The 72,089-nt window shown below is 34.0% G+C and overlaps 3 protein-coding genes and 1 long non-coding RNA gene across 6 annotated transcripts; 2 read left to right on the top strand and 2 right to left on the bottom strand.

Moving 5' to 3' along the window:
• The first annotated feature begins 42,761 nt into the window (after positions 1 to 42,761).
• Positions 42,762 to 47,399, top strand: LOC112272729 (uncharacterized). The gene is made up of 10 exons (XM_024500786.3): positions 42,762 to 43,015; positions 43,259 to 43,612; positions 43,893 to 44,153; positions 44,265 to 44,357; positions 44,778 to 45,121; positions 45,397 to 45,569; positions 45,863 to 46,434; positions 46,579 to 46,672; positions 46,847 to 46,901; positions 47,176 to 47,399. The coding sequence occupies exons 2-10, from the start codon at positions 43,291 to 43,293 to the stop codon at positions 47,233 to 47,235; spliced, it is 1,974 nt and encodes a 657-aa protein (XP_024356554.1). The 5' UTR covers positions 42,762 to 43,015; positions 43,259 to 43,290; the 3' UTR covers positions 47,236 to 47,399.
• Positions 47,400 to 49,988: 2,589 nt separating this feature from the next.
• LOC112272862 (peptide methionine sulfoxide reductase A5) lies at positions 49,989 to 51,343 on the top strand. 2 transcript variants are annotated; one of them, XM_024501027.2, is made up of 2 exons: positions 49,989 to 50,230; positions 50,427 to 51,343. In XM_024501027.2, exon 2 carries the CDS (start codon positions 50,462 to 50,464, stop codon positions 51,086 to 51,088), a length of 627 nt encoding a protein of 208 aa, XP_024356795.1. In that variant the 5' UTR covers positions 49,989 to 50,230; positions 50,427 to 50,461; the 3' UTR covers positions 51,089 to 51,343. The 2 variants fall into 2 exon arrangements, with proteins under 2 accessions (XP_024356795.1, XP_024356794.1); XM_024501026.3 differs by having other exon boundaries at positions 50,005 to 51,343.
• A 7,433-nt stretch (positions 51,344 to 58,776) lies between these two features.
• Positions 58,777 to 61,592, bottom strand: LOC112272695 (uncharacterized). Of its 2 annotated transcripts, none has more exons than XM_024500719.3 (3): positions 61,349 to 61,592; positions 60,316 to 60,473; positions 58,777 to 60,097 (listed from the first exon to the last, which is right to left on the bottom strand). In XM_024500719.3, exon 3 carries the CDS (start codon positions 60,038 to 60,040, stop codon positions 59,429 to 59,431), a length of 612 nt encoding a protein of 203 aa, XP_024356487.1. In that variant the 5' UTR covers positions 60,041 to 60,097; positions 60,316 to 60,473; positions 61,349 to 61,592; the 3' UTR covers positions 58,777 to 59,428. The 2 variants fall into 2 exon arrangements, with proteins under 2 accessions (XP_024356487.1, XP_090100887.1); XM_090244761.1 differs by having other exon boundaries at positions 61,485 to 61,592.
• An 8,492-nt stretch (positions 61,593 to 70,084) lies between these two features.
• Positions 70,085 to 70,500, bottom strand: LOC149987371 (uncharacterized). The gene is made up of 2 exons (XR_016498712.1): positions 70,324 to 70,500; positions 70,085 to 70,219 (listed from the first exon to the last, which is right to left on the bottom strand). It is a non-coding gene; the product is annotated as an uncharacterized LOC149987371 (long non-coding RNA).
• Positions 70,501 to 72,089: the final 1,589 nt, after the last annotated feature.

The following is a 72,089-nucleotide window of genomic DNA, read 5'->3' as shown; positions in this document are numbered from 1 at the left end:
TAAATTATCCAATATTGGATCTCGTCATTCAAGAAAAGATGAAAACCACGATAGTGCTAAACTTGAAAGAAGAGTACTAATGAATCTAACTTACAATTCTGAAGTTGGATAGCTTTGGAATTGAAGTTCAATCACAAATTGCACTTGATTGATAAATCCTCGAAACTTAGATCTGGTGCCATCAAACTTCTCGAGTAGGGCAATTCTTGGTTCTCTAACACTGGAAGGGCGTTCCACCATAGAAGAAAGGACATGGTTTGGTGCAGATGTTGAAGCAACTCCAACCATTTCTATATCTTCACTTCCTGCCATTCTTGTTGCTCCTTGTGGTGGTAAATTGAGTTGATGTATTGCAAGCATTAACTCCCTCAATTGCTCTTGTATTTGTGCCATTACATTCTTCATTTCAACAAGTTCTACCATGATAACACTTAAAAAAGAGAAGATGTCTAATATCGCTCAAGACAAATAGAAGAGAGGACTTGAGAACAAAGAAAATACTAAGGACAATGTCAGTTTAAAAGAGGGTAATCGGTAACTTCTAATATGCTTATATCTTATCAAGAAAAAAGGATAATCCATTCGTAATTAAGATTAGACAAAGCTCTCATGTTGTAGGTGTACTCTTGTCAATATGTCAAGGACAAGAACTTGATGAAAAACCAATTCAGATAAGTGAGCCTTCACTTAAAGAAAAGCAACAAAATATAAATAAACAAGTATGTATATTGAAAGAGAAACTGGAATGGCTATTGTCAAAAGATAAGAAAACTAGAGACCCTTGAAACTAGACTGGAAGCAAGAAAGGAGTTGACAAGAGTGAAGAAGGCTTCATTCTTGTCTCTATATATACTATCTAACTAGGGGCTACGTGGCAACGTTCTATAGGACCTCCAATATGTGTTGACTTTGTAGGACACATGCCTTGACTTATAAGGTAAGTTTTTCTATGTGTGGGCCACATAGTTAGCTTGATCTTCAAGCTAACAACATGTGTGGTACATGGCCAACTTGTTGACCATGTTTCTAATCCAAAAAGTCAATTAAAGACACCTATGAAGTCAAAGCAGCATCTATGAAGCTTCTAAAAGGCTTCCATATTAAACATTATAGAATTAACTTACTTTTACCTACTTTTACTTACTTCTACCTATTTGTATATGTAATTATTATCTTACTTGATTATGTCCGTGACAAAAACTTGGCCAACAATTTAACCATGTGTTGATAGCTTGTGAAACAAGCTAACCATGTGGCACATTCATAGATAACTTGTCTTGCAAGTTAAAACATGTAGCTAGCAAAGTCAACATGTTTTGGAGGTTTTATAGGATATCACCACATAGCTCCTAGTTAAGAGTATATATGGAGGCAAGAGTAAAGCCTTCGTCACACTTGTCAATGCCGTTTTAGTCGTTAGTCTTTTTTCAAGACTTTCTAGTCTTTTTTTTTTTCTTGCAATAGCCATTCTAATTAATATTACATTACCTTTTGAGTGATTTCTAATTCTCTTCAATGACACAAAAGTGTATCAAGGATTCTCTTTCTTTGAGATTCATGTCCTTGATACTAAAGTAAAGATTATCTCATTAAGATTGAAAGAAATATACATATATACTTGTATTGTAATATTTTGTGCAATGAATTCATTAAAATTTTGAGTTATTGTAAGATAGGTGCCAATGATGTGATTTTCTAAGAAAACAATGATTCAAAGCATACTTTTTAAAAATTAAAGGACTACTTCGAGGAATTTAGATTTTGAGTGGTACAATGAAAAGTACATTTTTGGATCTCAATTTAATGAAATAATTTTGAAAGGATCTCAAATGTTGTATAAATACAACTATCTATAATGTTGGAGTTGTAACATAGTATAAAAGAGCAATGAGATGAAATCAATTAAGTAGTCATTTTTAAGCTTATAGATAGTATGCCCTATTCTATAGAGATAGTTTTGAAGACAAAAAAAGAACCAAGAATGTATTGACTTACCATTCAAAAAAAATTCTTAACATCTTTCATGTATTTAATTTTTGAATATTATTTTGGTGAAGGAATTAATTGATGTAATTCAAGTATTAAACATGAAAGTGATTAAATTTAGTTTATTTGGAAGAGAGAAGTGGCACAAATATTGAGATTTGTTTTTTGAATTAATATATATATACATTAATTATAAATATAAAAATATTCTAAAAATATTTATTTTTATTTATTATATAATAATAATAATAAGATTTTGAGATATAAATTAAATAAATTTTAATTATTTAATTTTGATTTTAGAATATAAATACTAAAATTAAAATTTTAATAAAATATATTATAAAAGCTTTAAAGTTTAGATAATATATATAAGATTGTGAAGGTAATTTTTTAAATTAAATTAATATTTTTTATTAAAATATTAAAATTTAATATTTTAATTTTAATTATAAATATACATCATAATCAATATTAGTAATAACCTAAATATAAAGAATTACATAGAAGTAAGTAAAAATAGGTAAACTAAATAACATCTTATGAAAAAGCTTCTTAAAACTTTATATGTATTTATAGGTAATTAATAGGTTGAAAACTTGGCCAATAAGTTGACCACGTGTTGCACATGTTAATAATTTATGGTATAAGATGGCTATATGATATATATATATATATATATATATATATATATATATATATATATATATATATATATATATATATATATATATAAATTTTATTAGAAGTTTGACATATTTTTTACAAGTTGGACATATGTTAAAAGTCCTATAAAACATTGTTAAATAGCTCTTAGTTAGATAGTATATATAGAGACAAAAATGAGGCCTTTCTTATTTTTATTACTTTTTTTCTTACTTCTAGTTTAGTTTCAAGAATCTATAGTTTTTTTTTGTCTTAACAATAGTCATTTTGGTTTTTTTTTCTTGAATATATATTCTTGTCACGGCCATATAAATTTACCTCAATAGTTACTTATATGATTAGGTAGAAGTAGGTAAATATAGATTAATTTGATAAAATCTTCTAGAAAAGCTTCTTAGAAGCTTCATAGACATGGTTTGGTCTTTAGATGTATTTGTATGATAGAAACTTAGCCAACAAGTTAATCACATGTTGGTAGCTTATGGAAGAAGTTAATTCCATATAATAGCTTGTAGAACAAGCTAACTATATGGTACATATATAGATAGCTTGTCTTGTAAGTTAAAACATGTGACTAGCAAAGTCAACACGTTTTAGATGTCTTATAGGACATTGTCATGTAGCTCCTACTTAAGAGTATATATGGAGGCAAGAGTGAAGCCTTCTTCACTCTTGTCAATGTCTTTTTAGTCTTTAGTCTTATTTCAAGACTCTTTAGTTTTCTTGTTTTTGGCAATAGCCATTTGGATTTAATATTATATCACCTTTTGAATGACTTTTTAGTTCTCTTCAATGACACAAGAATGTATTGAGGATTTTCTTTCTTCGAGATTCATATCCTTGAAAATTTAATAAGAATGCTAATATATTTTTTATGTCTTGTTTTAGAAGTGAGTAGATGATCCCACTTCTATTGTTGAATTTTGAAGGTTGCGGACTATCTACCTTTAAATAAAAACTCTTGTTTTCTAATATTGATCTTTTTCTTAAAGAGATTATATTATTCCTTTTGTTGAAATTTTTATTAGAGATTACAGATTACCCTCTTTTAATTTAACTTTTTGGATTTGTTTGAGTTGTCTATGGAAGGAAAGATTATAGATGCTTTTCTTAGTGGAAGTGAAAATAGATTTGTAACTATTGTGGATCTTCAGGAGTTTGTCGACACTCTTAGGACAAAAATTTCATGCATCACTAATGTCAACCATGGAAGCACTACTTCTATACCTATAAAAGAAGTCCAGAGTCTACATTAAGAAGTTGTGTAATTGAGAAAAATAAGTTGATCAATGTCACAACCAAATTTAGGAGATTTTACTTTTATAAGCTCAAGAGATGCAAGAATTAATATGCTCAAGAAGTTTGATGGAACAAGATCAAAATTTTGAAGGTATTTATAATAAGTTAAGCTCTACTTAATGTTACATCCTTTCTAATACGCAGATGGATTTACTCAAGTCAGCTTTATAAGCATGATTACATCTAAAAGTACTCTTTTTTGGTTTATACCTTTGATAGAAAAGGATTCACGACTTCTTTATGATTGAAATTCATTCTTAGAAGTATTTATGGCTATATTTGAAGAAAGTGATTGAGAACAAGTAGTAGAGACCAAACTCTTATCTTTACAACAAAGATCACAAGCAGCCATCACATATGTAGCTAAATTTCAAAACCTTACTTGCAATGTAGATTGGAATGACAATGTACTTATCAATCAATTTCAATATGGATTGAAGAAAAGTATCGAAGATTAATTATTAACAATATCAAAAGTAAAATCTTTTGAATAATTTATTGCTCAAGCCATTGCATGTGACAATTGATTATTTGAAAGGTATCAAGAATAAAAACTTGGCTGAAGAGGAACAAGTCAAGTAATGGTGGTAGCTCCCAAGTTTTTTGAAATATATTCATCAAGGTCGAAACTAATACAAATTGATAGAATATATTTTAAATCTCTAATAAAGTAAGAAAAGATTCAACTTCACTGAGAGTATTTGTGTTTATATTGTGGAGAAGCTAAGCACACTGCTCAATATTGTCCAAAGAAATAATGCAATTACAAAATGAAGAACACAATTACCAAAGAAGATAATGTGTCAAAAAATAAAATTTTCTAGCTACAATAGAAACCATGCGACTAGAATCATATACAATACTTAGTAAAGGTCTTATTATCTCTTCAAACTCCTCACCTTATTTTATAATAGATGTATCACAGACATACAACTGAAGAAGGTTCTAGAAGGTTTCTATAGGTTCTAAGAAGGTTCTAAAAGATTTATATTGGTTCTAAGAAGGTACTAGAAGGTTCTTATAGGTTCTAAGAAGGTTCCAAAAGGTTCTCATAGATTCTAAGAAAATTCTAGAAGGTTCTAAGAAGCTTTAGATGATTTAAGAAGTTGTTGAAGAAAGATCTTAGGCTTGCTTTGTTCCCAAGCCTCATATAAACTTCTCAAGAAGCTTTCTAAGACCTAATATATATAGGAGTCGAGGCTGAGAAGATTCTTAATTTCAACAAGTCACTTCTTGTGGTCTAACCAGAACCTTCTTGCCTTGTATCTAATTATTTTTCTAATGTCTAGCTAACTCTATTTCTTTGTCTTGAGTCCTTATCTTGTATATGGTCCCTAAACAGTTTGTCAAGATTGCCATAAAATAATATTAGAAGCATAGTCTTTTTTGACAAAGAGTGGATTATCCCTCTTTTTTGAAGTACTATATCATTTTAGAGGTTGCAAATTATCCTCCCCTAGACTAATATTTTTATTTTTTTAATATTCTTTTGAATTTTTTTTCCTTATACCATAAATTAGGTTTTTTCCTTTGAATGCATGTGTTTCTTTGATTTTCTATAATAGAAGGTAGAAAAGTAAATATAATAGACTCCAAAGAGATTAAATTAGATTTTAATATTAATACTTTTGAAGCATTGAGAATCAAGATAGAGACTTTGTTAAAGTACAATAAAGAACTATATATGACCAAATATAATAGTTAAGGAGCCGGTCTGCCTTAACGACTACATCAAATAGTAATAGAGGTTCCAAATTCTTAAACAACTATATCTGCTTCAAACATAGAAGTTGCATCCACTCAAGGTAATGATTTCATAACAATAACAGCAAAAGAAGTAAGAATCAACCTTCCAAAAAAGTTCAATGGCACTCACTCAAAATTTCGTGGCTTTGTAAATCAAGTACGTCTAATCACCTTGCTTCAACCTCAATAATATTCCACTGAAGCATCTTTTGTTGATTTGGTTAGAATTTTGCTTTCAAGTCAAGCTTTATCTTGGTTCATTCCATTATTTGAAAAGAATTCTCATATATTGTACAATTTTGAAGTTTTTTTGGCAACATTTATTGAATCATTTGGTGAACATGATAAGGTTTGTTCTTCAATAACTAAAATTTGAAGTCTTTGATAAGGAATGCATTTTGTATCAATGTATGCCTTAGATTTTGAACAATCAGCATATGATATAAATTGGAGAGAAGATGCATTGATGAGCCAATTTCATTGGAGAATAAGAGATGATGTCAAGGACTTATTATTGTCTATGTGAGATCTTTAAACACTCAATGAAGCCATTAGTCAAGCTGTGAAGTATAATAATCTTTTATTTTAATGACGACAAGATAAACATTCTTCAGTTATGCCTTATTTATACATCACGTATTTTAAAACTTATTCACCATTCAATTCTAATGAGTATTTGGAAGCAAAAGATATACAGATTGATGTAGTTTGCTTCAAATCTCTTTTTGGGCAAGAAAAAAAACGTCAGAGGGAACTTGGTATATACTTATATTGTAGAAAACTTGGCTACAAGGATAATAATTGTTCAAAGAAATGCCAACGTACATATCGAATGAAGAGTGCAGCTACATCATCAAAAGTATTGCAAGAAAACAAGGGCATTTAGCCACATTAGGGATCATGCGACTAGATTCTTCATTGTCACAAACCAAAAAAAGTCTTATACTCTCTGCTAGCTCTATCTATTGTCATAGCAAGAATCCACTTTAGATAGAGGCACGATGTCATGTTGTAACACGACTATATGGTAAAAGATGATAGTATGGATTTTATTATAGAAGAGCCAAGTTAAAACGTAAAGTAAAAAAATATGGATAAAAGATAGGAAGATAATAAAACTTTTAGTAGTAGTACTACCTTTTTATAAAAGTAAATTCTATTTACTTTACAGAGCCATTAATAAGGCAAAATAAGATAGATTAGAAAAATAAATGATATAAGTAACTTTAAGAAGAAGTTAAGAATAAATTCTAGCAAAAATTATCTAGAAAAATCAGATATTGATACCCAAAGAGGGCTGGTATCAACCTAAATCGAAATCAGACCTTGAAGCACAAAACCAAGCATCTACGGCAACTCGAGGGTTGTTTTGTAGATGAGAGAGTGGAATTTGATAGCAAAATAAATAAGATTTCTATAAGCATTGGTTTTGGATGATTTTGATTCGTAATGACTTTGTAAGAGCTTGACAAAGTCAAGTTTGTTTTTAGATGACTTGGGTTTTGTGAAATAAAATAGGGTTGACGTTTTGGACAATTTCAAGAGTTTTGTAATAGATCTATAAGTAAAATTTTATAGATTAATGGTTATAGATGTGTTTAATAAGTTTTGTAGATTTTATCTTGATCTAATGGTTGAATTGAGGATTATTGAGGTTTAAGTGGATCAAGGTCTTAGAAAGTAGAATTTTAAGTCTAGTAAGAGTTTTAAAGATTTCTTACAATTTATTAATTGGATTGGAGTGAAATTTTTAGATAGAGATAGTAGACTTGTTTTTCTATGTGTATGCAAAGTTTGAGATCAATCAAATGGTGAAAAAAGATATATTGGCTCTGAGAAATTGGCATCAAGATTGGAGAAGGAGATCGGCTAATACCCAAGTACGTTTTTGAAGTTATCGTCTATTTGATAATTCCAATCTTTTTCAAATTTTTTGTGCTTATTTTCAACTTAGTTTTTAAAAAGTATGCAAATTTTGAGTTAAGATCAACAGTTCATTTATTAGTTATTGAGGTTTAAATCTATTATAGAAATTACTAGGGCTTCTATAATAGATTTAAATTCTACCAATTTCCATTCTACCTTCCACAGTCCGGTGCCTAGAGCATTCTCAAGCAAGACTTCACATATTATGACAACGGTCCTTCTTTGCATTCAAGTTGGGTCCATTATGTACAAACCTTCTTAAATTCTCCTTTGAGTATTTACAAAACTATGTTTGTAATAAACCAACAAACTTGAAGCTTGAAAATTCATAATCCAAGATCTAGCCATTTAAATAAGCTTAAAATTTAGGAGTACAAATTTATACTTTTGATCATTATCACACAAATTTTTAGCTACAAATTTTTTACCGATTGTTTGATATCACCAAATCCTTAGAAGATACTTTTGAAAGTCAAAATTGAACCAGAAACTTAAAAATTCATATCCCAAGTTCCAATAGTTCAAATAAGTATTAAATTTTAAAGTAAAAAACTTACACCTTTGATCATCATTACACAAATTTTCAACTACAAATTTATTACTAATCGTTTGATATCACCAAAATCTTAGCAAGTACTTTTGAAAGTCAAAACCAAATTAAAAACTTGAAAATTTATATTTCTAGATCCAACTGTTCAAATAAGCTCAAAATTTGGGAGTACAAAACTTATACCTTTGATCATCATTACACAAATTTTTAACTACAAATTTATTACCGATCATCTGATATCACCAAAATTGTAGCAAGTACCTTTGAAAGACAAAATCCTAGACACTTGAAAACAAATTTTACTATTATTCTCAAGTTAGAGTCTCAATTGATATGAGATTTTAGACATAGACTTTTTATATCATAAGTGACATGTATACAAAAAAATGAGCTTCAAATTCATCTTAAAGCTCAAGTTTTAGCTTAAAACTAAAACCCTCTATTTTTCTAATTTCTTCAAAATCCTAGTTTTAATTTGTTGGTTTTAATTAGCCATATCTCACTTATTCTAGATTCAATTCTATTAATCTTTGGACATAAAATATTTAGCTTGAAGTCTAATTTTTAATCTAATTCTTTAATTTCTTGCTAGTATCTTAAAACTACTAGTAGCCTAAGTTTAAACAAGCATAACTCTCTCATTTGAGCTCCAATTCATGCATTTTTTCCTCCTAAACTGATGCCAAGCAGCTCCTTTTTTTGATTACTTCTTCTCTATTTGCCAAAAAAAAACTCTTCTTTGCTTTTGAGCTCACCAAAGAAGTCATAGCCAAATTCTTTAAAGTCTAAGTCAAAAATAAATATTTTAAAGTTAAACAAACACCAAATCTAATCTTCTAAGTTAATACTATTAATGGCAGCCAACTAATGCTATTCAAACTCCTATTTATCCTTAATAAAAACCTAAATACAACCTCAAAGTGAAAATTCTTCTTACATGTTCAAATATAACTCTGAATCTATTAAAATCAAAGATTAGAAATAAAGTAAAAATAATAAAAGAAGTTTTCAAGGCTAAACCAAAGATAAATTTAAGGTTAAAGATAAAATAAAATTTAGCTAAAATTTTAGAAAAAAAAAAAAAAAAAAAAAAAAAAAAAAAGTGATAAAATTTCTCCAAAACTACAAAAAAATTAAATTAATAAGAAAAAAAGAACTTAATAAAAGTTCAAAGAAAAGTAAGTCAAACAAGGTTTCTATTCATAAATATATTTATATCACAACACCGTTGTTTTATTATATCTATACAATTAGGAATCACAAAACTAAAGTATCATGCATTACTTGACTCGGGAGCCTCTGTGTATTTTATTAATGAAGAATTTTCTAAATCAAACAAAATCTGTACAGTCAAAAAATCCAAAGCCGTACATATAGAAGTAATAGATGGTCGATCTTTATCCTCTAAAGACATCACTCATGAAATGATTCTATTTGAAATAACCTTTGACAACCATAATAGCCAAGTAGTATTCAACATCATTAGATTACTATCAAGTCAAGTCATTTTAGGACTCTCATGGCTTAAAAAATACAATCTATGGATAGATTGGGTATCCCAAAAGTTAATATTTCCTCTAATAGATCATAAAATTCCGTAATCTATGAAAAAACTTCTAACACTCGATAAGACAAAACTTAAAAAATATTTATTTATTAGAGCTAGAGCATTTGTGAGGGCAATTAAACAGGGCACTATGTTTATTATCTACACAAATTCACAATCAAAACCTGTGATTTTTACAACAACAATTTTAGAGGCATATAAGGATTTTGTAAATGTATTTGAAAAGAAAAATGTGGATATCTTGCCAAAGCATCACCCTTACGATTATGCAATTGACCTTCAAGAAGGTGCTTAACCACCATTTGGACCTATCTACAATTTATCCCAGAATGAGTTTGCAACTTTAAAAGAGTATATTAAAGAAAATCTGGCTAAGAACTTTATTCAACATTCGAAGTTGCCAGTTGGTGCTTTGATATTATTTATGAAGAAAAAAGATGTGTATTGATATGCAGACTTTTTGATCAACTTAGCCAAGCAAAGATCTTTATAAAGTTCGATCTACAAGATGAGTATAATTTGATATGCATTAAAGATGGAGATGAATGGAAGATAGCATTTTGTATCAAATATAGATATTTTGAATACAATGTCATGCCTTTTGGACTTACCAATATACCAACCATATTCTAATATTTAATGAATGATATATTTTATGAGCATCTTGATGATTTTATTGTGATTTATTTAGATGATATTCTAATCTTTTCTAAGAATTTGCAAGACCACAAAAAATATGTCCGCTTTGTATTAGAAAAGCTATGAAGTGCTGGACTATATATAAAATTAAAAAAGTGTGTATTTCATGCATCTCAAGTCAAATTTGTTAGATATATTATTTCCAACAAAGGCTATTTTATAGATCCAAAGAAGGTACAAGCAATCATTAATTAGATAAAGCAAAAAACTATACATGATGTCTAATACTTTTTTGGATTTATAAACTTCTATAGGATTTTTGTTAGGAATTATTCCAAGATTGTTGCTCTACTTATAATGTTGACATGCAAGGATAAGCTGGACTCGGGCCTTGAAGCAAAGAAAGTTTTTCAAAGCTTAAAAGATGCTTTTACAAGAGCTCCAATTTTGATATATCCAAATTTCAACAAGCCTTATTTTATGGAGATCAATGCCTCACACTTTGCATTGAGAGAAGTCTTGTCGTAATATGGAGAAGAAAGCAAACTTCATCCAATTGTATTCAAGTTTAGAAAATTCTTAGTGACAAAAATCAACTACAAAATCTACGATAAAGAGCTACTTGCCATTGTGGATTCTTTTCAAGAATGGCACCACTTTTTTAAAGGAGCATTTTATCAAGTGATTGTATATATAAATCATAAGAATCTTGAATACTTAATCTCAATCCAAATCTTAAACTATCGCCTAATACATTGGAGTATATCTTTATCACAATTTGACTTTTACATCATGTATTAATTTGAGAGCCAACAAAGATTATCAGATGCATTATCAAGATGTTCCTACTTTTAATTAAAAGAAGGTAAGGTAGCATATGATCAACAACGGGCAACCTTATTAAAACCTGAGCAATTTCAACTTCAAGCAACCAATATATCAATGCTTAAGGATTCATCATTTCTTGATAAAGTTCATAAAGCATCAAACACAAACCTTCTTGTTCTTAATATCAAGTGTCTTGCCAATAGCCTTCTTGAAGAATCTTCTAAATTTAAGTATAAAGACAACCTTTTATTCTTTGAAGAATGTTTGTCCATTCCTAAAGAGCCAACTCACCTGTGCATACTTCAAATATACCATGATTTCCCTACACTTGGACATTTTGGATTCAATAAGACCTTAGAACTTTTATCTAAAGACTTTTGATGGCCTAAAATATGGAAGGACATTAAAAAATTTGTACTATCATGTGATATTTGTTCAAGGTCAAAGAATCCTCCACATTGGCTATATAGACTTCTTCAACTCCTTCCTATTTTAAGACAATCATGGTCATTTATATCCATGGATTTTATTATAGATCTTCTACCATCAAGTTCATTTGATACTATCATTGCAATTATTGATTGATTGACTAAGATGGCTCATTTTATACCTTGTAAGTCAATTAGTTATAAAGAGATGGCAAGATTCTTTATTAATAATGTCTATCATTACCACCAATTTTTAGACAATATTGTATTAGATCATGGATCTCAATTTGTATCAAGGTTTTGGAAGGCACTCTTCAAGATTCTTAAGGTTGACATCAATCTTTTCTTTGCCTTCCACCCTTAAACTAATGGCCAAAGAGAGTGGATCAACCAAATTCTTGAGCAATATTTGAGGTATACTATCAATTATCAATAAGATGACTAAATTTCTTACTTGTTGTTGGCAAAGTTTGTATATAATAACACAATCCATGCATCTGAGAAATAAATGCCATTTTATTCAAACTATAGTCATCATGCAAAGTTCAATATGATTGAATCTTTAAAGTCAATAAATCCATTAGTAAAGGATTTTGCTACAAAGATGGCCAAACTTCAAGCAACCATGAAGACTCACCTAGAAAGGACTCAACAATGTTATAAGGTACTGATAGATGAATTGAAGAAGGAACATCCTCCATTCTAAGTTAGTGACAAAGTATGGCTTCTGTGATACAATATAAAAACTAACATGCCATGTGATAAATTAGACTACTAAAGATTGCGACCATTTGTGATTCAGAAACAAATTAATAATGTAACTTATCACTTAGAGTCACCTTCATCTATAAAAATTCATCTAGTCTTTTATGTTTCACTTTTAGAAAGGTATAAAGAATTGAACATACCATATTAAAGAAAACCACCACCTCCTATAGTTGAAATCAATGATCATGTTGAATTTGAAGTAGAAGATGTATTAGATTCAAGAATAAGACATAGAAGGCTTGAATATCTAGTTCATTAGCATGAATATGATATCAATGATTATACATAAAAACCAATTGGCAACCTTGTTAATGTACAAATAAAGGTTCAAAAGTCCCATCAACAACATCCATCTAGACCAAAAGCAGCAAAATAAAGAACAGTGGCTTAGTAAAATGGCTTCACCATGAAGACTTTTAATTCTTAGCGTCATAAAAAAGAGAAAGAGGCAGCTTCTAAAGAGGTAGTTTTTTCAAATGTTTAGAATAGTATAAGTCAGTAGTTCAAGTTTAAAATTATAGCTTGTTTATATTTATATGGTATTGATAGTCAAAAAATAGATGTCGTGTTGGTCATACCATCTCAACTAAATAGTTTGGGAAGACAATCCTAAGATGAAGAGTTGACTAAACCACAAAGATGTCGAAGGATATCTAATAATAGTTTATTGATAATTATATTTGAAATAGAACTTGCTTATGAAAAACGTCTAGAATGAATATTTGTAAGACAATTCTATAACAAAGATATCAAAGTTCATGCTTAGTCACAAGTAGAAGGCTTGTAGCACTATCAATGGCTACATGGGCCTATGAATCATTTGCTTCACAACAAAAACAATTAGAATATATAATAGACACCATGCAATAGATCTTTAACTTCTTGTGCATATACTGACTTATAATAACATTGCTTCTTGAAGACCTTAAAGCTAGAAGAAGAGATGATGTCATGGACATACAACTGAAGAAGGTTTGAAAAGGTTCTAGGAGATTCAAGAAGATTTTGGAAGATTCTAGAAAGTTCTTATAGGTTCTAGAAGATTTTTAAAGGTTTCTAAAGATTCTAAGAAGATTTTAGAAGATTCTAATAAATTTAAAGAAAATTCAAGAATGACATAAGAGATCCTAGAAGGTTCTAGGAGGCTTTAGATGATTTACGAAGTTGCTGAAGAATAATCTTAGTATTATTTTATTTCCAAGTCTTATCAAAACTTCTCAAGAAGCTTTTTAGGACCTAATATATATATATATATATATATATATATATATATGAGTCGATTTTAAGGGATTCTTAGTCTCAACAACTCATTTCTTGTGGTCTAACTAGAACCTCTTTGCTTTTTAACTAATTATTGTTCTAATATTGAGCTAACTCTATTTCTTGGTCTCAAGGACAAGAACTCAATGAAAAAATAATTCAAACAAGTCTGCCTCTACACAAAAAAAGATAACAAAATATAAATAAATAAGTATGTATATTGAAAGAGAAACTGGAATGGCTATTGCCAAAAGACAAGAAAATTAGAGATCCTTGAAACTAGATTGGAAGCAAGAAAGGAGTTGACAAGAGTGAAGAAGGATTCACTCTTGTCTCTATATATACTATCTAACTAGGGGCTACGTGGCAACGTTCTATAGGACCTCCAATATGTGTTGACTTTGTAGGACACATGCCTTGACTTACAAGGCAAGTTTTTCTACGTATGGGCCACATAATTAGCTTGATCTTCAAGCTAACAACATGTGTGGTACATGGCCAACTTGTTGACCACGTTTCTAATCCAAAAAATCAATTAAAGACACCTATGAAGTCAATGCAGCATCTATAAAGCTTCTAGGAAGCTTCCATATTAAATATTATAGAATAAACTTACTTTTACTTACTTTTATTTACTTCCACTTATTTGTATATGTAATTACTAGCTTACATGAGTATGTCTGTGACATTATCCTCCTTCTAGGGATGAGTTCTACGAAGAGCGATCATCATATGTTGAGGAAACCTATGATGTGATGAATTGTATTCGCCACAAACTCTGATCTTTGTTCTCTTTGAAGATGATTCATAGGACCTCTCAACCATCAATAGTGTCCCATACCAGGGTGGGAAGACCATCCAGTTATTTGATCATTGTTGAGGCCTTCATAACTTCCTTCGAATAGAATATTTGAAACACCATCAGGAGTTGTTCCTACCTCTAGCAAAATCACCAAACATCGGGAGTCCCTTCCCAAATCGTGATACCAAACGTGTTGTATCTCGCCATCTATTCAAGGAAGAACATATCATTCTTAAAGATCTTCATCTCGATTGCATCGTCTTGAAGGTTGTGACATTCATAATGTCTCGTATGATAGGTCAGTAAATGAAGGCTCTTGAGTCGAATCCACTCGTTGTTGGTTCTCCATCTCCTGAACGTCACAACTACAAAGAAGCTACAAACAAGGATTGAAAGTAGAATGTTATCTTACCTAGATGTTGTTTCTTTTATAAAGAAGGTTTTCATCTTGATTTTGATGGATGTCGTCAATGAAAAGCCTCCACCGCCTTTGTTGCATTTGCAAGATTCTTTATTGGCTCCCATGTACGTTCACTAATACCATATCCATGTTAATGGACAAGATATTCTAATTTATTTCAGCGTCCCCTTGAATCTAAGACTTCTTCTACTTCAAACTCTTCATTATTGTCTACTTGTATAGGAGGAAGTGGAGCTTGTCGTCTTCTTGGTATGTCTACTGTCTTGTATGATTCAAGAAGAAATATGTGGAATACTGGATGGATTTTCATTGACTCCGGTAGATATAAATGATATACAACTGGATTGATTTGTGCAGAAATAGAAAATGGTCCCAGCATTCGATAGTCCAACTTGTCACAAGGATGAGTGGTCTTGATATTGCGACAAAGAAGCCATACCTTACCACTCAAGAGGAATGGTGGTTGTTCCTTTCAATAGACATCCACATTGACCTTTTGTTGTTATTGAGCCTCTTTTATCAACACCTTTGTCATTGCATGTAGCTCTAATAAATGAATCGCCAAATCTTTCGCAGTAAGATTATCAACTTTTGAAAAGATGCATCTCTTTCCATAAAAAATGCTTTGGAACAATCAACACAATACAAGATTGGTGCAGCAACAAACGCGGTCTTCAAAGATTCAAAAGTAACTTCTGCTTCTTGATTCCATTGGAGTTTGTCTTTACAAGTCAAATGTGTAAGTGGAGCTGCAACTCGAGAGAAGTCCTTCATGAAGATCCGATAGTAGTTGGCAAAACCCAAAAAATATTGGATATCTCTTACCATTTTTGGGATCTTCCAATCTATAATAGTTTGAACTTTCTTAGGATCCATCATAAGTCTATCATTTGAAATGATGTAACCTAAGAAATCGACTTGAGTAGTGTGGAATACATACTTTTCTATCTTGGCATAGAGTCCTGCATCTCTTAATTTTTGAAACACACGATGAACATGAAGTTCATATTTTTTTGGATTCTTAGAATAGATCAAGATGTCGTCTAGATAACAGACCACAAAATCATCCAAAAACTCTCAAAAAATATCATTCATTAGATGTTGAAAAGCTGCTGGTGCATTTGTAAGTCCAAAAGGTATGACGTTGAATTCAAAATGTCCATACATAGTTCGAAACGCAGTCTTCTATTCATCTCCTTCTTTGATGCGTACTAGATTGTATGCTCTTCGGAGATCTATTTTTATATAGATCTTAGCTTGATTCAGCTGATCAAGAAGTCCAAATATTAAAAGTAAAGGATACCTGTTCTTGATGGTAATCTTGTTGAGTCCTCGATGATCAACACACATCCACAATGATCCATCTTTTTTCTTCACAAATAGAATTGGAGCTCTTGCCGGAGATTTAGAATGGCGTATGAAATTCTTGGCTAGATTTTCTTCAATATACTTCTTGAATTCAGTCAACTCATTTTGTGATAAACTGTAGATTGGTCCGAATGGCAGTTGTGCTCCTTCTTGAAGGTCAATTGAACAATCATAGGGATGATGTTCTAGGAGTGTATCCACATTCTTTTTTTCGAATACATCTTGAAATTCTTGATATTGGCTTGGAATGCCACTTGAAGTCTTTTCACTAGTAAAAACAGGTGTGGCATAAATAATATATGGTGATACTTTCATAGTAGCATGTAAGAAAGCTTTTGTACCTATAAATACGAGTTTAATTGAACTAGACTTATGACTCTCTACTTGATTAACTACACTGTTAGTTATACTTTTAGAGAAAGTAAGAATTCGAGAAATCCAATCTATTTGAGGGTTGTATTTTTTTAACCACGATAAACCTAAAATGACTGGATTAGAGGGAGATCTAATGATATTAAATACTACAAAACTATTATGACCATTGATTATTAATTCTATAGGAAGGGTTTCGTGAGTAATATCTCCAGAAGACAATCGACGACCATCTATGACTTCTACATGAACAGGTTTAGTCTTCTTTATTAAAGATATGCTATGTCTTTTAGTAAATCCTTCATCTAAAAAATACGCTGAGACTCTTGAATCTAATAAGGCAGAGACTTTGTAATGTTTAGATCCTAAAATAATATTTAATGTAAAACAAGGAGAGGGCTCAGATGAGAGAATAGGACCTTTACTAGATGTTGTGCAAGGTTCTAGCCGCACTGTCCCTATTGTAGCTGGACAAACTCGTTTTCTGACATATTGTCTTCTTTCACAGCCATACTCCTCATTTTGTGATTGCGTCGTTTCTTTGGATAATGTTGAGCAATGTGCTTTAATTCTCCACAATATAAACATAATCCTTCTTGACGACGACGAGTCTTTTCTTGCTTAGTAAGAGGTTTGAAATATACTACATCAATTTGCATATCTTCTACTTCCGAATGTATGTGTTGAAGAGGTGTTGGTGTTGCCATTGAATTATAGTAACGTTGAGGTTTACTTGTACGGTTTTCAGATCGGAATTCAAAAAGGCGATTGTCGCACTTCACAACAAAGTCAATTGCTTGACTCAATGTTTGAGGATCAGATAAGTTGAGCATTAATTTTTTACCTCATATTATAATCCGTAGAGAAATTGGCTAATAAGTGGAGTATCAGCCCACTTGATATCAGTCACAAGTTGTCAAAATTGTGAAGCATACAATATTACTGATCGATTGCCTTGTCGTAAAATACGGATCTTATTGGTTGCAACACGAATTGCATCATGTTTTCCATACATGAATCGAAACTCCGCCAAAAAAGCCTCTAAATTATCCAATATTGGATCTCGTCATTCAAGAAAAGATGAAAACCACGATAGTGCTAAACTTGAAAGAAGAGTACTAATGAATCTAACTTACAATTCTGAAGTTGGATAGCTTTGGAATTGAAGTTCAATCACAAATTGCACTTGATTGATAAATCCTCGAAACTTAGATCTGGTGCCATCAAACTTCTCGAGTAGGACAATTCTTGGTTCTCTAACACTGGAAGGGTGTTCCACCATAGAAGAAAGGACATGGTTTGGTGCAGATGTTGAAGCAACTCCAACCATTTCTATATCTTCACTTCCTGCCATTCTTGTTGCTCCTTGTGGTGGTAAATTGAGTTGATGCATCGCAAGCATTAACTCCCTCAATTGCTCTTACATTTGTGCCATTGCATTCTTCATTTCAACAAGTTCTGCCATGATAACACTTAGAAAAGAAAAGATATTTAATATCGCTCAAGACAAATAGAAGAGAGGACTTGAGAACAAAGAAAATACTAAGGATAATATCAGTTTAAAAGAGGGTGATCAACAACTTCTAATATGCTTATATCTTATCTAAAAAAAGAAATAATCCACTCTTAATGAAGATTAGACAAAGTTTTGATATTGTAGGTGTACTCTTGTCAATCTATCAAGGACAAGAACTCGATGAAAAAATAATTCAAACAAGTGAGCCTCCACTCAAAGAAAGGTAACAAAATATAAATAAACAAGTATGTATGTTGAAAGAGAAACTGGAATGGCTATTGCCAAAAGACAAGAAAACTAGAGATCCTTGAAACTAGACTGGAAGCAAGAAAGGAGTTGACAAGAGTGAAGAAGGCTTCATTCTTGTCTCTATATATACTATCTAACTAGGGGCTACGTGGCAACGTTCTATAGGACCTCCAATATGTGTTGACTTTGTAGGACACATGCCTTGACTTACAAGGCAAGTTTTTCTACATGTGGACCACATAGTTAGCTTGATCTTCAAGCTAACAACATGTGTGGCATATGGCCAACTTGTTGACCACGTTTCTAATCCAAAAATTCAATTAAAGATACGTATGAAGTCAAAGTAAAATTGTCGTGTTGTAACACGTCTATATGATGAAAATATTAATGAAGAAGACTTTTTAATATTTAGTCACTTTGGGTGTTAAAAGCGGTGGCCAATTCTAGTGCAAATACTAAGAGGCCACGTTTAGTTACCCATTAGTCAGCCGGGGCATATTCACCACTAACGAAATGCTCCGTTCGATTCCAATGACGGGAGTCAATAGAAAGAAAAAGGACGAATTCAACGAGGGGTGAGCCTGGTTCAAAGAGCCAATTGGATCCAATTTCAGAAGACCTCAAATCCAGGTCCTATTACAGGCCTCTTATCCAATATGAGACCTGACTTGGTCGGGCAATCCAATGTGGTCGATTATGGGCTTCGATTTTGTTTCAGGTTGTAGCGATTCTTTATACCTTTTTGGGAATGTCTTTTCGGTAAAAGGATCTCTTAAAGGCGAAAATGGGGGAGAGAAAGCTCCATCGACTGTTCCAATTCAGAAAATCCAAGGCAAAAGAATAGGATCTTCTTAGAATTAAAGGAGAGAATCAAGGTTTTAAAGGTCGAAGAACTAGCTTCATGCTTCAGGGAGAAAAAGACATAGAATTGGGGTTTTTTTTTTCTTCATAGGGTTTTGGAAAGACTGAGGCAATCGCTGCTGAAAGTCAGTGTTATATTGATGAACTGGATTTTTTTTCCAAAAGAGAGAAAAGGCTGGTACTCTTGATTGTTGATGAAATGGGAGATACTTCTGTGGTTGAAATTCGGAGTTGTCTAGAAGGTTGAGTATGCTGAATGCATGCGTGATTGTGTTAATCTGACTGTACGGATAGAGGATATCTGCCAACAATTTAAAGAGGTTTTGAAAGTTGGCAAATCAGGGGTTGTTTAGGATTTCTGTGATAACTGGGGACCTATCGACAGGGATAAGAGGAATATCGGCGAGCGGCCAAGGAACATCGGTGTGGATTACAGCATAGCCTCACAATCTGTAAGCGAGGATGAATTGGAACTTCTTGAGCATTCAAAAGGGCTTGCAAAGATACTAGCGATAGATGTTTCACAATAAGTCAAAAGGACAGATTGAGGATCACAGCTTGCCGAAGTTCACGATCTAGGATTAAGGTAATTAACAATAAAGATAAAATAAAAAACATAAAATAAATAAAATAAAAATAAAAATAACAAAAGATATTGAAGTTATATAGGATCTCTAGGCATTTTATATTAAAATTAAGCTTTTATGTTGTAATTTGATATAGATTGTATTTGGGTAGTCAAGAACACGATAGACTGCTTGAGTACTAGCAAAACACCATACTACCTCCTACAGCTAGACGCCCGGCATGTTCTCAAGCAAGATAGCACATAATACAACATAAGTGGTGAACCCAACATGAAAGCTTGATGTGGAAGGTATTGGATTTTGTTTGATTTTATTTTTATTTTTATGGAGAACGAAAATAAAAATTTTGAAGGATCTTTGGGAGGAGTTTCTGGTGGGGGTTCTTCTAAAGGACAAGGTATACACATGGATCTGTCTATTGCTAGTATGTTTCAAGCCTTTTCATTATCAATGCAGCAACAGCCAAGCAATGATCAAAAAGAAGCTTTGGCAACCAAAGTATTGCAAGCAGTAGTCAATAAAATTGATCAATTTAATGGGAAGAATATTTCAAGGTATTTAAGAAGTTATGTTTGTGAAATGGAATTAAATCGGATTTTTGAGAAGAAAATGGTTGAATTATTTGGACTTGCCACAATACCGGAGATAAGAGACCATATTACATCGATTACGGATTGTTATGGAAATTCATGGGAGATTTTTTCACATGCATTGAAAGACAAATATTTCTTAGAAGATGTTGATTGCGTTACTAAGAAGCTGTTTCTGGAATGGATTGAATGGCCTAATAAGAATTTGTAAGCAACAGAGCTACTAAAGGAATTTGAGAGGCAGTACTCTCAATTATCGAAGGTAGAAAAATTGACATTGGAGCCGAATAAAGTTGATATATTTCTTCAAGCTGCTGATGGAAAATTGCAAAGGAAATTGGAACTCCTTCTTGAAGACAAAGAAGAAGATGAAGGATTGACAACAAAGTGGAAGAACATTGAAGATGCAATAGAGTTGCTTGCAAAAAGAGAAAGGAGGAAGGATAGGAGCAATATCCCGAAAATAGTACAAGCACCTAAAGCTCCAGTACTTACAACACGACCAACAATGCCTACAGTTCAACCTTCGACATCCTTATCAAAGAAAGCAGATATGGGGATGGAAGAAATTATACGAGGAATGCGAGATCTTCAAATAAAATGGGCAAGACTTAAAGAGAATAATTCTACAAATAATTTGAAGAATATTTCAAAACAAGGATATGTACAAAGATGCATTTGGTATGATGACGCTTCACACACTAGGAAAGATTGCAATGAATTTAATAATATGATATGGCAAGGAATTATTTGCTGGAAAGATGGGAAGATAGCATTAAAAGATAAGAAGGATCTTCTTCAAACCAATTTTGGCAAGGGAGGAATGAGAGCATTGGTTCAAGATTACTTAAAAGAGCATGAGAAAGTACAAGTTATGGTGCTAGAGTAGATGATGACCTTGGTGGAAGTACGAAAACTAGTGAGTTTTACGCTTCTGCCATTTCTACAATGCAAGAAGGGAAATTACCTTGAGAAGCGTTATTAAGGACTGCAGCTACAATTCGAGGTGCAATAGGTTGAGAGGATCTTGTTTAGTCTCTTTCAGTTCATGCATATATTGCTAAAAGCCAACTTGAAGCTTTGATGGAAGAAAAGAGACGAGGAAATTTTGATGATACGAGAGAAGGAAATTCTTCTAAGAAACAAACTCGAGGAGACAAGGCTTGTGATGCAGCTTCACAAGAATTGCTTGTAAAAGATATCTCAGCATCATTCGAAGAAAAAACAAGAGAGACAAAAGATAAGGACAAATCAATTGCTTATAAGTTACTTTCTGACATTGAAGCGGCAACAAATTTGAAAGGGGTCTTGGAAGAATGTATATTAAATGCTAAGGTGAAATTCACATTGAAAGAAGTTTTGAGAATTGCAAAGAAGGAGTTTCATGATGTTATCATTGACAACATTAAGCGAAAGAAGTAATTAATAGGTGAAACTGGAATGAGTCATGCTATTGATGCAAGAATATATAAAGATGAAGAAGAGGTTGATATTGGTTACAAGCAACCAACAAATGAAAAGAATAGGTATAATCAATGAGTACGTTTCGAAGATTATAGTGATAAGGAAATGGAAACTTTGAGCCATTATATTCGAAAGCATTGGACAAGGGCAACTACTGAGGTATTGGTGAAAGTAGGAGATATAGAAGAACCAATTGCTGCTTTAGTCGACCATGGTTCTGAAATAAATCTCATGTCTAAAGATCTTTATAAGAAGCAAAAATAGCCAATTGATATGGAACATGGATGGGCAATACGAGCAGCTAATAACACAAGGGGCAAATTATATAGAACTTGTCCAGATGTCAAAATTCGGATTAGAGATGTTGCAACGGAGCAACATTTCTTTGTTCAAGATACAACGTCTTATCTGTTGATTTTAAGACAACCTTATATTATAGCAACACGGATGGAAACAAAAGTACTTGACGATGGTTCTGCTTATGCAAGGATATGTAGCGAAGATGGGAGGAAAGCTGTACAATTTCTAACAGTACCTCCTAACCATGAACGGAATCGAGATAGGTTGAAGGAAAAACCATTGCCAAAGATTGTTGAAGGATTTAAGGATTTTGAGGAGGTACCACTATAAAGCGAGATTATGGAGGTACAAAAGAGGAGGTACTCTTACGAGATGAAGGTACCTTTGATGCGAGTTTTATTGGTATTTTGGAGAATGGAAATATTATGTATAAGAAAGTTGATGATTTTAAAAGAAAAGAAAGAAAAAGATTATATAATATTGAACGAGAACTTGCTTCAAAAAGATGTTGACTAAACAAGGTAGATCATTTACCTTCGAATCTTATGAAATTGGGTGTGTGGATCCGAATATTATAACACCTATGGTTATCTTCACTATATCGCATATACCTTAGAATCTAAGACCGATTCTAGTACCGAGGGCACATTTATCTAAATTGGTAGAACTATTAAAAGAAAAGATGAAGATGAAAATATTGGAACCCTCATTTATGTGGTATTCTAGTCGATGGTTTACGGTACCTAAGAAGAATGGGTCACTACGGTTTATTCAAGATATGCAACTGATGAATGCAGTAACTGTCAGGAATGCAAGAATTGGACCTATTGTGGATGAATTTGATGAGGCGTTTGCAGGAAGGGCGATCTATTCAATGACTGACTTATATTTAGATTATGATCAATTTCAACTAGTCGAAGGAAGTAGAAATATGACAATGATGAGGACACCACTTGGATTGGTTAGAATGTGCACTCTTCTTCTAGGCGCGACTAACTCAATTGTGCATATGATGAATGGGATGAATAAGGTATTGAGAGATTTTATTCCAGAGAAGATTATGCCTTTTCTGGATGATGTTCCTATAAAAGGGTGTAGAGAAGGAGACAAGGATGAAACTTTAGATAAGAAGGGGTGTTGCAAATATGTTGTTGATCATATACAAGATTATGAAAAGATTTTAACTCGGCTTGGAGAAGTTCATCTTACATTATCGGGTATGAAGTCCATATTTGGAGTGCAAGAAGTTGTGATTGTTGGACATTTATGTGGATCTTACGGAAGAAAACCAGATCCGACTAAAGTTGATGCAATTAGAAGGATGAAAGAGGATTGTGATTCTTTAACAGAGGTTTGCAAGTTTTTAGGTGCATGTGTATTTTATCGAATCTAGATCCCTCATTATGCTCACATAGCGGATCTATTATATGAACTGTTACGCAAGGGCTACTGATTTAAATAGAAAGAAAGGCATATTCAGACAATGCAAAGATTGAAGAAATTATTGATGTCACCTCCAATATTGAGGAAGGTTGATTATAAGTACAATAGACCAATGATTCTTACTGTAGACATTAGTCCAATTGCCATTGGATGGACTGTGGGTCAAGATGATTTAAGTGGGAATAGATTTGCAGTTCGATTTAGAGCTAAAGTTTTAAGTATTCGTCAGTGTGCATATTCGCAAGTCAAAAGAGAACTTTGGAGAGTTGTTTCGGCTATGAAAGTTAAAAAGGACTATTTGATTGGGGCAGTAGTAGTAATTGAAACAAATTGCTTGCCATTGCTTAGAATGATTACTAACTGTTCAACGCCAGATATTGCAATGTTGAGATGGATTACTTATATTAAGTCACTAAATCCGAAATTTAAGCATGTTACTGGGAAGGACAATTTAGTAGCAAACATGCTATCTCGAGTAAGATACGAGAGGGAGGACAAAATGGTTGAAGACATTGATGACATCGGTTTGAAATTCTATTCAATATCAAATCTCAACAGAGAAGACAAGCTATTTCTTGAAGAATCTTATGAAAGAAAATTATTGGATATTGGTCATTACTTGAATACCTTGACTAAGCAGGTAAATTGATCTACAGAAAAATTCAAACAAATAAGAAAAAAAGCGTATAGATTTTTGCTTCGAGATGGATTCTTATGGAAGAGATTGAAGAAAGGAATTGGGATGCCACAACAAGTGATAGGCAAAAAAGAAGAAAAACTAAAATTATTAAAAGAGTTTCATGATAGTTTATGGAGAAGGCATAGAAGAATCTGGGCTACTTTTGCTAAACTCAAGGAACGATATTAGTGGAAAAATATGTATCAAGATGTACTCTCATTTGTAGAGTCATGTGAAATCTGTCAATCGTATTCTAATATCCGACATTGAGATGGTCTTCATCCTATGTATCCTCTGGCTATTCATTTTAAATGGATTGTTGATTTGGTTATTATGCCAGTTGGATTATGGCAAATGAGATATTTGGTCTTAGCTCATGAAGATTTATCAAATCAAGTAGAAGGAAGAGCATTGAGGACAAAATCTACAGAAGGGATTTGTAGGTTTTTGCTTGAAGATGTCATTTTCCGCTACGGATGTGTAGGAAAAATCACTACAGATCATGGAGAATTAAATGCACAAAAAGCTTGTAAGTTCTTTGAAAGATGTAGAGTTAAACTATCACTGACTATTGCTTATAATCCGGAAGGGAATGCAAAAAGCGAACGTGGTCACCCACCGATTATGAAAGCATTACTTAAAGCTTGTAATGGGAAAGTTAGAGAGTGGCCACGGCTTTTGTCATTTGCATTATGGGTTGATCGAACAACACATAGTTCGGTGATAGGATATATGCCAGTAGAACTTATGATAGGTCGAAAACCAATTATGCTAATTGAAGAAAGGATACTTACTTCGAGTATGCTACCATGGAAAGATGGATTGACAAGAGAAGAACTTTTGGCTATTAGGATTCGACAATTGGAGCAAAGATCAGAAGATGTGCAAATAGCATTGGAAAGGTTAAAAAGAGCAAGGTTACAAAACAAGGTGCGATTTGATAAGCAACATCGATTGAGACCTAAAGCAATTGAAGAAGGTGATTGGGTACTTGTTTATGATAGTAGTCTGGACAACTAATATAGCACTTTACGAAAGTTTTCGAAACGTTGGTTTGGACCGTATGTGGTAACAACTGTTCATAATAATGCGACTTACTCATTGCGGGAGTTCGATGGCACAAGATTAAAAATACCAATTGCAGGGAAGAGAGTGAAATTTTTTAAACAAAGATATGTAGAAATAAATATAGAAGACCTTAATGAAGACATAGATATTCCGCAGTGGAAAGATAAAATTGATTTGGATAGCAGAGACGGTGGAGATGGACTAGACGAAGATTTGGAGAACATATTATGAATCAAATGACAACTAGGTTAATTGGTGCATACCAGAGGATGCACAAGTTCAGAGGGGATAGATATCGTGTTGTAACACGTCTATATGATGAAAATATTAATGAAAAAGACTTATTAATATTTAGTCACCTTGGGTGTTACAAGCAGTGGCCAATTCCAGTGCAAATACTAAGAGGCCAGGTTCAGTCACCCTGTTAGTCAGTCGGGGCATACTCACCACTAACGAAATGCTCCGTTCGATTCCAATGACGGGAGTCAACAGAAAGGAAAAGGACCAATTCAATGACGGGTGAGCCTGGTTTAAAGAGCCAATTGGATCCAATTTCAGAAGACCTCAAATCCAGGTCCTATTACAGGCCTCTTACCTAATATGAGACCTGACTTGGTCGGGCAATCCAATATGGTCCGATTACGTGCTTCGATTTTGTTTCAGGTTGTTTCGATTCTTTATACCTTTTTGGGAATGTCTTTTCGGTAAAAGGATCTCTTAAAGACAAAAATGGGGGAGAGAAAGCTCCATCGACTGTTCCAATTCAGAAAATCCAAGGCAAAAGAATAGGATCTTCTTAGAATTAAAGGAGAGAATCAAGGTTTTAAAGGTCGAAGAACTAGCTTCATGCTTCAGGGGGAAAAAGACATAGAATTGGGATTTTTTTTTTCTTCATAGGGTTTTGGAAAGACTGAGGCAATCGCTGCTGAAAGTCAATGTTATATTGATGAACTGGATTTTTTTTCCAAAAGAGAGAAAAGGCTGGTACTCTTGATTGTTGATGAAATGGGAGATACTTCTGTAGTTGAAATTCGGAGTTGTCTAGAAGGTTGAGTATGCTGAATGCATGCGTGGTTGTGTTAATCTGACTGTACGGATAGAGGATATCTGCCAACAATTTAAAGAGGTTTTGAAAGTTGGCAAATCGGGGGTTGTTTAGGGTTTCTGTGATAACTGGGGACCTATCGACAGGGATAAGAGGAATATCGGCGAGCGGCCAAGGGACATCGGTGTAGATTGCAGCATAGCCTCATAATCTGTAAGCGGGGTTGAACTGAAACTTCTTGAGCATTTGAAAGGGCTTGCAAAGATACTAGCGATAGATGTTTCACAACAAGTCGGAAGGACAGATTGAAGATCACAGCTTGCCGAAGTTCACGGTCTAGGATTAAGATAATTAACAATAAAGATAAAATAAAAAACATAAAATAAATAAAATAAAATAAAAATAATAAAAGAGATTGAAGTTATATAGGATCTCTAGGCATTTTATATTGGAATTAAGCTTTTACATTGCAATTCGATATAGATTGTATTTGGGTAGTCAAGAACACGATAGACTGCTTGAGTACTAGCGAAACACCATACTACTTCCTACAGCCAGACGCCCGGCACATTTTCAAGCAAGATAGCACGTAATACGACAGCGTCTATGAATCTTCTAGGAAGCTTCCATATTAAATACTATAGAATTAACTTACTTTTACCTACTTTTATTTATTTCCACCCATTTGTATTTGTAATTACTAGCTTACATGAGTATGTCCGTGATACTTGATCTGAAATCCTTGTCTTGTATATGGTCTTTAATAAGATGTGTGTTTAGGACCTAAAAACCACAAAGTCTTTGCCTTATTAGCTTCAAAAGCCTCAACCTATTTTGTATATGAAGATTTTATTTAAAAATCAAAAAATATTTTTAATCAAAAAAATTAAATTCCTATATATAGAAGTCATAAATGGTCATTTGTTGTTTTTTTAGAAATATTACCTATGAGACTATTTTTTTAGATGTAGCAATTAAAGATCATAATATTATAGTAATATTTAATATAAAAGATCTCCCTCCAATCCAATTATTTTAGGATTATCATGGATAAAAAAATATAACCCTCAAATAGATTAGATTTCTCATAATCTTAACTTTTTTAGTAGTATAATTCAAGATTGCATTAGTGAAGTAGAAGTACATAAGTCTAGTACATCCAAACCTTTACTGATAGATGTGAGAGCTTTCATGCATGCTACAAAAGAAAGATCATCTTTTGTTATATATGCTACATCCATTTCTAATAGAGGAAAAACATCAAGTAGTATTCCTAGCCAATACTAAGAATTCTAAGACATTTTTGAAAAGGAAAATGTAGATATTCTTTCAGAGCATTCATCTTCTCATTATTCAATTGGTCTGCAAGAAGGAGCTCAACTACCATTCGGATCAAACTATAGCTTATTATAAAATGAGTTGGCTCCATTAAAAGAGTATATTAATGAGAATTTGGCAAAGAACTTCATATGCCATTCTAAATCTCTTGCTGGGGCTCCTATCTTATTTGTGAAGAAGAAAGACGGATCTCTGCAAATGTGTGTGGATTATTGAGGAATCAATAAGATCACCATCAAAGATATGTATCATTTGTCTTTGATTTCAGGACTTCTTGACCAACTCAATCAAGCAAAGATCTATACCAACATAGATCTACAATGAGTATATAACTTAGTACGTATCAAAAAAGGAGATGAATAAAAGATTACTTTTCAAATTAGGTATAGATATTTTGAATATAATATCATATCTTTTGGACTCAAAAATGTACCAATCACTTTTCAACATCTTGTGAATGATGTTTTTTATGAAATTCTAGATGATTTTATCATTTGCTATTTAGATGACATTCTAATCTACTCTAAAAATATAAAAAAATAAAAAATTTCATGTTTGTCGCATGTTACAAAAACTTAGAGATGCACCATTATATGCCAAGTTAAAAAAGTGTGTATTCTATACTACTCAAGTTGATTTTTTAAAATACATCATTTCTAATGAAGGCTTTATGATGGATTCCAAGAAGGTCCAAACTATCATAGATTAGAAGATTCCAAGAGCAATAAAAGATGTACAATACATTTTGGACTTTGTTAATTACTATCGAATCTTTATCAAGAAATCTTTTTCAAGTTGTAGCTCTACGTACATGTTTGACTTGTAAAAAAAAACTTGAGTGGAATAAAAAAATAAAAGCATCATTTGATATTTTAAAGAAAGAGTTTACTTTTGTATCAATCTTGTATTACATGGACTTTTTTAAGACATTTTTTATGAAAAAAAACGTATCAAACTTTGCTATGGATGTCATATTGTCACAAATAGGAATAGATGACAAACTCTATCCAATAGCTTTTCATTCCAAGAAATTTTCAATAGTTGGGATTAATTATGAGTTTTATGAAAAATAACTCTTTACAATCATGGATTCATTTCATGAATGGCGTCATTATCTAGAAGGTGCTTCAAGTCCAATCATCATATATACAGATCATAAGAACCTCGAGTACTTCATGTCAGTACAAATTTTGAATCATCACCAAGTCCATTAAAGCATATTTTTATCCAAATTCAATTTCAAGATCACTTATCAATCCAAAAAATAATAAGGTCTATTAGACACTATTTTTAAACGTTCTTATCTTGCACCAAAAGAAGGAGATGTATCTTTTAATTAACAAAGAAAAATTTTCTTGAAGCCCGAGCATTTTCATCTTTGAGCAATAAAATCAACATTGACTGTTGATTCAACCTTTATCAAGCAAATTCAATCAAGTATATCCTCTGATGCTCTTATTTATGATATCAAGAATATTTCATCTAAATCCTATGATACTTCAAAGTTTGAGTTTAAGAATAACCTACTATATTTTGAAGATGGCCTATATATTCCAAAAGACAAGGCATGATTACGTGTCCTTCAAATTCATCATGATTTTGTAGCAGTCGGATATCTTGGATACAACAAGACTTTGGAGCTAATATCAAGATATTTTTAGTGGCTTCAAATATGAAAGGCAGTCAAAAACTTTGTATAATCATACAATACTAATTCAAGATCCAAAACTCCTCACCATTGACTTTATGGACTTCTTCAATCATTACCAATTTCAAAACAACTATGGTCTTTTATTTCTATAGATTTTATCATGGATCTTCTAGCTTTAGATTCATATGATTCTATATTCATAATCATAGATTGCTTCACCAAAATGGCACATTTTATATCATGTATATAATCTATTTTAGGTAAAGAAATAGTTAAGCTTTTCATTGATAATATCTATCGCTATCATGGATTGCTAAAGGATATCATATTAGATAGGGTGACTCAATTTGTATCCAGATTTTATAGAATCCTATTTAAAATTTTAAAAATAGATGTAAAGCTTTCTTTGGCTTTTTATCCTCAAATTGATGGACAAACAGAACAAATGAATCAAGTTTTGGAGGAATATTTGAAGTATACTATTAATTATGATTGAAATGATTTGACAACTATTTTGCCATTAGCAAAGTTTGCATACAATAATTTGATACATTCTTCTACTCAATAAATACTTTTCTTTGCTAATTATGGTTATCATCCATATCTTGATGCTTTTGACTTTTCAAAAGTTGATAATCATGCCACAAAAGATTTAGCAAATCACTTATCAGAGCTATATTTAATAATAAAAACATAATTAAAAGAAGCACAAGAACGACAAAAAACCAACTCAGATGCCTATCTGAAGGAATAACCACAATTCAACATAAGTGACAAGGTATGATTATTTCGTCGCAATATCAAGACTACTTGTCCTTGTGATAAGTTGGACTATCATAGGCTGAGACCTTTTTCTATTTGTGAACAAATCAAACTTGTTGGTTATCAATTATATCTATCAGAGTCTATGAAGATCCACCCTGTATTTCACATGTCTCTTTTTGAGTCGTATAAGACAGTGAATATATTGGAAAGAAGACAAATGCCACCTCCTCCTATAGAAATAGATAATAATCAAGAGTTCGAAGTCGAAGAAGTTTTAGATTCAAGGCAATGCCAAAATAGATTGGAATATCTTGTTCATTGGTGTGGATATGATATTAGTGAACACACATGAGAGCCATCAAAGATTCTTGTAAATACAACAAAGAAAGTTGAAGCCTTTCAATGACATCCATCAAAACTAAAATAATGAATAGCAAATCTTTGCCATGAAAGAAACAAGATCAAAAGAAAAATAATATTCTACCATCTATCTTTTTTTGTAGCTTCTATGTATTTGTGACGCTAAAGAAATGGAGAACCAACAACCAACAAATTCAACTCAAGAACTTTCATTTGTGGACTTACCAAACAAGACATTGCAATTGTTGTAACCTTCAAGATGACAAAATCGAAATGAAGTTCATCAAGAATGACATATCCTTCCTTGAATAGATGGCAAGATATGATATATTTGGTATCACAACCTTGAAAGAGACTCCTGATGTTTGGTGATTTTATAAGAGGTAAGAACAACTCCTAATGGTATTCTAAATGTTTTATTTGAAGGAAGTTATGAAGGCCTTAACAACAACCAAATAACAGGGTGGTCTTCTTGCTTTAGTATGGAGCACTATCAATGGCTGAGAGGACCTATCAACCATCTTTGAAGACAGTAAAGATTAGAATATGTAGAAAATATAATTTTCTACATCTTAGACTTCTTCAACATATGAAGACTACTCTTTGTGGAACTTGTGCCTAAAAAGGGAGATAATGTCATAGACATATACATTTATTCCAATAATTACTTATATGATTATCTAGAAGCAGGTAAATATAGATTAATTTTATAAAATCTTCTAGAAAAGCTTCTTAAAAGCTTCATAGATGGGATTTTGACTTTAGATGTATTTATAGGATAGAAACTTGGCCAACAAGTTAATCACATGTTGATAGCTTGTAGAACAAGTTAATTCCGTATAATAGCTTATAGAACAAGTTAATTGTGTGGCACATACATAAATAACTTGCCTAGCAAGTTAAGACATGTGGCTAGAAAAGTCAACACATTTTAGAGGTCCTATAGGACATTGCCACATAGCTTTTAGTTAAGAGTATATATAGAGGCAAGAGTGAAGCATTCTTAAGTCTTATCAATGTCTTTCTAGTACTTAGTCTTATTTCAAGACTCTCTAGTCTTCTTGGTTTTGGTAATAGTCATTTGGGTATAATATTATATCACCTTTTGAGTGACTTTAAGTTTTCTTCAATAACACAAGAGTGTATAGAGGATTTTCTTTCTTCAAGATTTATTTTCTTCACAATTCTTTTATAATTTTATTTTATCAACTTTCTTTGAAATACATTTCACTTGTTTCTTTTTTTTCTTCGAATTTTTATTATTAATAAATCGATAAGATTATATTTATAATATTAAAGTTTTGTCTTTTTTTAATTAAGAATAGATTTTTTTTCTTCATTAGATATAAGTATACTAAAAGTTGTAGATTACCTATTTCTAAACTAATATTATTTTTAGAATTATTTTATTCTTGAATCCTATCTTTTACTTGTCTCAAGTGATATTAGATGTCTTTTTTTTATTGTGTTATTTTGAAAGAGTTTTTTAATATAAAAAATTCAATGGTATAAATGTAAGAAAAAATTAAAAAAATTAAATCTTGCAATACATCAATTTAATTCACAATCACAAGGAATAATAAAATTTATTGAAAATAATAATATAGAAATTATTGGAATTACTTCAACAACTACATCATATTATCTTATTTTTTCTATAGTAGAACATTATCTAAGCACTAAAAAACCAAAACTTATCTTGATTGAAAAATTTAATGGCATTAGATCAAAGTTTCAAAGATTTATTAATTAAGTAAAACTAGTGATTAAGCTTCAACTTTAAAGTTATCCAACTCTATGATCACAAGTTAGATTTATTAGAACATAGATTTTAAGTTTATATTTATAATGGTTTTATCTTTTTTTAAATATCCATCGTTGGATAAATTTGAGGCTTTTGAGGAGGAATTTTAATTTATGTATAGAGAACATGATGCAATTTATATTGCAACCAACAAGATTTGTATTTTGTATCATAGTAATTGTTTAGTAATATTGTATGGTTCACAATTTTAACAACTTGCAATTGATATTAAGTAAAATAATATTATATTTATCAATCATTTTTTTTAAAGATTAAAATATGATGTAAAGAAATTAATGTTAAACTTATTTAATTGCCAAATATTAATTCAAGTAATTGATTTTATTGCAAAGTATAAGAATTGGTTTTTTGAATTTTAATCTAAGAACCATATAAGTGGGCTTCAATTATTTTACAATTCAATGGCAATATCAATATCTTTTCAACGCATATACTTAAAAATTAAAGATATGCAAATTAACGTGGTATATTTTAAACTTCTTACTGAGTAAGAAATGACTTGACATTGTCAAAAAAGATTGTACTTTTATTATAGAAAATCTAAGTAAATTACTCAATACTATTTTAAAAAATGATAAAACTATAAAAAATAAAAATAAAAATAAATTAAAAAAAACTATCAAAGAAGACAATATGTTAGAAAATAAGATTTTTTAGCTATAATAGGGACTATGTGGCTAAAATCTTATACAATATCTAATAAAAGTCATATTCTTTCTTCACAATCTTCTATTTATTTTACAATAGATATTTTTTTAGAACTTAAAAATCATAAAGCCTCTACATTACTAGATTCAAGAATTTCAATGTTTTTTTTTAGATAAAGACTTTGTTGAAAGAATTAAAATATCTTTAATAAAGAAAATCAAACATATATATGTAAAAGTCATAGATAATTATCTATTATCTTCTGAAAATGTTATTCATAAATAATCCTTATGGATGTAGTAATAAATAATTTTAATAGCTTAATAATTTATTATATTATTAGATTTCTTTTCAATCTAATTATTTTAGATTTTTTATATTTAAAAAAATAAACCATAATTAGATTGGATTTCTTATAATTTTAATTTCTTGCAAAATATAATTAATAGTTTTACTAATTAAGTAGAAGGTCATAATTCTAATATAACTAAATTTTTATTTGTAGATACAAGAGTTTTCATGCATAATACAAAAGAATGAGTATCTTTTATTTTTTATGCTAAACCCATTTTTAATAGTAAAAAGAATTCAAGAAGCATATAAATCTAATATAAGGATTATCAAGATATTTTGAAAAAAAGAATATAAAGCATTATTTTTATAATTATTCAATTAATTATATATATATATATATATATATATATATATATATATATATATATTTAGACGAATTTGTAGCTTCTCACAAAATAAGTTGGTTAAATTTAAGGAATTCATTGATAAAAATTCTGCCAAGAACTTCATATATCATTCAAAATTTCTAATACAAGCTCTTGTGTTATTTGTGAAGAAAAAATATGAATCACTATAAATATGTATAGATTATTGAAGGCTCAACTAGATTACCATCAAAAATAAGTATCTTCTATCTTTGAAATTAGAATTTTTGATCAATTGAATCAAATAAAGATCTATGCATAATTAAACTTACAAAAAATATATAATTTTGTATGCATTAAAAAAATGAATAGATGACTATGTTTTGAATTAAGTGTGGAAATTTTGAATAGAATGTCATGTTATTTAGAATTATAAATGTATCAATTATTTTTTTAATATCTAATTAATGATATCTTTTAAGAATTTTTAAATGATTTTTTTATTATCTAAATAATATTTTAATCCACTCTAAGAATATAAAATAGCATAAGCTTTATATTTATTACATGTTACAAAAATTAGAGATACAAAATTATATATTAAGATAGCAAAGTATATTTTTTCACACAATTCGAGTTGACTTCTTAGAGTATATTATTTCAAATAATGGTCTTATAATGGATCCTAAGAAAATTTAAGCTATTATAGATTAAAAGATTTCAAGAACAATAAGAGGCATCAAATGCTTTTTGAGATTTTCTAATTCTTATTAGATTTTTATGAAGATTTTTTCTTAAATTTTAGCTCCACTTATATGTTTGGCTTATAAAGATAAATTTGAATAGAATAAAGAAGTTGAAGTTGCATTTAAAGCTTTAAAGTTAGATTTTATTTTTGTACCAATCTTGTATTGTATTGGCTTTTTTAAGGCATTTTTAAGGAAAAATTGCATCAAACTTTGCATAAAGTGTAATATTGTGATAAATAGGAATAGATGAAAAACTTCACCATATAGCTTTTTATTTAAGAAACTTTTTAGCAACCAAGATTAGCTACAATATCCACAACAAAGAGTTGCTTATAATTGTGGATCTATTTTAAAAATAACACCATTATATAAAAGGTGCTTCTAATTAAGTTATTATTTATATAGATCACAAGAATCTCAAGTATTATATGTCAATACACATTTTAATTGTTTCTAAATCCATTGAAGCATGTTCATGTTACAAATTTTATTCAACATCACTTATTGGCTATAAAAACAATAAAGTTTATCTAATGTCATTTCTATATATTCTTATTTTTTTCTAAAAGAAAGAAATATAATTTTTGACCAACAATAAATTATTCTTTTCAAGATAAAGAAATTTCATCTTTGAATAATAAAATCAATATTGGCTATGGATTCAATATTTTTTTATTAATTCAATCAAGAATGTTTTTAGATCGTCTTGTTTATGAAATCTTATGATACTTAAGAAATTTGAATTCAATAAAAATCTACTATATTTCAAGGATTATTTATATATTCCAAAAGGTAAAGCACAATAACAAGCTCTTTAAGTTTGTCACAACTTTTTAATTGTAAGATATTTTAGATACAAAAAGACCTTAAAGTTAATCTTAAAATATTTTAGTGGTTTCAAATATGGAAGACAATTAAAAAAATTATACAATTATGTAATATTTTTTTAAGATTATAAATTTCTTATCATTAATCTTACAAACTTTTGTAAGCACTACTTGTATTAAAACAATCATAGTCTTCTATTTCTATGGATTTTATTATAGATCTTTTAATTTCAAGTTTTTATAACTTTGTATTCATGATAGTTGATTTTTTCACTAAGATGGCACATTTTGTACCATGTGTAAAAACTATCTTAGATGAAGAAACATCTAAATTTTTTCTTGAAAATATTTATTGCTATCATTCATTATCAAGAAATATTATATTAGACTAAAAACTCAATTTTTATAAAGATTTTGAAGAATTCTTTTTAAAATAATTAAAATATATATATAAAGATTAAAACCTCACTTCTTTCATCTTAAGAAGTGTAGGATTTTCCTTCTATACTTTTACATAGGAACCATTCTTATAGTGACAATAGTTCTTTAATGATCATCATTTTCATTTGTAGGATTGATATGAATGTCTAAAATTGAGGTCAATTTGATTGTCAAGGTCATGATTGATCATTCTATGAAAGTCAATTACTTTGTTGATATCAATCACCTTATTAAGGTCATTTATTCTACTGAGGTTAATTATACTATTACAATAGTCTAGCGATTTAAAAAGAGATATTACAATATCATTATCTTAAAATATATTAGAATTTATATACAATATATTCTAAAATTAAATTTTATGATATAATAAATATTTTTATTATTTTTATTATGCTATAAATCTTATAAAGCAATTAGATGTTAAAAATATAATATTAGATTATAATACATATTTTTTAGAATTAATTATATAAAAAAATATGAAAAATTATAATAAAAAGATTTATAAATATTTAATATTTTTACCATAAAATTATTAAATAATAATATTTGGATTAATTATTTACTAAAAATTAATATACAAACTTATTAATATAATTAAAAATATTACTTTATAATTTGTAATATATCCATAATAAATAAAGTATTTTTTGCATTATACCATTATAAATAAAATAATAGAATTAATATAATTTTATTTATTTATTTATTATAAAAATTTCTTTAAAATTTTGATTTTTATATATTATTGAAATTATCTTATTACATAACATTTTTTACAAGTAATTTTTATACTGAAATAGAAGAATTTTTTTTAAAAATTAATAAAAATAAATTTACTAAAAAAGTAATATATTTTTAAAGAAATATAAAAAAAGTTTTTTTTTTATGTAGATTGGAACCATAGGTGTCTTTAGATGTGCCATGTAGATATAAAAGATTCTACTAGAAGTTTCTTAGATCTAAAAATATACTAAAGTATAATCAATTAGCTATGCTACTTGTACTATGAGCCTAATTGTCTTCAAGAGGCTTTTATAAGTTCTTCTTAATAGATAATAGTTAGTACATAAAAAAATAAAATTATAAGTATAATTAGTCTTTTAAATATTTTTCTTATAGCTCATTCTTTATCAAAAAAATATTTCGATAGACAAAAATAGTTATTGTGATATTCTTTATTTTTTGGTTTTAAAGATAAAAATACTTTTATATTTTTATTTATTTATGTGTATATATATATATATATATATATATATATATATATATATATATAACTTTATATCAAATTATATCCTTCAAAAAAATATTTTATTTATAGATAAAAAATATTAAAATTTATTTTTATTAATTACACATATTATTAAAGATATAAATAGAAAAAATTAAAAATATTATATGCTTTTTTATCATTTAAATAAATTAAGAAGAAAAGATATAAATATAAGATGATGATAATAGTAATAATAATACTTAAAATAGCTATTGCCAAGTATAAATAAACTAAATTATCTTAAACTGGATAGAGTATAAGAAAAACATTTACAAGATTGAGGATGATTTCACTCTTGTCTCTATATGATTTAGTTATAAAAATGGCCTAAAAAAAGCTTCCTAACGATGATAATACTTGTGGCCCAAGCATCAAGTTGTAAGTTGCTTTCAATACATAATTATTTTTAAACAACATATTTTGCATTCTTTTAAGTGTAGTATCCACCTTTGATAGTATTACTATGCATGAAAAGTCTCTTCTAAGATTGTAGTACCAAAAATCTTATATCTTAGCATCTATTTGAAGAAGGATATATTTCTTTTAAGGATCTATATTATGATTTTGACGTTGTCTAGTTGAAGACAATGTAAATACTTCATTTGGAAATTTTGCAAATACCAACTCTTAAGATGAATTTGATAATTAGTAGATTTCTATGTTGTAAAGAAGTATGATAATTTTTTCTTTTAACTATGTTTTCCATGTTTTATATAAATTTATTGTTAATGATTAATGTTTAATTTTGATAGATATTATCAATAAAAAAACAACAAATTATGATACATTTGTAAGATTCACAAATAGTTTCTATGTCTATTTATTAACATCATATTTGTGCTAATGTATAAGATATTTGAATTAATTTTGGTGTTGCCTTGAATATAAGACTTCTTCTACTTCAATTTTTGGTTTTTATCTATTATTATAAGAAGTAGTAGTAATTGTTTTCTTTTCAATGTATTATTTATAATCTAAAAGTTCAACAAACAATACCAAAAGTATTAGGTGAATCTTTATTGATTATAATAATTATAATTGATATACAAATAGATTAATTTATTTAAGATAATTAATAGAACAAGCCTTCAAGAATCTAAATTTTTACAAGGCCAATTAATCTTGATATTATAACAAAGTAACTATACCTCATTATTAACTTTGAATAAATCTTGTTCTTTTTTTTTAAATGTCTTCATTAGTTATTTTTATTATTCTTAAGTCTTAATTGATTGTATTTTTATTATTATATATTAATCTATTTTTTTAAGTAAAATTTATTAAATAGAAAAATATATCATATTATTTTTTAAATTTTTTGATGATGGTAAAAAAGTTATCTTATTGTCTTAGTAATAATTGATAGTCTATTATAAATATTATTCCAATTCATGATTAAAATATTCTATTTGTCTTTTAATTTAAAGATAAAAAACTAAAGATAATTTAATATTAAATTTTAATATATTAAAAAGTATTTTCAAAAACTCTGATATAAATTAAGACCTTAGATTAGATATGATATTGCCTAAAAATCTATGATATTATCAAATATTATTAAAAAAAATGTTTAGCAATTCCTCCATCTCTAATAATATTTATATATAATATAAAATATGAAATTTTAACTAAAAAATCCACCATCACAAAAATAGAATCATAAAAATCAATAATTAAAATATTTTTTATGAAGTCCATTGAATTAAATGGCCAAAGTTGCTATAGAATAGGTAGAAGCTTAAGAAATTTATAAGAACAATGATATGGAATGTTTGCTTAAGTATTATTATTACAAGAATTTAAAAAAAAAATTAGATGGTTTTTTATATTTTAAATCATCAAAACTATCTTAAAATAAGTTCTAAAATTTTGTTATATTCAAAATATTATATTATTAGAAAGTCATATTGTACTTAAATTACACACAATTATTATTGATCTATTAGAACTTATAAAATAAATTATGATAAAGAAGGTTTTTTAATCATATGCAACATCTTTTTTATAAAAAAAATCTAAATAATATATTTGATAATCCTTTTTTAATTTGATATATAATATTAATTACAAATCATAGCAATGACATTATTAATGCACTTGAAGACATTTTAAGATATGTATTGATATGAAATACTAAAAGTTCTAGTAATTAATATAAATTGTGAATAGATTAGAAGTGCCTTTTAGATGATGATGCCATTTTTGGAATAAATCTACAATAGCAAGAAGTTCTTTGTTATGAATCTTTTAGTTGATCTTAATTATTAAAAACTATCATAAATGCAAGGCAATAGGATGAAATTTATCATCTATATCTATTTTTAATAAAATTTTATTTGATACATTTTTTTGTGAAAACATTAGATTACATTTGTTTATAATATCATTTTTATGAAAACATTAGATTTGTTTGAAATATCATCCAAATGTTTCCATAAAAAAAATTCAAGAAAAATTTGGATGATATTCAAATAGAAATTGGAATAAGATTGTTTTTAAATCTTGAAATACTACTTTTGCATCATGACTCTAGTACATTTGTCTTTGTAGGTTTATTTTCTAAGTAAAGCATTGTCTTTAGATGAATTATTAATATATATTTGATAATAGTTTGTAAATTTTAAAAAGTATTAAATATCACATATTATTCTTAAAATTATCCAATTTATAATAGTTTGTATATTTTTAGATTATATTTATAAACCATCAATTGAAATAAAAATATTGTAAAATTTCCACTTGAATTATGTGGAATACACATTCCTTTATCTTAGCATATAGTTACACATCTCTATGTTTTTGTACTACAAAACAAATATATTATTCACATTCTTATATATTCTTAGAATAGACAAGAATGTTATCTAAATAAAATACAACCAAATTAACTAAAATTTATAATATATATTATTTATCAAATATTAAAAAGCAGCTAGAGCACTTAAGCATCTAAAAGGCATGACTTTATAATCAAAACAGCCATATGAAGCTTAAAATACAATCTTATATTCATCTTTTTCTTTAATACATATAAAATTGTAGCCTTTTTATAGATCTATTTCAGTAAAAAAAAAAACTAAGCTTAAATAAATTGAATAAGAAACTTTAATATCAAAAATAAAGGTTAAAAATTCATCTCTCTTTGTTTTTTCAAAAAAATCTTGATATTTATTATAATGCTTTGAGATTATATTCCAACCTCTACTTGAATGAGTGCTTGATGTTACATAATTAATCCATAAATCTCTTTCTTTTGCAGCTTATATAAATGTTTTAGCTTCTAAAAATAGAGGTTTGTCTTTGATGACATAAGATACACTTTTTTTTTTGTTATTTTTAAAATAAAAAAGAATGAATTAAAGACTACATAATATTCTATCTATTTGAAGTTTATATCTTTTTAACCATAATTATCCTAAAAGATTATAATAGTTTAGAAATTTTATAGATAAATAAATATATTTATATATTAAAGCTTATTATAATTTTATAATTATATAGTATTACGAAAAATTTGATAAATTTTTTAATTTTTTAAAAAATACAGTTTATTTTCAATAAAATACTTAGATATTTAAATATTATCAAATTATGTAAAAATTAAAAATATGTTTAAATAAACACTCAAATAAAAAATATTAAGAGAACTATTCAAATGACCTATCAAGCATCTTAGTGCAAAATAAAAAATTATGATTTGTAGCAATCTCTATTTAATACATTATTTTAGTTCAAATTAATTATATTTTATTTTTATATGACATGTTTCTAAAAAAACAATAATATCTATATTTCTTATAAAAACAAAAATATGAGAAATTTAATATCTTTTTAATTAAATATTATAGAAACTTCTTTCTCATTGATATTATGTACAAATATCTTTAGATGCAATATGTGGCTATATAATTTTATTATAAAAACTCAATAGATCTAAAAACCTAGCATAAAAATATTTTGCAACTTAGATACTTAGATACTTCCTTCACAACTATTTTAGATCTTTAATAACTTGTATATATATATATATATATATATATATATATATATTAGCTAGTACATATGAGGTCAAGATTAAAACCTTTTTTAGTCTTACTAATGTCACTTTTATATTCTAAGCTTGCCATAAGTTTCTTTAACTTCTTGTACTTGAGAATAGTTGTTCTAATTTATTGTTATTTAAAAAATAGGTGTACAATTGTTTTATCTCTTTGTCTAATCTTTTTTCTCATATAACATTGTCTTTTTTGAGTCTATTTGGATCAATGTTATAAAAAGATGTTTTATTAATCATATCAAAGAATGTAAAAATAATAATAAATTTTTCTTAAAATATTAGACAATAGATTTTAAAATGGTCACAAATAGATCTATTTAGATTAGATATAGATATTATTTAAATATAATCTATTTAAATTAAATTATTATTTATTATAATTATTCTTATGCATATATATACATATATATGTCATAAAATTAAACTTTTTAATAAAATATTTAAAATAAAAAAATTGATTTAAATTTTCAATAGTATTGGCTTAATCAATAATATTATTTGATAATTTAAGTCATCAATAATTAAATTGAATGATTATGGTTTTTGTATAGCAAAAGATTTCTTATTAAGTTTTTAAAATTTGTATCACTAGAAAAAATAAAATAAAGCCAATACAAAAATATAAATAGAATTATATGTATATAAAGTAATATAGAATAGAAAGGAAATTAATAAAAAACTACTCATGGCTAAAACTATAAAAACTCAAAATGATATTTAGGAGGAGGTTCAGATAAAAACATGGTGCAACATGACCAATATGTTTTTGTAAATTTGTTTATAAATCTAAATTACATTCATTAATATATTTAAGAATAATTTATATATACATACAATATTATATAATATAATGTTCTTTTTAGCTATCTTGCAAGTTATTTAGATACATGATTGGTTTAATAGTGATACAAACAATACTTAAATCCTTTGTATTACAAAATTTTATAACTTCATACAATGTTTTTAGATTCAATTATTACATTTAAAACAATCTCTTTCATGATAAAATATAAAATTTTATTTATATAGTATTCTGAAAAAACATTCATTATAATTAAATGCTATCCAATATGTATCCATCAATAATGATTAATAAAAGTTGGTATCTTTAATCATATATATATATATATATATATACATATCATCATCATAATTTTTTGTTAAATGTTTTCATCTTATTCAACAATTTCAATATTTGTTATAGATTTCACATATAAGCAAGATTTGTCATTATAAATTTAATGGACTAAGTCCATTATTAATTTATAAATATAAAAGTAGATAAATGATTTGCTCTTAACACATAAGTAGAACATTATTAGAAATAAAAAAGTACAAGAGTAAAATTTGTAATAATAAAGTCATAGCTGAGCACACTAAAATCATCAAATAATGATGTACTTAAAAAACAGATGTATAATGACAAAATCCTAAAGACAACAACCGATACAAATTATTCCAATACAAATTAGATTCAAAGTGTATGGCTAAGGTATTAAAAACACTCTTCAATAGAAACAATTATATTTAATTCAAAAATGTCCCAACTTGCAAAAATTGACATGAAGCAAATTTCATGAAAAATGGATGATTCAGAGAACTTTTTAAAAAAAATTGAAACTGAGTTGGTGTCGTGTCATCAAAAGCAATCCAGCAAACTCAAAAAAAAAAAAAAGGTTCAGAAAAAGTTACAAAAAACAATGCTCTTCAACAGTGAGAGACGACGAAGACGAAGCGGGTGAGGTAGAGGAGGAGGAGCAATACACAATTTTCAATCGAGTTACTTCGTGTGTGTTTTTAGGCATCATCGTTGCCTCGTTCTCTCCGCTTCCCCCGGGGGTTGTTTGTGGTGGTGGTGGTGGGAGTGGTGGTAAACTCTTGCTCTCGCTTGCCGCACTGTAGTAGTGCAGTAGGGGTGTTGTTTTTTCACGAGGAGGAGGTGGAGGCGTGGTGTTGCTTCTATCTGGTGTCATTGCATTGATTGGTGCCAGGTACGGAGCTTGTGGGTTTGTGGACTGGGTGTGGGCATGAGGAAGGTTGCTGGATTGATGGGTTTATAGAGAGTTTGGAGGTGAGGTAGTGAACTGGAGTGAATTTGGTCGGGAGACAGTTTTAGGGTTTGTGGGTGAGAGGGGTTGGTGAATGGGTTTTAAGGTGGGAGTCTTCCGAGGTTGTGCGAATTCATGTCTCTGTGATTGGAGGGGTTCTGGCGTGCTAACTGAGTTAGGTTACAGCTGCGGATGCGTTGGAAATTGCGGTAGACGCGATGGACTCCAGACGGCGTGCACCTGTGATTGGCCCTAAGGTGCGCCAGGTTGGATTTGTGACGCCGAACGCTGATAGCCCTGGTGAGGGAGTAATGGAAAAAGAGGCTGGAAACTTAACTACTAATTCGCCCACGCCTGTTACTATTGCTCCGACGCGTCCTGTTATCGAAATTCCTCATTCGCTGAAGGCTGACCCTGTGGCGGTGCCATCCCCATCTCACAGGCGAGGAAATGAGGTTGACATTCCCTCTGCTCCAACTGCCAGCTACAATCCTAATGATTCTGTACTCGACGGGTCGTCGTTGCCTTCCAGCAAAGGAGGTTTGGTGCATCCTCTGATTTAGCAATGAGGACCATGTTCAGCGTCTTTTCAAATTTCAATTTACTTCCCTTTTAAGCAGGACTGACAGGACTTAGGTTTTCAGTTGTCAAAGTGAACCGACTCGTTAGACTTGTTACTGTGTTGAGCGTAGCTCAAGGATTGCACTTGCCGAGTCTTGCTGCAAGAGTAGTGGATTTAATGGCCCTCAATTCAGTTGATCTCCAAATCCTGCCAATTGGTGCACGGAAATCTTAATATAAGATTGTGCCTCGTTTGCAGGGAGCACAATCAATGATGTGTATGGTAGTTTGGTATCTGAGAGTGTTGCCGAATCATCACCACTGGGTAGGCCTACTGGCAGCACAGTTGGAGCTTTCGCAGAGAGGGTCAAGCAGAAGACCTCAGATTCAGCCATTGGCTCAGCAGTGATTGATGGTGGTGTAGCCAGCGGTAAGCCTGGTAAAGGCTCGAAAGCGAATAATCGTGGAATTCCAGCTTTGTCAAGCAGTGATGCAAAGTCTTCCGAAGCACCTGCTGATGGTATGTTTCCTGTCATTCAGATGAACCTTTATACTGCTTCATGGATGTGACGGGTTTACGGGAATTGACAACTTTCGTGTAAATTCTTATCACCGGAAGTTTTGAACTCAGGGTCCAAGCCACTGAAGGAAAGAACATCAAAAGCTGAGAGGAGAGCGAAGCAAGAGGCAGATCGGGCAGCGAAATTGGCTGGTAAAGGAACTGGTAAGTGGGCACTGGAACGTCGTTGTCGTGCTGAATGGAGTCACTTCTTCAAACTTTAGTCTCAAACTGATAAAAGGTTGAAACACCATGCAATTTTAGACCCTTCTTAACATCTTATACTCTCCAATGATCACCAAGCATGAATTGTCTGTGAATTTGGTAAGAACAGTTGATAGCCTCGATATGTGATACTCAGAATTTTTTTCATATGTTTCATTATCTGAAAAAAGTAAGAAAAAATAAAAAAATAAAAAAATAAAGTCCTTCAGTAACTATTTCTGATTGTTTTGTACTTTGGTGTTTAGGTGCCTTTCGATATCGGCTAGCAGTTCCAAGATTCTGCTTAGCATGCTATTTCTTAAACACTGTTATACTGAAACTTTCAATCTGAAGCACATGAGCGTATTTTTCTCTTACCAGGAGGAGGAGCAGGAGGAGATCCTAATGCTCAAACCAAGAACTCAAAAGGAAAAAAGGACAATGCACCGGAAAAGAAGAGCGTACAAGCACCTGAGAAGAAAGGATCAGACAAATCCAGCGAAAATCAGAAGAAGAAAGAAGTTCCAGCTCCTCGCCTTCAATTTGACGACAAGGAACGAGTAGCAAAGTCCAAAAGGCGGTCTTTAGTGGAACAAACAGAGACCAAGAACCGTGTTGAACTCTTCAGGCACCTGCCTCAGTTCGTTTACGGGACACAGCTACCATCCTTGGAGGCGAAATTCTTTCAAGATGATGCCATGCACCCGCATCCTGCAGTCTACCAGGTTCGACCACTTGTTCAATTTTCATCACGACATCTTTACGACCTTTTCGTACCCTCATCTTGAAAGTTGGACTCGTGAAGTGTCCAGCAGAGCACAATCTGACCTGAATTTCAATTAATGTGTCATCTTCACTTGGCTCGTTCCCGCGAAATATTTTTATGATTTGCCAATCCTCCTGTTTGTAATCGGAATTGGGGTATAAGCATCCTTATTCGTACTTATTTTGTCAATTTTTGAACAAAAAATGTGGGTTGATGCTTCTGTGGATGCGGCAGGTTGGTCTTCAGTACCTGACTGGAGATATAGTAGGAGGTAATGCCCGATGTGTGGCCATGTTGATGGCTCTTCGAAGCATGATAATAGACTATGAAACCCCTCCTGAGAAGACTTTGGTCCGTGATTTGGTGACAAGAACCAACAACCACGTTAATTTTCTCATTACTTGCAGGCAAGTATTACAATCCATCGTTTGAGAGGTTCTATGTATTTGGAAAATTAGAAGCCTTGTGAAATGGTTTGGCATCAGATCTATACCTGCTAAGGATTGGACTAGCATTTAATACCATCTACATATGACTCTTGCACTAATATGCTTCGGCGGTATGAACGATTGTTTACCTCGCTGAAATAGAAGTGCGGGGCTTCATCGAACTTTATTTTATTTTATTCGGTTGAAAGATTGCATTGCTTATTTCCACCTTCTTTTTTTTTTTATTGGTGAACTGAACAATCTGAATGCAGACCCCTTTCAATAAGCATGGGCAATGCAATCCGCCTTCTCAAAGCGAAAATTGCAAAGCTGGACCCTAGTCTTCCTGAGGCCGAAGCCAAAGCTAGTTTGATTGCCGACATCGATACGTTTATGCTGGAGAAGATCGTATTTGCGGATAAAGAGATCGTCAAGCATGCGGTGACCAAAATCAGAGACGGAGACGTCGTTCTTACTCATGGATATTCCTCTGTTGTGGAAATGATCTTAGTGAGAGCGAAAGAGATGGGCAAAAAATTCCGAGTTGTGGTTATTGATTCCAGGCCTAAACTCGAAGGGCGACGTCTTCTTCGTTCCCTTCTCAGCAAAGATATTCATTGTACCTACACCCATACGAATGCTGTTCCCTACATCATGCAAGAGGTTACGCGTGTGTTTCTTGGGGCAGCATCTGTTTTGGCTAATGGGACTGTCTATGCACGAGTTGGGACGGCTTGTGTTGCCATGGTTGCTCATTCATGTGGTGTGCCCGTCATGATATGCTGTGAAACTTACAAGTTTCATGAGCGGGTGCAACTCGATTCGATCACTTCTAATGAGTTGGGTATGTAACATTTCTGCGTCCTATTCGTCTTTGGGGAATCGATAATTATGTTGTCTGGGAGATACTTGTGTTTCCTTACTTTCTGGTTTTTAAAAATTTCTGTAGTGAACAAGTTCTTGACAATGTGTCTTGCTTTGGTGACAGGCGACCCGGATGCATTGGTGAAGGTGGCAGGGAGGAAAGAGTCAGCTCTTGAAGGCTGGGCTGACAATGAACATTTGCAGCTCTTAAACCTCACGTATGTGTTCTGATTTGTAAAGCTACCTCTTTGAGTTAAAACAGCCACAACATCGAGCAAATTATGTCAAGTTTATTAGCCACGTAGCAGTCTTTTAGTAATACCTCTAACATTCTTTTGCCCTTTCAAGGGTGTTTTGGCATCGTTTATAATTTGATTTGCCGTGAGTTGCAGATATGATGCAACGCCTGCAGATTATGTCTCCATGATCATCACCGAGCTTGGCATGGTGAGAATCTATTTTGTACTTAGTACGATTTTAATCTACAGCTAATCAGTCCATTCAAACTTGCTTTTTCACGTCTCTGTAACTAAGTCCATTCTAAGGTAACAAAAGCAGCGCTTTGTATTTGGCCATTAACGGTTCAGTTGTATACTCCATGCGACGTTTTTATTTTTTTACCCTCATGTCCTGTTTTCAGAAGCAGATCATTATGGACTACGTATGAGCTTTTTTTCTGTGAATAGTGCTTTTCTGACGATTAATTGTTGTGATTGTGCAGGTCCCACCAACCAGTGTACCAGTGATACTTAGAGAATATAGGAAAGAGCCTGCAGTTTAGATTTGGATTTGAAAATATCACTTCACAAAACCACAGATAGTTCATTGGTTAGCGTAGGATGAAACCATTACGGGAAAGCTCATGTTGAGGTTTTTCTCAAATCTTTTAAGAAGCGAATACAAATTTTTGTTAATGATAATGTCTAAACATCTGTTTCGGGTTTTCATGAATTGTGAATAACACTCCATTGAAATGCCTCTGTAAGGGTTATTAGTCGATGTCACTAGTGTCATCATCTGCTGCCTTTGTTCCTGAAATGCTTGAATCCTTGTACGGACTGTATTAGAACCAAATACTCTTCCACATTTTTTATATAATTTGTCCAATCTGCTGTCCATCAACAAGAATATTACCAATCCATCTTCGAAACTTCAACTTTTTTGATTTCTATAAGTTTCAATTTGTTTCATAAAGCTGCAATAAAGAGTAAATCAATTTAACGTAGATATATTTTTATTTGTGTAGCAGTTACTGATTGATAGTACAAATCATCAGTAACTGTGGATTTTTGCCTCTTTTCTTCAATTACATGTAGGCGAATGTTGGGTAGCTGACTCAGATTTTGTGGCCAGTTCAATAATAGACATCCAATGGTTAGGATGATTCAAAGATTGGTTGTAGGGGTTCAAGGAAACAAATTTGAGACGTATAAAAAAAACTTAAAAAAATTAAATTAAATTAAATTAAATCAAACAATTTAAAGTCAAATTAAAACCAAAAGATGTAAAGATTATTTTTCAAAAATTTAATAGATTTTTTATAATAAAACCATGATGTTATAAAAAAAAATGAGTCAGTAATTAGGAATTTTAAATTCTAACTATAACATTATGATTTTAAGTATTAGTAAGTATGACTTTATACATATATTTTATATACTTTTATTATGGTAATAAAACATAAAGTCAGTATGTGCACCAAAATCTTCAATAATATTTCTATATGAAAAAAATTATGGGTGAAATGATTGTTGATTCAAATATTTTTAATATTGTTAAATAATTATATATGAAATTTTATATATGAAATTAACAAACATTCAATTTTAAAAATATATAAACCCTAAACCCTAAACCCTAAACCTGGTTTTTGAAATGTTTTAAAAACTATAAAATGTGTAAAATTAACAAACATTCAATTTTTAAAATAATATTTAATGAAATAATAAATGATATTACTATAAAAAATTAAAACTCTTAGAATTTTTATTTTATAAAAAATTGAAAATTTGACATAAAATTGATCAATTTAGACTCCTGGTGCTCAGTAATTTAACCTATGGTACTTCGCAATTGTACAACACATGCTTCTGGCATTATAATGATATTGTTTCTCAAACCATTTTCAAATATAATTTCTAGAGTATTTGAAATGTACTTTAAGAAATTTTTCAACTTTTGTGTGCTCGTTCATAAAAATTACTTCTTTTGTGTTTTTAAAAAACTGTTGTGTTGTTAAAATCAAATTCAAATGTATGTATAAATATATATACATATATATAGTTTTTGAATTTTTTTAATAATATAATAAACAAAAATCTAACTACAAACTTCACATAAAGCTTTTAAGTATATTAAAAGACAAAGAACAACCATTATATTACAAAAACAAACAATGCCAAAGATGAATAATAACAATTTAGTAGTAATAAACTACTAATAATCATAATCAAAAACAAAGTTAAGTAATTAGACTCAATTATGAAGTCATTAAAGGCAAAAACATCTTGTTAAAGAAATTACTATAAATACGCTTATAAAAATATTTATTCCGTTCAACTCAAAATTAAACTTAGAAACTAAAATGAAATATACTCATAAGATCATAATGTATGAGAATAGATATAGTCAAATACAAAGCCTATAATATTATGAATCAAGGGTAGAACACAAAAAATATATTAATTAGATTAATGATGGCTTGAATCTTGTTTCTATGTATACTAATTAGGAAAAAGGTCATGTAGAAGCTTTCTAAAAACCACAAAGTTTAAAAGATAAATATCTAAGTTGCAAAATTTGAATGTAGTTACTTTTTTGTAAATAAAAAAACTCTTGGAGAAGTTATTGTACCCTCATGATGCAATTACAAATCTAATTTAAGTTTAGAAAGATTTTTGAATGTCTCTCAACAAAAATATTATCTACCTTATCTATTTATACCAACTTCAATTTACCTCTACTTACCTCAAGAATATAGATATTAATGATAGAAGTTACAATAATATAGAAACATGAAAGAACAACCAAAATAAACAACAAATTATAAAAAATATATATAAAAAAAAGAAATAAATTTGGATCCAAAAAAAACCAATGAAATATACTATAATATTAAAATATTACATTAAAACATTAGAATATTACACACAAATATTATACATAATGTATTAAGAATTGAAATCTAATAAAATAAAATAAAAATCATGAAAAACAACAAGAATTGGATAGAGAAGGATAAAAACAACCAAAAAAATTTGACTTTATCAAAAACCTTTATCTAACTAAAGGAATTTCACAATAATTTTTATCTACGAAATAGACAATAGTAATATGAGAAGGTAGAAGATGTCCCCACAAGGCCCATATAATTTCTTCGAATTGATTACATTTGACCACATCAAACATCCAAGTTGTTTCCCCTCACACTATTTTTGTCTTACCAAATTGCGTGACGAAGGTGGCCCCGACCAGCGGTCGGTCCGAGTAGGAGGGGGCCCCTGAAATTAGGGAACAGGGGTCCGCACATGGTCCACTCGTCTTCCAGCTCCTTGTCCGCTGCTGCTGCTGCCCATCTGTCGCGGAATGTGTTGAATTGCGGTTTACTTCCGCGTACCCATTTATCCTGAAGACGATGCCGATTTTCTTCCGCTACTGTAGGTTATGATTCATCAAAGATTTTCAGGGTTCAGACTTATGCAGACATTTTTCCCTCAAGTGGAGAAACGGAGACAACGGGGTGTAGCGTGTTCGAGCGTTGAAGAATCTCTGATTTGGTGAGAGACGGTGCATGGTCGGTTGTTTCGAGGGTTTTTGATTTGTAATTGAATTGAGTCATTTTCGTCTTTTACCTCTTTTTTTTTTTTGGGTTTTGTCGGAGCTTGGAGATGGGAGTTGAGGTGGTATGTCAGATGGTGAAGTCTAGGGTTTTGTATTTATGGGCTGTGACTGTGGGAGTCTTGGTCGTTCAAGTGGTCGCAATCAGACCCGATCAGACTTCGAAGAACATGGGAGAAACGAGGGTTGCTTCCTTTGCGCTGGGATCCTTTTGGCGAGGAGAGGCAGCGTTTGGTTGTTTGCCAGGGGTGGTGAGAACTAGGGCGGGGTATGCGGGAGGGTTGAAACAAAACCCTGATTACCACAGCGTTGGCGATCATGCCGAAGCTGTAGAGGTAGAATATAACCCAAGCATGATCTCGTTTGAGCAGCTGTTGAAGGTTTTTTGGGCCAATCACGATCCCACTCAAATTTTCGGGCAGGGTCCAGACGTTGGTCCGCAGTACAGGTCGGTGGTTTTCACACAAGACGATGAGGAAGCTGCTGTAGCCGCAAAGAGCAAAGCGGCGGAGCAGAATAAGCTGCCACAGAGCGAAGTTGTGACAGAGATTCAGAGTATGGGGGTTTTCTACCTCGCAGAGGCAGAACATCAGAAATTCGAGCTTCGAAGGAAACCCCAATTGTTCCAACTTTTGGGCGATATTTCAGACGAAGACCTGACTTCTTCAGTTTTGGCGACGAAGCTGAACGGATATGCTGCAAATTTGTGCCCTCCAAACATGAAGAAACTCCTGGATACTAAGGTCAGTCCTTTTCTGCTGACTCGACCTAATCTACAGCAGATTCTGCAGTTTTAGATGTGATGCGCCTTATATGTAGATTGACATGCTGGTCGTTTAGTTCTGTAATTTTGCTCCCATTTAGCAATTTCAATTTTACTGTGTAGGTGTTCAAATCAGATCCTGTGGTGTCTATGGGAGTTGTGACAGTATTTAGGGTTGCAAATCTAGAGAGGTCACATTCAGTGTTTCAATACAGTAGTCAAATCACAATTTAAAATGTAAGCTTTGTCCAAATCTGTAATTTAAGTAAATTTCTTCCAGTTTCATTTCCATGCCACTATCTCCTCGCAACAATGCAGCGAATTGATTTGACCTTCACATTTGAGGAATTGTGTGGAATATTTATGGTGTAATTCTCAGTTAGGGAAGATTGGGATCATGCCAAATTTGTAGTTTCATTACAGAATCAAAAAATCTCGAGGAATCTTGTTACTTACATTTGACTGGATGTGTAAGTAAGTATAGTCTTGCTTCTCCAGTATCGATGGCGCTAGAAGTTAGTTGTGTGTAAAATGACGGATGCTGCCTTCTTGTATGGATTTGAGCTTCTGACTAGTATGAGATATTGCCGGGTATGTTATAAATACCTAGATGAGCATTTCAAACTTTAGAAACTTGAGAATTGGCCGAAGCATTCAATCCTTCGGCTTTGAACCAGATAATCTTCACTCAACCTGTACCACACCTTCCAAGCTGTCAGGGTTTCCGTCACTGAGCCGATCCCAGGACCTTCGTGTGGTTGCGTTTCAACCCTTTTCAATGATGATAATCTTGAGTAGAGACGAGATAAAAGGAGAATGAAATATTTCAATCGCCGCTTCGGCAGAACAATCGGCTCTCAGACGAACCACCTCACCAAGCCGAAGTTGATACTGCAGAAAGGTGATCTGAAATGCCAACTGGCGCTAGGAATCCATTTAGGCATGAGCTAAAACTGGCAACAGAGAACCCAACTGAACCAAGATGACAAGGTCGTGCTTAAATCAACTACCCCGAATAAGAATCCAGCGCAGTTGGCTGTCATGGAGTTCAGCTTCGCGTCATAACCGACTGGTATAACGCGTTTAGCCCTGACTAGATCACGCAAAATACCAGACTATATCACGTGCAAGGTGCCCACAGTAAAATACGCACTTGGGTTGAGTTTTCAAAGAGCTTGATAAACTCGTGGAAAACGGGCGTAATATTTTATTTTAAGAAAAAGTATCTTCGCCCATGTACAGTTCCAGACATCGAGATGTGCACCTTTTTCTTTCTGAGAGAGCGTCCTAACTAATGTATGGAATTAACACATCGTTTTCAATTTAAAATGGCGGTAATGCAAGTGGATTCCTAGGGTTCAGCAAGATCCGAAAATGTGACAAGTAACGTGCACCAAAGCCTCTCACGCTGCCACACACTCCGCATGGTCCACATGCAGATCTTCTTGCAGCACATGGCCGATTCAAGGCCTGACACAGCATCATCATTTTCCCCATTAAATATTTCAGATTCCAGTACTTGTGTCGATCTCTTTGCAGATTTCCAAGAGACTAGCAATTGACTCGCGGTGCACGACGTGAGCACAACAGGGGAATTTAATTAAACATGGACAGTCATGAGAGATGACAGAAAATTCGTGGTCGCCGGAATTTCTGTAATGGTACCCCAAACCCACGAGTTTCTTGTAGCAAATGGACCAAGTTTCCCTAAGGAACGAAAAAGAAGAAGAGCAAACACAGATGCGGCACACAGTACTCAAAACAAATCTGTCCGCTGCGTCTCCAGTTGCCGGGTAACTTGTGGTGGAGGAAACGCTGCAAATTCCTGCAGCGTCGACACTGTCCATAAGGCGTGACGGTTGATCACCAGTGGCCAGGGATCTGAATGCCCCAAAGGATGGACGGAGTAGAATCCGTGGCCCAGAGATGCACACAACACCGACACAATGTTTACTGTTGCAGTGCCCATGTCGGTATTCCCTAGGAACCTGAGGCATCCTGCCTTGCGGTAAATGGCTTCTTTTCTACAACACAAGTGCACAACTGTGACGAAATATACTTAAAAGAGTTACATCAATTCCACAATTTTAGGATGTAGCGAAACGAGCTGAACTCCCTCTGGTTCATATTATAGCAAGCTTCACACCCACAATCGAGTTTAACAATAGATGTGGAGAAATCAAATTAAAATCCCGGCAGGAAATTAGACCTGCTGCATGGGTTTCCCCAAATCGCAACTTACAGAGATCCAACCAACTACGATTCATGTCGAATTCCTGCCACAGGTGTACAGAAATGGGTAGAGTAAAGTGGGCGTGTTGGTGTTTCAAAGTGCTTTGCATCGGACACCAATTTCATTACCAACGATAGCCTAGTAACATATAGTAAGCCTCTTCAATTTACTATTGTTTACTTTTCTACTTCATTGATATAATTATTTTGATAGTGCATCTAAAATCCTGAGGTAAGTAACCTGTCATTCAAAAATACCGAACCTCATCCCACACTCGACAACCAGATCGTCATGCAAACGTCTCGTGAATAGCGCCGAAAAAGCCATTGCAGTACACACCCCAGTCAGCACAGACTTGAAGTGCCAGACCTTATACAATTATTCAGGTAATGGTCGGATACGTTGGTCAGATATTAATTAACCGACCAGTTTGGAGCCTCACAGCAAATCCACAGTAATTCTCAGCGGTACAGTAAATCACTGTTCGATGTGAAGGAGGAGCAGGAACTCGTGTAAGCATTGATTAGACGTGAGGACAAGTAGTAGAGAATGGAAGATGGATTACGCCCTGGTGGTAAGAAAAGCTTCAATGAGTTCGAAGTGTGGGTGAGATCTGGGGACCTCTTCCAGTTCCAGTCCATGTGATCTCATGAAGAGGAGTGAAAGAGGACAAACCCGATGGCGAAGCACTGGAGAATGCATGATTCCCATTAATGATTGCACAAACTATCGGGCGATACAGATCGCCAATTATGGTAATGTCGGAGATACTCTGACACTTTTGCGCAAAAGTTGACAATGGGCAACGTGTCAAGCTTGCCACGTGCTGTCATCCACGCACACCGGAGTTGCAATGAAACCGAGGGTGCGACGAATGATGCACCCAATGAAGGCGCCACTTGGAACGGACAGGCGCGCAGTCCCGATCAGAAGATGCCGGGGCAATATACCGGATAGGTGCACATCTCCAGGCTGAGTCATCAATTAGCGATGCATTTGAACCAGTTTTTTTTCCTCTGGTTTTTCTCTTTTCTTTTGCCTATTTCAGGATATCGGCTATATTCAGGCCGTGCTCATTGGATCGGAGGTGCATGTACAGTCTGATGCTCGTTATGCCGCCGACTGAATCTCTGCGACCTGGCAAGTCCTGGCAGGGATCATGAACTGACTCTCTCCTCTCTCCCTCCCTCCCTCCCTCGCTGCCCACCCGTTCGGTACCTACCTTGTCAACACGGCGTAAACATCGCCTTCCGATTTGCAATTACCCTCCATGACAGTAACAACTTGATGGGGGGGGGGGGGGGGAAATAACAAACAAATGAGTCACCACAAGCTTAGCCAAGCCAGCCAATTTCTGCTCCGTGACTCGATGACGCGAGACGGATGTTTCGCCAACAGTTTTCGTTACGTTGTGAGCTACAGAGAGCATTTTCTGATGTTTTTCTCGCATTCAATCATAGTTGGAGAATGAAGTGTAAACGGAGCAATATGTACCAACGGGAAGTCGAAGCTTGGGAATGCTCATTGTGATTGGATGGTTGAGAATTGAGAAAATTGAAGCTGGGAGACAAAACAAATCGCTATTTCTTACTTCGGCAACCTCATTTTGCTGAGCAATCTTGTCTCCTAGGTCCACTTTGGTAGTGTTTACTATTTTATTATGTTTTATTTTAAGGGGAAATATCATTTGCACCCCTCAAATACGTCAAAATATCAAAAATATCCGTATATTCTTGATAATAGCATATATACCCTAGAATTGTTCATAATAGCATGTGTATCCTCCAACCTGCATTAGAAATCTGCAATTCCATTAATGTGTTTTGTCTTCATATGGGCCAAAAAAGAAAAAAGAAAAAAAAAGGAGTCCCGCATAATGTGCACTCTCAGGCAGATTGTCTGAAGAAAAAACAAAAGGAGAGTGCCACAGCATGCGGCTCTCTCCTCCGTCCCCCCTGAGCATCTCGCTCCCCCGCAGTATCCCGTCCTCCGTCGCCTCCGTTAATGCTTTATCTCCCAGTTGTTGTAAATCTGAACTTCTCAGTATTTCCTTTCTGATGAAGGAGAATACATGATACAACATCAAGTGGTTCGATTTCGATTAAACATGTTGTAAGCGAAATTTGACCATGCCCACTGCAGAACTCTTTGCCTTTCGTTGAGCTGTTTCGCTGGCGAAAACATAATCAAAAACACATATTCATTCTCATTAGCACTCTCGCAGATACTTATCAATATGATCCCAGTGGGTTGGGTAGGTGTAAAAGTTATGCTGTGAAAAGACTGTGAAAAGACCGGTGGTAGATTTGAGTTGTAGAATCATATTGTCTTCACTTCAAGGCTGTATTACTTCATGTAAAACGCGTGAGGTAGGTAATACAGCAGCAGCATTGACCAGCAAAGAAAATGATCCCTATGAGTTGAGTACAGGATCCCAATGTGGCTAAACTTTTAAATGAATGATCAAAGAATCAGAAAGAAATTGCAGATTCTAATAGGCGGCTCAACTCATTGAGCCAGTAACAGTGACTCAATCCCTAAAGCTCACCAAAGCAGCAACGAGACATTTTGTATTCTGTTTCTTGTATATGACGAGGAGGGGTCATTCACTAAAGCGAAATAGTGAAAGAACTCTCCCCCAACTCATAGCTTCCATATTATTCTTCTGTAAATGGATATAGTTTGTTTGGAACCTAGGAAGCAGCATTTGAAAACGAAGTCTCCTACAAGAATTCCGCCAATAGCACCTCCTATCAATGCTAATGCAGTATTTCCATAAAATTAACTTTGCCACACATATAGATTGGATCCCACACAACGTTGGCGGATTCAACGAGGTAGCCAGAGAGAGAGAGATACCACCACCATAGCCAAGATATAAGATTGGATGCTGCAAAAACAAGACTAGTGGATGATTTGCATGAAACCTGACAGCCACACTACCATAGCCAACACGGAGATGGGACACAAGATCACACTTTGTGGGGCGTTGGGCATCATCAGCATGTCTCCAGCCAGGAGGAGCAGAGCTCTTTGCTTTGTGGGGTACCCACGACCTCGTCTAAAACATGAGCACGTTTCAGGCACAGGGTTGTCATCGTGGGGTTCACAAGTTCATGATCACTTTGCCATTGTAACGTTCATGCTGCGGTGAGGCAAGGTCCTGTATTTGTGAAACAAATAGAAATTTCTTAACAACATCGTTTCACACTATGGATTTGAGAGTTTGCAGCAAAAGACGGTCACTTGCTTCCAAAGGACTAACCCAGTGGGACTTGGGCTGAGGACTGACACTTGGTGATGGAGATAGTAATCGATCCCAATCTCCGCTGACCTTGTGATTGTCTTAGCTTCTCGTCCGCGGCTGGATGGAGGGTTGTCAAAATTCCAAAGTTATCACAAAAGCAAGATGGCAACATAAAATTTGGTTCGTGTCGATGTATGCACGTGGCAACCGTCGCGCTCACTTCACAACTGAGGCTTGGTGATCTGAGAGTGCTAATATGAATGAAGATGTGTTTTTGATTGTGTTTTCGCCAACGAAACTACTCAACGAACGGCAAAAAGTTCTGGAATGGACACTGTTGAATCTTGCTTACAACATGTTTGATCGAAATCGAACCACTTGATGTTGTATCATGTGTTCTCCTTCAGCAGAAAGGGAATACTGAGAAGTTCAGATTTACAACCACAATGAGATAAAACATTAACGGAGGCGATGGAGGGCGAGATACTGCAGGAGAGAGCCGCATGCTGTGCGTTATCGGGCAGCTGCGACACTATTCTTTTTCTTTTCTTACAATCTGCCTGAGAGTACACATTATGCGCGATTCATTTTTTTTTGGCCCATATGTAAACAAAACTTATTAATGGAATTGTCAGATTTCTAATATCTTAATCAAGGTAGAGGGTACATATGCTATTATCAAGAATATATGGGTATTTTTGATATTTCAACATATTTGAGGGGTACAAATGATATTTTCCCTTATTTTAATAGGTTGTTTTCTAAAACTCATATTCATGTGTATAGAAATTGTTTTGAAGAGCATTGATTTGAGTTGAGTTGCAGTTTATTATCTTACCATAGTAAAGCAACAAAGTTGTGGCATTAATAAAATGTATTATGGGTTTTCAAAACTGGAAAGAGTAAATAATCAAACATAATCAAACATTTTTTACCCATCTTTTTCTTCTTCGTGCTAGATATATATATATATATATGTGCATGAGTATGTAATTTTTTATTTATTAATTTCTCTGAAATTATTTCTTTAGTAAAGTCCTGTCGTGTTCAGACTAATAAACCTTGTGCTAGAAGCTCAGGGTATGAGGATCTGGCTCTGCATCTGTTTCATGGTTTCTTGGTAAGAAAGACCCACCAACAACCAGTTTAATTTTATTTTTTGAGAACTTGGATCCAACTACTATTCATGGGTGTTTCTGAACCTTTGAAATGAGTTGAAAAGAGAGAAAAAGAAAAAAAAGAAGAATAAGAAAAGAAAAGAAAATCATTTGTTGCAATATGACCTGCCCAATACCACTCACAGGTCCCTTACACTCACGCAGAATTTTCAAAAAAAACTAACACAATTTATCTAACTATTTTCGAAAAGGCATCTTTTTCTACAATGACCATTTCATTCCTTCAAATATGCTGATCCTCACCACCCCTCCTCACGTCTCACAAGACCGCTCCCTGATCTAAACAGATTTCGTGTTTTTCCTATTTATTTCTCTTCTATCATCAATGCAGACAACGTCCACACTATTGTGATGGAATGTGACAAATGAGCCTGGGCGTGTCCTCGGGTTGGCTGGTTTAGTGGGGCAGAAGAATCAAGGCCAACTGTTTATCTATGTCTGTATATATAATTTTCTTCCTCGCAACAAAAAAGCGCCGTTGGTCTGGAATCAGGCTCACTTAGAAGCAATTATGAATTCAATGAGAAAAACCACCCAAATCGAGTCAACACAGAGGAAAGAAAACAAGAAGAGATAAGAGAACCCGATGTCCAAGTCGCGAGCTATTTAGTCGTTTCATGGGGGAGGGACATAATCTGATATTGGTGGATCTTCCTATCCTCTTCCGTGTGCAGCAAACCATGTTGCTTGTGACATCAGATTTCAAAATCTTCGGCTCAACTTTAACTGTACGTCTCTGCTTCCAGCGTAGTAGTACAATCCCAGATTAAAATTGTTCACGATTAGGTCTGACTGCTTATCCAACAGAGCATAATTGAAACAATTGCAGGCAGTGAAGTCAGAATAACATCACATCTCTCGGTCGGCACAAGTACCACGATGATATCAGGGTTTTACCTATTCTCTTTAGAGCACTTTTCTTTAAATTTGAGGTCTGGAAAATCAGTCTCTCACACAAACTGGACAACGAATTTTCAACACTTAAATCTACCCAAAAAACTGCCAAACCCAGTTGAAGTGCATACAACTAGCAAAAGTAAACCACCTCAGTGTTTACAACTAGCTCATGAGCAGTGCCCTGCACGAATGATCGTGGTCGTTCATAAGAGAAATGCTTTACAGAGATGAACAGCTGCAAGGGACCCGTCCTACCACATCAAAATATACAATTTCCTCGCTGGAGGACTCGGCAGCCTTTACAGAGTAGTTCACGAACTGTAAGCTCCTGATCTGCCTGCATTTCTCTCATCTATCATGACGTCCAGTGACAGAGGGAGAGGGTTTCAGCTGGTCCAAGAAAGAATATCAAGTGTGAGCACAACATGATAAAAGATGAAGAGGACGGCGATTGAAAATCACATACATACATTTCTCTTCTTCTGCTGCTGCACACGTGCACCATGCACACACCACCCCAACGGCTGGCCATAACAGCCATGAAGATTGATTATTATTCTGAACAAAACCACCTACAACCTAAGTATTAACTCCATTGTACTGCTCCGTGTGGGCTTCGCTTCATGCTCAAGTGGTTGGAACTCGTAACCTTTAAGCAACTCATTCGAACATCAACATCATGGCCCACATGGATTGGCGAGTTCGCATCCGATGGTAATTCTCAGCCGACCAGTCTTGCTTGCACTGCTGGGTCCAACCTAGAACCGACGCCGCTAACGTAACCGTGCCTCTGTCTATCTGTCCTCTCTCCCTCTTTCTTTAGCCGGAAGAAGGTACTCTCGCACGCTTAGCAGCCGAGGTCGCCCTCTGCTTCACAAGGGCGGCGAAGCTCTCCCACGGAAGCTCTGGGGGGATGGGGTAGAGCTGCAGCTGCTGCGGCGAATCCTCGAAATTGTAGGGGATTTTCTTCTTGGTGTAGAAGATGCCCACATCATACGCACGCGCGGCCTCTTCAGGGGTTTCATATGTGCCCAGCCAGATTTTGCGCTTCTGCGATGTGGGTCGAATTTCGGTCACCCATTTGTTCAACTCAGGCCGGTGCCGAACTCCTCTAAAGATAGTAGTATCGCCAGTGCCAACACTCACATCATCTGAATCCCATGCGGATGGCACCTTATTCAAATCTATATTCCGAAATTTAAGCGCATTCTGACCGCTATCATCTCTTGCCGCTAACCGCATTCCTTTCCTCTCTTCTTCTTGGCTTGATTCAGACTTGCTCTCATCAACTTCGTTCTTGACCCTTGCTGAGTCTATTTTGCTCGGTAGCTGCAACCCCTGCTCTCTCGCCTTGCCACCTCCGCAGGGATCCCACCAATTCTTTGATTTGGGCCGGCCCTGTTCAAGGATGCTTGATATTGTCAAATTCATTAACTATACTAACAAGCCTCCCGCTCGAAGCTGATACTTCTAAAGTTCTCGCGCGAACTGCGGCAGAAAGAGAAACCAAAAGCTTAGTCAACGAACAACTCACATCCTAGTCCATCCCCAAGTCAAAAGCAAAAAGGTGCAATTCCTGGGCAATGTGTTTAGGACAATATCCATGGTCCATTCAATTTTAACTTGTTTTTTCCCCTTATAATACAAAGGAAAGAATGCAACAGAATAATAAATCATGTCCAAAAAGAAGGAATTAAGCAACTGACCTTTGATTTGGTCACAATCGTCAATAGACACTAAATTCAGAAGTGATCCAGTTGAAAGTGTGTTTTTGTTGTGCGCTCCCAGAAGACCTTGCTAAGCTTTATTAACACATGGGGTCATGTAGGGCATCTCTCAAAGATGGTAAGGGCAATCACGTCGTCTGTATGCAAGAAAAGACGATTAGCAATGAGAAAGGATAAGTTATCTCTGTAGCGTCTCAGCAGTGCAAAACAACTATGTTAACACGTCCCATAGGTAGCACAAGCACGTCACTTCACACTGAAGTCCATTGCATCACCGCCTCCGGGCTCCAATGATAAACCGAAGGATTTCACATGTAGATCGAAGACGATCAAGTGTCCACTGTTTGCACATCCGTGTAAGTGAACAAGGCGAAGGTCCCCATTTCGCGAGAAAAACATGTTGCGAGTTCTACTCATAGAGATTATAACCTATATGTGATAAACAACCAATAAACCAAGGATGCGATACAGCCGATATCACTACAAGACTACTCTGCTCGTTTGCAGTCGAAACTAACACCGGATGCGACGCCCTATTCTCACAGAAATGTCACATACGCAGTCCATGCATTGAGCCCACAGCACCCCACACCACCTCCTCCGCTAGAAGCATCGTCAGAGACACAAAAGCGAAGGAGGTCACAATAAGACCCACAAACACGCCTTGCCCGTAAGAAAATCAAGCGTATCCAGAACTTGAAGACGAAGCCCACCAAGACCAACCCAGCGCCCTCGCAACAACGTTAGCAATCAGACCCTTAAAAGCTTTAAACCAAACCCAAATCCTGAAACACACAACCAAACTCCACCAGGCCATGAGACCAATAGGAGCTCTATTCAGCTTAGACGCCAACAATGAAGATCGCGTAGCTCCTCCTACCCCCCAACAGCTCCTGATCGACCCCATCAAAAGCCAGTAAAACCCAAAGCCAAGGGCAACACACAAACACACACACACACACACACGCGCACACACATAGACGGTAACGAGGGGATGTGAGCGAATATGTACCAAGAGAGAGCAAGGGGGGAGGGCAGACAGGTCCACACCCAACATCTACAGACAGCAGCACCCAGACACCACCGAAGTCCAAGATGCGTCGGCAGGGAGGCAGACAGGGAAGGGAAGTGAAGCCGGTGTGCCGCACCTCGAGCACTAGTAGAATGGGGTATTTGCTGCGGTGCGCGATGGCTGGGTTCGGAAGAGAGAGGGGGAAGCGGAAGTCAAGACTATGGAGACTCTGAAGAGAAACACAGCTATGCTAAAGCGAGAGAGAGAGAGCAGAGCAGAGAGAAGAGTGGAAGGGTGGGGATGCAGAGGAAGCATCTACGGAAATGGCGCTGGGGTATCGCCGTGGCGTTAGCGGGTGATGCGGAGCGAAACTGGAGAGCAAAGAGGGGAGGAGTTGGGAAAAGGAACACCACCACCACACCAACCCCACTCACTCACTCGCTCACACTCACTCTCTTGCTCACTCACAGCGCACAAGGAACGGAAGGGGAAGGAGAGAGTCGTGGAGAGTGGGCCGCGTGGGCTCTACCGCCCCCCCCACCGCCACTACCTGGGGTTCCCGTCCCCCCACTCCCTCCCCGCCTTCTCCGCCGCTGCCAGGCCCCCCGCCCCCGCCCTCTCCCTCCTCCGCTCTCTTCATTCATCCGTATCCCTTTCATCTGTTTCATGGATGTATTAGTGGATTGATAGATGAGTGTGTGGTGGTGGATGTGAATGTATGGCTGTGTGTGGATGGATGTGGGAGGGTGGGTGGATGGATTTCACATTCCCCGCCTCTGACCCCGTTCTCCCGAATTACATTTCAATGAAATCGCAATCACGGCGTGTTTGGTTGTTCTGGACCCGCCAAAAAAGCGTTGCACTCGTAACTTTTCGCTTTCAGGGTATTGAGGGATCATTTTCACAATTATGTTCGAAATTTGCCAGTTTGCCAATCTGAGGAGCAATTGGGTTGAATTTAGCTAAATTTAGCATATACTGAGGGATTTAGGACATCATCTATTCTTGAGTCCTCATGTCTCGACATGAACATCGTTTTCCACGCTAAAATTACCGGCGAATTCTCGTTCCTTTTTATTCTTTTTTATCCTTATTATTATTGTTATTGTTATTTATATCCATCTTCCCTGCAGTGTCCCCTTTATGTATGCTTTCTTCTTTCTTTGTATGACAATCAATACAATGGTTTGACACTCACTTATTTTTTAATCACTTCAGGAAGGCAATGTTGGTGGTAAAATGACATCCCGATTCTACATGTAGTATTTTGTGTGAAGTCACTGTAATGGTTTATTTTATTATTACTACTCCTGAAAAGTGAAAAATAACATTAATTTGGTTTGGTTTTTTTAAGGAATAATTTGGGATATGTAACATTCAAAACAATCAAAACTCAATGATGTTGTACTAGAGAATGAAAAAAAAACAAAAAACAAAAAACAAAAAACAAAAAAAAAACAAAACCAAAACCAAAACAAACTAATTGCATGAACATATTCTATGGACACAACAATGAAATCAAATGAAAATATAAAAATGCAACATATATTTTTGAAAGCCCTTACTTTTTAGTATAAATATGTAGAGCAAGAAAATGATAATTTTTGAACTCGTCTATCAATTGGGTATCCTGTAATGAATACGACTTGGTTGATACATTCAACCAAAAAACAAATACCAGTCGAAAAAGAAAAGGTTGACAAGATTGCAACGGAGTATCTTCTATCAAATATTTGTATACAGTGTGTAAACACCTAGTATAGAGTAGTATTTGATTTAGTTATGGACAGATAAATAAAGAGATTCAATGCCTTCACGTATAAGATAAATACATACGTACATACATGTATACATGTATACACATTCATCCTTTTTCATTCTTGCCTTCATTTTGTATAGTTCATGACAACGATGCTAGCTTCTTATTTTTATTTTTATTATTTTATCAATGCGATTATTGAAACTAAACTCCACACGCATGTAGCACCCTCAACCTTCACCCACAAGCCAGAAGAACGAATGAACGAACGAATGAACGGCTGAAGAACGAATGAAGTAGTATTCATCGCCCAGCGTGGACAGTAAGAAAGGCAGGTTCATCACGTTAGAGAGAGCTCAGCTGCTAACGTGACCACGCTTTCCTTCAGACAAACTATGCCCCACTGACGTTTACGTTTTTCTTTATAATTTTACTTTTTATATTTTTGTCCAGGCGAACCTTTTGCAGGCTCCGGTGGGACAGACGAGGCGCCGCGGGATCTGCATGGGGATCTCGAGCATCAGCGCGGCCAGGGCATGAATGACCTGTGTGAACGGTCTCGTGGGCACTTAGGCAACCGTCGATGTGCTGCAGTGGGGGGGGAGAGGAAAACAATCTTTTGAAGGATTTTTTTTTTTTTTTTTCGATGGGTCTGAATTATAGTGTGGTCGGCCAGCGCTCCGTGGTGTGCTGCGTTGAATCTAATAATCGAAAGATTTGGAGTTTAGGGGGGCGGGGAAGTCAGTGCTGACGGTTGTGGAAGTGGCGTCATCTTTGGCGGAGTCTGGTGGATGAGTGATGAAAGCTTGCAGTCTGTCGTGTCATGACTAAATGTTTGTAACTGCTCTTCACACTCTGCCGCGAAAGTTCCGGACGGCTGTGCGGAGGAAGCGCCGCTCGAGGTGGACGGGTCCAGCGGGTTTCAGTAGATGCGAGGGAATATGGTGCACCGGGCGCGCATGGACTAAGGCGCCGCCGTTGTGCGATCCATGAGCAGAATCACGAATTGACACAGACGTGGGGTGCTCTGGCTCAGGATTACCACTTGAGGATTCCGAGTCCCATCGTATCGCTGCTGGCATGCGCTCATCACTGCACCTTCTGGACCCTGAAGACGGTGCGCGAAACGCCCCAATCGGACTTCGCACAACGAGCACATTCTATTCTGCTCGCTGACTGGCATTCATTTAACTTGCATCAATGTGGAACACTCAAAAACTGCAAAGACGGTTCATTTCACCGTCATTCCACGTTCTCGGATTTGTTTGTTGAGACAGCACGTCGAGCCTTGTGAGCTGGAGATTGCTCGTTGGGTTCTCTCAACAGTTGCTGCAATAGGCAAGTGCTACGGCGGTGAGTGCGGCAACCATGTCGCTTGCATCAGCAACATCTTCTCGCAGCTAATTCTTCCCCTGCGTGCCATTTTTTTTGTTCGTGCCCAGATTGCTATGTATTTTCTAATCCCAAACATTGAGTCCATAACTGAATATGAAGTTGGACGTTGGAGTGGTGCAAACACATACAACACTTGATATCCATTGTCTTCTTCAATCACATTTTTGAAGTGTCATACAATCCACAAACAAAACGAGTTACAGAAACAAAAAAGAATGGAAACCATCCACCAAAAATATGTTGAGTTGTTGATGGCCGTTCTAACAAATTACAGTTGAGGCGCACTACACAAGTCATTCTAGTGTGTAGGGAGTAATAGAAAAATGAATCCAACTTAAAGTATGGTAGTTCAAGTCAAGAAGCTGACTTTCAAACCTGACCATGGCAGAGGTAGTCGGTTGGTCAAAACTAGTAGCTACATGAATTGAATGCATTCAATTAATTGCAAATATCAAGGCTTCTCAATTCATTCCACATTTACATTTTTATAGTGGGCCAATGATGTAGTGATGGTGGATACTTAAACTCTGGTATAAAAGTAATATTCCTGACGACACCTTCCACCAATGTCGCCGGGAAAAATACTTCCAAAAGTTTCTTGAATGTTCAATTGTTTTTTATCATCATTTTCATTAAAAAAAAATTGCCCATTCTTTTTCACTTTCGGTGCTAGAAGTTGAACCAAAGAAATGATCTCTCTCTCTCTCTCTCTCTCTCTCTCTCTTTATATATATATATATATATATATCTGTGTTCCATACTTCAGTTAATACCTTGAAGACGTACTGTCCAATGTATGATGTGCAAAGGTTTCAACTATGGCAGAATTCCAACACCATATATAATCTGAAAGCTTAAAATAATTTCTCTCTGAGTTCAATCCTAAAATGAATATCACAACATGCTAAAGCATTAGAATTATGAAAGAACAGTATGTGTTTCCAGTAACCATGAAAGAAAGAAAGAAAGAATATATATATATATATTATATTTGAATGTTTAACAATTTTTGCTATGTTTCATACTGTGATGAATGTGTTTGTTTGAAGATGTATGGTCTAAGAAAATCACAGTAAAATATTAGTAAGTTTTAGTGATGAAAGTTTAGATTGTGAGATAAAATATTTCACAATCAGAAATCAAAACCTTCCACTTTGAGAATATTTTATCTTATTCAAAGTCAATGCTTCATGAAAGAGGCATAAAATCAAAAGGATTGGTTTTGATCTTCTCATGTGACAAGTTTATTTTTCATACTTCAACTTTTTATTTATATTTATATTTATGTGGATACTTTGATATTCCCACACATGAAAGAAGTTGCTCACAAAGTCACTTCTTCACCAAAAGTGACCACATTGTCACAAGTATCTCTTAACCCACAAGATTCAATTTCCCATCAAGTACAATTCCATTAGCACCTCACATTTCAACCCCACCAAATAAACTAGGTTGGATCAATCATTTAAGGGTTGTGGTCAACCATCTTTTGCAATATATATATATATATATATATATATATTTCATACACTGACTAGGGAATTGTTGCCCAAACTCAATGTCACTGCTCCAAAACCATGCAAAAAGTGGCTCTTGTCTCCACAGTTTTGACTAAGCCTCCTGGGACTTGTACTCTTCTACATGTGTAATTGCTAAAATTAAATGACATACTATTTGGCACCCTTAATACCCTCAAGTTGGCATCTAAATAAACCAAACATAAAGAATGGAGGGTTCTGTGGATATTCATTTTGCATGCAGGTGAATTGCACACACATTTGAGCTTTGGGGGGTACTCTCCCTCTACCAAAACAAGGTCTGGCATCAAATTCAACTATATCCATTGGGGAAAATCACATGTCTTAAAAATTCATAAATAACCAGAATAACAAAGTATGACTACATTGCCCTGCAAAGACGTTTGTTTGTTTGATCATTAGGCATTCTAATCAAAATTAAAATTCTCTACAGACTTGTTCTCCGTTTCAAATCTGTAGCTTCATCCAGAATCTTGTTAGTTTATTTATTTGCCTTTTGTTCATGAAGTGTGTAATGTTTACCTGGCTTTTGATTTAGAAAATGGGTGCTTGTTTGGAGACTCCGAGTTAGAGAACATGAGATTGCGAAGAAGAAAACGAAGTAACGACATGGGAAGGAAGACATGAGAGGGAGGCTGGAAGTGAAGCATGTGGGGGTTAGTGGTGGTGGGGGCACCGCCAAACCGGCACGCATGGAACAGAGACGCCGCCACCTTTGCCGGCTCCCACTGATCCTGATCGTGCCGCTGTTGCTGCTGATCCTGATGCTGCTGCGAACTCTTCGTCTTCTCTTTGATGCAATGGCGCTGGCACCTACTACAAGTTGCCTTGACTCGCCGCGCCGCTTCTCTAGGAATCTTGCTCACCGACTGGAGTGGGCACCACCCACCTGTCACAGCTGCAGCCCAGACTTTCCGCCTCACTGGCAGCTGGTGCAAAGAGGAGGAGAAAAACGAGGAGGAGGAAGCAGCACGAGGCAGTCTCACATGTGGCAAAGTGCGCTACGAGGAGGCTAAGCAAAGCTTGTGTCTGGCTAGGATCAGGCGGAGTCGGTCAGCCTTTTGTGGCACTGTTCGCCACCAGTCATCTGGCTCGTGACAGCTCTGGGACCACCACTTACTACTACAACCAGAAGATAAAGACGTTGAAAGTGCCAGTCACTGCAGCTGATAAGCGGCGGAAGACGACGAGCTAGGTCTCTCACCGTCACCGACTCAAAGCCTGCAAGCATGCGCCATGTTTGGATCGCTAAAGACAATCTTTTAGCCATGAGGTATTCCTTTTAGCCATGAGGTATTCCTTTTAGCCATGACGTATTCCTTTTGCCACCTTGCCGAACCTGGCACATGGCGACGAGGAGAAAAAGCTGGAAGGGGGGGGGGAGTGTTGGGTGCGGAGCGGCGTCGTTGGAATTGGACCCCTTTGCTTCCCCTCTCTTCAATACTGAATTGGCACTGCAATCACGCTTTCGCAACTATTCGTGTCAACTGGGACATCGAAAAGCGGCGAGAACTGCTCCCATTGCTGGCATGATCGAGCTGACGGCACAGTTTTCGAGACCGGCCTCCTCGAAAGTACGCCCGCTCATTGACTCTGCCATCTCCTTCTTCTTTCATTTTTAGTTGTTTGCTTCCTTGCTTACTGGATTGTTTCTTCTCCTCTTTGTTCCTCTTGTGTAAGGCACAGTAACAACCAGTTATTTCATGGCTCTTCGGCATGTAACTGAAGCAACCACATGATGGTTTTTGTGACAAAGTCTGTTATTACTTTGTTACTATTGTTTGCTCATGTCTGTGATAGAAGTTGTACTGCCGCCCTAGCTCTGCAGCTTTGGGATCAGATCCAAAACATAAGAGGTGATCCTCTTGTTTTTGTTTCACACTATAGTGAAAAATCATTGAAATTTGTGATGAATTGCTTCCACGGCCGTTACACGCAAAACATACAAAGACGACAGGAACAAATGGGTGATCAATGCGAGGGACAATCTTTTCTACTCTTTTGATGGTTTTAAAGGTTGGATGGGGAATTACGTGTCTTAGTTGTTGCACGGTAATATTGAATCAGCACTAACTGATCGAATTGGGAAGATTCTAAAATCACTCCATCAGATCTATTACAAAGACGTTTGATGTTAAATGGATAGATGAAATTATTTGGAGGTTTTGTTATAAAATGAAAAAGTTTCTCCTTTATTGTATATGTATATGGGAATGTTAAATAGACCCAACAAATTACTAAATTTATCCACCCATCATGAACAAAATCATGGTCTCTAGATTCATTTCTCCACTATTGGATCTGCAATTAATAAAAACAAATCACATTCATAATGATTATCATATTCTTCATCAAAAGTAGGTCTATCTAGTAAAAGCATGAGTCTATTTAACTTCACTGTATATTGCAAATAAATACTAAAAAAACAAATAATGGGAAGGTGTTAAAATGAAAGCAACTCTATAATTTATATAATTCTTTTAGAACTTGAGAACAATATCAATTATATCTATATATATATATATATATATATATGTGTGTGTGTGTGTGTTTGTGTGTTTGTAGATTATTAATGAAGAAGTTGAATATGTACCATTGTCATGGAAAATTTGCAAAAATTTAGTTAATTTTGTTCAAATAACTACTTCTAAAATTTAACCATAAGAAAGCAAAAATTGTGCTAAGTCATTTAAGAATGTACATATAAATGGACATAAAATATTACACAAAACTGCATGCCCATATATGTTATTAATGAATTGCCAAAATTCTTTGTAAGAAAAAATATAATCACCTTTTTAAAACATGGACATTGTTCTTTGGATAGTTTGTGTCTTTTTAATAACTTAGGTTTGTTGACTTAAAATATATGCAACTTAAGCATACTTAACATTTTACTGTTAATTAAAAGTAAAGTTCAACAAGTTGCGTTGATTTCATGGAGTATCATAATAAATGAAAGTAAACCAATACACCTCAGTTAACAACAACATATGTTCATTTGCTTGATTGATTTAGAAATATATTCAATGCTGAAAATCAGTGCAGAACCTGAACTTCATAGTTTTATCTGAGTTCATCAACTACTCATTCATCGACATCTCTGCCACTCTCAGTCATGGATCACTTATTTAATTATTTATTTCTTTCCGTCTACATTACTACATTACGTAATTAAGCACGCTTTATTAAAATCACGAAACATAATTCATACCAACACAATTAAAAAGAATTAAATGCTTTATTTTTTAGAAATTCCTTTAATCTTTGTAAAAGTAACAATCTTTGTTAAATATAAGCATTATTAATTAATTTATTAATTTATTTATTGAGCAGTAATATCAAGAAAATTAGGTCAGTCCATCTTTCATTTCATTGTAAAAATTACAAATATAAGTATAACCCAGATATATATATATATATATATATATATAGAGAGAGAGAGAGAGAGAGAGAGAGGGAGAGAGAGAGAGAGAGAGTGTGAAGAAAAAAGAAAAAGAAAAAGAGTGACCAATCAAATAATAAAGTCAATTTTTTTTACGGATATATATATATGCATATATATATATATATATATATATATTTTTTCAGATACACTGTAGCTTTCAAAAAATATAAATTTCAAAAACACAGATTTATTTCTGGTGCATATTTATTACTTGTTTGTTTGTTTGTCTGTTTTACTCCCAGTCTGTGAAATTCAATCCCCAACTGCCCGTCTGCCCGTCTGCCCGTGCCATTCAAACCCAGACCACAATACAGCCTCTGTCACTCAACCACGTGGGACCATCCTCATCCAAGCCGCACGCCTTCCCGCGGCTTCAAGCTCCCCAAACAGCGCCGCATCTGCCACTTATAATCCGGGTCCCGAAGGGCGACAAATAGCACGGAATTGGAAGCTTCTTCACGTGGGTCGGCTCGATGGTTCCGGTGGCGGTGACGAACCTGTCAGGTTCGGACTCCGAACCTCAGCCTCGGCAAAGCGAGAGTTGGACACACACACTGGGACTGATATACACGCACACACACATACACACACACACAGTGAGAGAGAGAGAGAGAGAGAGAGAGAGTTTGGCGAATCCCCGATGAAAGGTTAGGTCTTGTGGGGTCTGTAATGCAGGGCCCCTCCCCTGCCTCGCTGCTGCTGCATCCGTGTTGTCGCCATGTCGGGCGTCCCTGCATCTTCAAAAAGACCAGTAAATTTGACGTTGATATCAAAGGATCAGAGCACGCTTGCACTTCAAAAAGAGCCGGCAGGGGGGGAGCTGCTGTAAACGTACCGTGATCCTCGGAAACGTTGTCGACATGAATGAGAAGCGGAAGCCATTGGCGCACCAGGTCAAATTGCCAAGTTGTCGATCAATCAGCCCCAACATTGGGAGTCAAACTTGCTCTTGGTTAATGGCATCACCCTTTGGCGGCTGTCTAGTGGGTGAATTGCAAAATGCTTCTGTTGAGTTTGATCAAATCCAATAGCGACGATAGGATTCCTGGGTGCCAACATAGCTCCAGCATCTCTATACAGCGGCATCGTCGACACGACGCTTTCGGTGACGCCGAGGTGGTTACTGGCGCAAACTGCGCCCGTAATAGTTTCGGATGGTGTGCTCTTTGTCCGGGACCGACGGTTGCGACGGGATGCTCATTGGAACTCCTTGCACAGCCATTGGACGACGCTGATGTGATCCGTGGGATATCGAAGATCATGTGCCGGATGAACCCCAACTTGCGATGCTGAACTGGTTGGTTGTAACTTGGGTCAAACAAGGCAAAGTGCAGGCGACGATCAATGACGCCTTTTGAATAATAATTAATCCCCGACTCCTAGTCTGCAATCCTTGGAAGGTACTGATATGATTGTTTCGGAAGGTGATTACATATCGGTACTGTCATTGTTGAAAGGTCGGCAGCGAGTAAAGGGTATTTGAGAAAGGAGAGAGTACAAAATCGCATCATCGCCACTCGAACATCTCCCAGATTCTGTCAGGATTACATGGAGGCAATTCCGAAAAAGTGCATCCACATTTATTTATTTATTTAATTTGTTTGTTTATTTTTTGCTGCTGGACCCGATCATGCGGTGTGCATGGATCTCGGGTGTGGAAATCACGCCTGGACGTTCAAACGTCTTAATATAGTAAATATGTCGGTGCTTCAATCACAGCTCCCACAGACCACCAGGATTGCCTTGCAAGGTTCCCGTGGGCGCAGCAACCGACAAAGCCACGTACCGCCTCGTGATCGATTCCTGAGGAAATTGCCCTCATCCCTTAAGTTTTTCGATTGCGGTAACATTTGTTTAATATAAGTTTTCGTCGTCGCAAATCGAATCCGTCTGCACCACATGCGGGGTGCAGCAACGCTTAGGGCGGCGCGTGAGCACGGGTCTTGAGCGTCATGAACGTTGCAAACAGGAACCCACAGTCTAATTTTTGCAGATTCCCATTTCTGCAAGTGAAACATAGCAGATGGCGATTCGTTCCCTCAGCATCGCTGACATCACATCCTACTGAAATTTCATCATGAACTAGAAATTAAGGTACAGCTGTATTTATCAGCTTCTGCAATCCAATATGCACACCATGCGGCACGTTGCGCAGTCGGAAATAAACAGCTGCCGATCAATTGGAGCAGTAACATTTCAAGTAATGCAAAGCATGTTACAGTTCACTGAATTAGTTGAACGACTCTCTGTTTCCAAAAGGTGCGCTCACAAGGAACTGAACGATGGTCCCAGTAAAAAATCTTGTGCAATTCACATCGCAAACATCGAGAAACTCAGTGAGTTGTGAAGACTGTTGGTCTACTAACTGCGAAGTGCTGGTAAAAAAGAAGGATTATTTTTATTTTTATTTTTTCCCCTCCCCTTAATATTGGATGAAATATTGTAGGCCCTGCAAAAACTTGACAAAATTGCTTGGTTGTACAGTTTCTGCCATCTATCTATTATTGAAAGTATGCGTTGGCAACCCACAAAACTGTTGACAACGAAGTCTATGAATCGCTAACTGTTTGTATAGATTCAGGCATGTTTTAGCAGGTCCAT

The sequence above is a fragment of the Physcomitrium patens genome, chromosome 19 (genome assembly GCF_059467195.1).
Source record: "Physcomitrium patens ecotype Gransden chromosome 19, ASM5946719v1, whole genome shotgun sequence".
Classification (NCBI taxonomy): Eukaryota; Viridiplantae; Streptophyta; class Bryopsida; order Funariales; family Funariaceae; genus Physcomitrium; species Physcomitrium patens.
The sequence above is the reverse complement of the archived record's forward strand: the minus strand, read 5'-3'. Positions and strand labels throughout refer to the sequence as shown.

Coding starts and splice junctions, on each gene's coding strand:
- LOC112272862 (XM_024501026.3), top strand. CDS start 50,342: ATGGGAGTTGAGGTGGTATGTCAGATGGTGAAGTCTAGGGTTTTGTAT.
- LOC112272695 (XM_024500719.3), bottom strand. CDS start 60,040: ATGAATTTGACAATATCAAGCATCCTTGAACAGGGCCGGCCCAAATCA.
- LOC112272729 (XM_024500786.3), top strand. CDS start 43,291: ATGGACTCCAGACGGCGTGCACCTGTGATTGGCCCTAAGGTGCGCCAG. Junction 43,613..43,892: donor GTTGCCTTCCAGCAAAGGAG/GTTTGGTGCATC, acceptor CCTCGTTTGCAG/GGAGCACAATCAATGATGTG. Junction 45,122..45,396: donor CGCATCCTGCAGTCTACCAG/GTTCGACCACTT, acceptor TGGATGCGGCAG/GTTGGTCTTCAGTACCTGAC.